The following is a 72,089-nucleotide window of genomic DNA, read 5'->3' as shown; positions in this document are numbered from 1 at the left end:
CAAAGTGTTGAATTTGTAGTCACTGTAGAGCATGAGTTGCAGTCGATGTGGAGCCTGGGTTGTTATTTGTGTTGGAAACATACCCAACTACAACCACATTGACATTGTGACATAGAGTCACTGTCACTGTTAATGAGTTGTTGCTGCTATCCATTGAGTGTTCACTAGTTTCCGAGTTGTTTACTAAGTTACCAAGTTGTTTAATGAGATTTGTTTTTTATGAGCCTTTGCTGCCACCGTGAACCAAAGGAACCAATGTAAGCATCTACAACTATTTTTAAGTGTCACTAACCAACATAGTACCGAGTTTTATGACCCAGTATTCGTTGGTAGACACAATGACTCTAGTGACGTGGAGAAAGTTCTTTTTGGAAGGTCAAAGTTTTGGAAGCAATCTCATTGGATAGTCAAACAATGTTAAAACAATTCACTTTGAGTTTGGATGAAGTGTACACTAAGTTTTTAACTCTCTTTCAAAAAGTATATTTATAATGCCCTTTTATGAATCAGGTAAAAGTCTTATATTAAGTAGGATATTTTAATTATATATTTGAAAAAAAAATATTTATCGATGAAAAACAAAATAATTTTTGGTTTTACTTTATAAAAAAAATTAAAAATAATTTTCTTTGATGGAAAGAAGAAAGAAGAGAGTTATTGCAAGCTTATTAAAAAGATAAGAAAAAAACTTGATATTACATGATATTTTTTATGGCTTCTACAAGTAGGCACAACTAGAAGGATCATTTCTTGTTGGAAAGAACCATAGTTCTAGTCCATAAGAATGAAGAGCTTGTTGCAATTACATGAATGTTAGGAAGTAGTTCAGAATGGCTTCATAGAGCTAGATCAAACAACTTTGTAGGGCATGTCCAATATCAGAAAACTAAAATTGAAGAAATGAGGAAAAAGGAGAATACGGCCAAGTTTTTGATCCTAAGTTCAGTGGATGACTCAATTCTTCCCAAGACAATGGAAAATTAAATGCAAAACAATTTTGGGATATCGTGGCATTCGTATATAAGGGTAATGTCAAAGTAAAGATTGCGAAGCTTCAAACCCTTATGAGTGAGTTTGAAAAATTGAAGATGAAGGAGACTAAGAACGTTGATCAGTTCATGACCAAAGTAATGTGAGTTGCGAAACAAATTTGAACTCATGCAAAGGCTATTAAAGATTAGAAAATTGTGGAGAAAGTTCTTAGGATATTTCCTAAGAAGTTCAAGATGGTTGTTATTGCCATAGAGGAGGCAAAAGATTTATCCAAATTGAAAGTGAAATAACTATTGGGATCTCTCTTGTCTCATGAAGCAAGAATTAACATGGAAGAGGAGTCCTTAGAACATGCGTTCAAGACTCAAGTGTCCATTTGTAGAGGTAGAGGCAAAAGAAGCAGAGGTAGAGGTCAAAGATGTCAAAGTAATCATCAATCAGAAGGAATATTTACACTAAAGAAGTCAAGACAATTAGATCAACAAATACACTCTCAAAATTAGAGTGCGAGAGACAAAAGATGGATAGATAAGTCCAAGGTACAACATTATTACTGCAAGAAATATGGTCACTATGAAAGTGAATGTAGAAAGAAGCAGTCGGATTTGAACAAGGGTGGAGCACATGTCTCTAACACTAAAGAAAAGAAAACTAAGTCAAAGTTCATATTGTGTAAAATTACTAAAGAGGAGAAAAACAAGAATCTATGGTTGTTGGATAGTGGTTGAAGCAATCCTATGATAGGTAATAAAAAGTTGTTTTCTAGTATTGTTAATTCTATTCAATATGAAATTACTTTAGAAGATGATCATTATGTGAAGGCCATAGGAAAAGGTGTATGGTATCAATTCTAACTAAACAAAATGAGAGGAAATATATTTGGGATGTTTTTTATGTACCAAATCTCAAACATAACTTGTTAAGTATTGGCTAGTTGAGTCAACATAGTTATGATGTCTTTTTTAAAACTCCATATGCGCTATCATAGATAAGCCACCTAGTATAAGACTTGTTGCAAAACTTTAGAAGACCAAGAATAGACTGTTTCCGTTGAAATTGAAAAGTGTAAACATGTCTCAGTCATACGCACACAATGCCTCAAGAATAGATGAGACTAGGTTGTGGCATCTTAGTTATGGTCACCTACCTTTCAGGAGTCTTGATCTTTTGCAAAAACAATCTATGGTTTAAATGATTTCTTATATTGTATGAGCAAAGAATCACTTGTGAAAGTTGTATTCTTGGGAAGCATCACAAAGAAAGCTTCCCAGAAGCCTCCTATAGAGCCAAGGAGCCCCTAGAACTTTTCCACATAAATCTATGTGGATCCATGCAAACTCAGTCTATTGGTGAAAGATTTTATTTTCTAACATTTATTGATTATTTTAGAAGAAAAGTTTGGGTGTGTTTTCTCAAGAACAATTCAGAGACATTCAGAATGTTTAAAAAGTTTAAAGTTATTGTAGAAAAGAAAAGTGGAAAATATGTCAAAGTACTCACATTAGATGGAGGAGGAGAGCACGACTCAAAGGAGTTTGAAAAATTTTGCAGACAATAGGGAATCAAAAGGAAGTTCACTACTAGATATAGTCCATGACAAATGGGAGTAGTTGAATGAAAGAATCCAACCATTATGAACATGGCAAGGAGTATACTCAAAGCTATAAATTTGCCTAATGACTTTTGGGATGAATTTGTTGCTTGTTCAGTTTACATATTGAACATATCTCCAACAAATAATTTGAAAGGTAAATTTCCTCAAGAAACATGGAGTGATACAAAGCCAAGTGTTTCTCATTTTAGAGTATTTGGCTGTATTGTTTATGCACGTGTTCCAGAAGAGATAAGGAGAAAACTTGATGATAGAAGTGAAAAATGTATTTTCGTTGGCTATACTGAATAATCCAATGCCTACAACTTATATAATCTAGTCACTAAGAAATTTGTGGTAGGCATAGGTGTAAAATTCTTGGAAGAAAAATATTGGAGTGATCAAGAGAATGAAGCAATGAAAAGAGGATACCCATTTTTTCCAGCGAATGAACACGTGGAAAGTTCAAAACGACAAGTCCCTCCAACAAGATTGCCAAGGTTACATGTGCAAACACAAACATAAAGTTCTTGTAACTATGAATCAAAAGATTCAGTGAGAAATCAAAGAACAAGAAGCTTAAGGGGAATATCTGAGCAGTGCGATAATATGGATCAACAAGAAAATTTGGCATTATTATCCTATCAACCTACCTATTTTAAAGAACCAATGAAAGAAGATAAATGGGTGCATGCCATGAATGAAGATATTGATGCTATTGAAAATATAAAACATGGGATCTTATTAATCTCCTAACTGGTAAAAAAAACATTGTTGTTAAGTGGGTCTACAACACAAAATGGGATGAAAAAGGTAATGCAGAGAAATAGAAGGCAAGGCTTGTCGCCAAAGGATTTGCTCATGAAGCAGGTATTGACAATGGTGAAACCTTTGCTCTAGTAGCAACGTTGGATACTATTCAAGAAGTGTTAGCCATTGCAAACCAAAATAAGTGGTTGGTTTATTAGATGGATGTGAAGTCAACTTTCTTGAATGAAAAATTAGAAGAAGAGGTGTATGTTGATTAAACACCAGGATTTGACGTAAAAGGCCCAGAGTACAAAGTGTAAAAGTTGAAGAAAGCCTTGTATGGCTTGAAGCAAGCTCTAAGAGCTTGGTAAATTCATATTGACTCATACTTACTCACCAATGGATTCAACATGAGTAGTAATGAGCCTACTCTCTACACCAAATCAGATCAAGGTAAAATTCTTATAGTTTGTATTTATGTTGATGACATGATATATACAGGGAATTTGATGTCAGATGGTTTCAAAGCTATGATGAAAAGAGAATTTGAGATGATAGACCTTGGTCTTATGAAGTAATTTTTGGGAATTGAAGTCAAACAATCTACTCAAAGGATTTTCATATATCAAGAAAATTAGGCTACAAATATTTTAAAGAAGTTTAGAATGGACAGATGCAAGCCAACAAGGACACCTATTGCAATAAGAACAAAATTAAGGAAGCAAGATGATGGGCCAACAATGGATTCAACATTGTATAAGAGGCTTGTATGCAACCTCATGTACCTTACTACAACTAGACTTGATGTTATGTATATAGTTAGTTACATTTCCATATTTATCTCATTGGAAAGCTGGAAAAATGATTTTGAGATATATTGCAGGTACAACTAATTATGCATTGTGGTACACAGGTTTTGAAGACAACAATCTTATATGATGCACAAATAATTATTTTGTTGTGAGTATTGATGATAGGAAAAACACTTTAGGATATGATTTTCACTTGGGCACAAGTTTGATCCATGGGTGTCTAAGAAACAACCAATTGCCTTAATATCTTTTGTTGAAAGATCTTACACATGTTGAGGAACCAATTACTATCTTTTGTGACAACAATTTAGCAATTGCATTGTCAAAGAACCATGTGTTACATTAATACTCGCTATCACTTCATCCACAAGCTTGTTAATAGCGTTGACATATCACTTCAATTTTGTGGATCTAGATATCAGCTAGCATATATATTCACCAAACCATTTGGAAGAAATGTTTTTGAGTTTCAAAGACAACACTTAGGCATTGAGATTAAAGGAGAGTGTTAAAGTATCATAATCTCCTTGTTAACTAGATTTGAACAGCTAGTTGCATGTGAACTAGAGTAAGACACTTAATTGTGAGTCCCAACTTAGATAAGTAATATTTTGAGAATCAATTAATTCTAGAATGTAAGAATAGTCGCTAATTCTATAAAATTCTAATATATTTAATGATGAGAAAAGCAAGCTATACCCAAAATGTTTTTGGATTACCTTCATTAATGTATGTGCACCTGTTCTTTCTATTAATTAGATGATCCAAAAACATAGTATTCTGTCTCCCGCACAGTAGTTTCCCATTAATCATCCAGTGGTATTTTCTGCAATACAAGATTTTGTTCGCAGATCCGCTCAGATCTGTACCTGCAGCAGCCAGGCTTCCGCTTCAAGTTTGTTTTATTGATTATTACCAGAGCTGTTATATTTATTTAGTATGCTTTAGCTGGTGACTCAATTTCAGCAATACTTCAGAGAGCTAAACCTCTTGAGGTCACAAAAGTCTGTTGAATGACAAGAAAATAAGCCATCCTACGTGACTGACCCATCAGATAAATTTACGCTTTAAATAAATGTGGATGGGTTTACTCAAGTGTTAGGCTCTGCATTCACTAATCCAGCAGCTGGTAGTAACGAGACGTCTAGTAAACTTCAGTAGCAAAGAGTATATTAATTCTGACAGCAAATAGTATGCATTAATTAACATCCATATATTCTTCTCGTTATTTTTATAAACATCCATACCTTTTCGCGAAGCTCCTCGCATAATTTGCGTGTGTATCACATAATAACAACGATGTCATATTACAAATCCATTCCAATAATAACAACGATGTAAGTTTAATTTACAGCTACAGGAGTGATAGGAGTTTAGTAATCATTTAATTGTTATTCAATTAGTCACTTAGCAAGGCAAAAGATGCTACGCGCTTATACGGTACGGAAGCAGACCATTATCCACGTTTCAATAGCTGAGGAGCAATAAGTCAAGGTTCATAAGTTTGCATTCTTACCCGTCCAGCAGAAAAATTATAACCTCGTTTTTTTAAAAAGCCTTTTCATGATATTGGATATTTATTTTTATTCTTAATTTGAATATTATATATGGCCGTAGTCTTTAACGCGACTTTTTGAAAGTCTTTCTGGCGATTTTTTCCGGTGAAAATCCGGCAGTGATTTATTGAAATCGAAGTTTGATAACTAGTTTCTGCACAATGAAAGCGTCCCAGGGATTTTTCAGGGTGCTGAATCCGAATATGCAGTTAAAAAACCATTTTAACTGCAACAAATCATGATTTCATCTCAATTTCTTCCGCCGGATTCCGTCACCGGAATTTCAAAAAGTCGCATTATAGACAACTCCTTATATATGTTTATCCTATATATATATTTTAATACAAGTTTTTGTATTTTCTTATATGAGAAATTTTTTATTTTAAATTTAACTATAAAATACAATTCATATAACTAATATTATATAGGGTACATGTTTGGTATTATTTTAAAAGATTAAACCTATTTAATTGTATTAGTTGAAAGATTTATGTAATTTTAAAGATTTTACAATTTATTGTGAATTATTATTGAAAGTTTTCAAGTGGCTTGGTCAAATCCATGAGTATCAGTATGTTACATAAATTTCAATCTTTAAACATCAAGTTTATGTGTTCAAACTTTAAGCTTTAGCTTATCCAATTTAGGATTGCATGATGTGGGTAGAGGGAGACAACGTTTTTCTAACAGGTCCAAAGATCCACTAAGGGTGAGTCTATGTTTATCTTAGAGTCTCATCTTGGGGTCTTAGAATTCACCCATCAAAAGTAAACATCATTAATAATATGCATATTTTAAATGCTCAATATTTAACACTTAAATGAGCAAAACATGGGTAAATACCTCTCAAATTTAACCCCTAGTCATAAACATATAATTAGCTTTATGGCTTCATTGTAATTTTTTTATTTAAAATGTGCTTTTGAGTGCATAAATTGATTCGGCCTATTGAAAAACCTTGGGAACACTTGGATTGTGCAAAATTCACAACTCAAACTTGTGATTCTAACAATTAAACACAATATTTCCATCAAATTTAACTAAAATATATAACTAAAAAAACTCTAAAACCTAGAAAAATTAGACTACAACCACATAATTTACCACACAAAGAGCACATTTCAATAAGCTAGTTGTACCACCGACTTGACACACCTAAAACTTGGAAATTAGATTGAAGGGTTGGATGCAACAATACAACTTTATCTGAGGTTATAAAGTCTCCAATACATAATCATATTGTGAGTATTGTGTCTGTATTAAATTATCAATCCATGGATTGCAAAACAAAGAAGAAACCGCAAATTATTACACCAATAATGAACCCATGTTATTAGTATTGATTTTGAAAAATGATAAAGATTCAGTAATACGTACCAGTCCATATGGCAATAACAAGGTATCCATTTTAGAGGGAAAATAGATATTAGGCTTGATTTTAAAGAACGATAAAGATCGAGTAATACATATCAATCCATATGACAATAACAAGGTAACCATTTTAGAGGGAAAACATATAAATTTTATTTCAGCCTTTTCTAACTCTTAAAATCACTAACCTATTGATATTGTCTCTATGTGTGTACAAGTCTAGGGTGAACTGATATGATTTTGTGATACTATTCGTAAATAAGAAACTAATCATATTTTTATACAAACTTTATTAATGGTCATCATTTCTATTAACAATGCTTTGTTTCTAGGTACACCCAAAAAAAAGCAGCACTCTGCAGCAAATATCAAACATGCCCAAGGACCTTCAAATTTCAAACTAATTAGTCTGTATCAAGCATGTCAGAATATATAAAAATGGGAAGGCAAATTAGAAATGAAACTTGCAGCTCACAGGTGAGACGAGCTACACCTGGAGATCGCCCAAGTAGTACTATTCTATTCCATTATCCATTGAATCTGAAATAGAATATTACAATTCAATTTAGGGAGATCAAAACTATCTCCTAGAAAATACGAACTAAATCTAAACTAAGACACACAAAACCGTGAAACAAACTTTCTCCATTAATTTCAAGTCTCTGCGTTAATGGAGAAAAGATTCACCTGCACACCTAACATCTCCATAAATAATTCAAATTTGATCTTCCCAAGAGGCTTGGTGAAGATATCAAGTGCATTTTCAGAGATGTTACAATATTCAAGAAAAATCTCTTTGGATTAAACCTTTTCTCTAATAAAATGAAATTGAGTATCTATATGTTTTGTGTTTTTATGAAAAACATGATTATTTGCAAGCTTGATTGAATTTTGGTTGTCACATTTAATCGCAGTATCATCCTTTTGTTCTTCTCCTACATCTTGAAGAAGTCTTCTCAACCAGATTGCTTCACAAGTGGCTGCACATACAACTTGATACTCTGCTCCTACTGATGATAAGGATACAATACTCTACTTTTTACTACTCCAGGAAATGACCCCGGACCTAATATTAAAAGCATACCCAATTATAAATCTTCTATCATCCAGATTTCCAGCCCAATCTGAATTGGAATAGCTTATCAATTTAACATCAAAAGAATCAATATATTTAATGCCAAAATTTATAGTTCCTTTAAGATACCTTAGAACAACTTTTGCTACCATCCAATGATTTTCAAGAGGTTTTGTCGTAAACTGGCTCAACACATAGACTGAATATGCTAAGTCAGGTCTAGTTTTACTCAAATAAATCAAACTTCCAACCAGTTGTATGTACAATGTAGTATCCACCTCTTTAGAACCATCATCGCTAAAAAATTTAACATTATGTTGTATAGGTACTAAAGCAGCTTTACAATGATCCACTTTAAATTTCTTCAACAATTCTCTGACATACTTTCCTTGAGTAACAAAAGGCTGGCCAACCTCCCTCCAAACTTCAAGACCTAAAAAATAATGCAGTTCTCCAAGGTCCTTCATTTTCAATACCTGTGACTTCTGCACTTTAATTTCTTCAACCAATTCATCAGAATTTCCAGTAACGATTAAATCATCAACATATAAGGAAATCAACACAATCTGCCCCTTTGAATCAAACGTGGTATACAAATTTGAATCATTTTTGCTTCTCTTATAACAATGCTGTAAGAAGAAAAAGTATATTTTCTCATACCAAGATATAGGAGCCTGTTTCAACCCATACAATGCATTTTTTAATTTACAGACCAAATGTTCTTGCCCCTTTTTAATGAACCCTTCAGGTTGTGTTAGATATAGTTCTTCCTTCAAATCTCCATTTAGAAAAGAAAATTTCACATCTAGCTAGTGTAAGATCCAATGGTACTTTGTAGCTAAAGCTATTAACATCCTAATAGTATTTAACTTAGCTACAGGAGCAAAAGTCTCCTCATAGCCAATTCCTTCTTTTTGTGAGTACCCTTTAGCGATCAATCTAGATTTATACTTTTCTATACTACCATCTGCTTTGAACTTAGGTTTATATAGCCATTTACAACCTATGGGATCTTTTCCTTTTGGCAGTTCAATTAATTCACGGGTTTTATTTTTAATTATAGATTCGTACTCTTCTTTCATAGCTGACCTCCATTCTTCAACTGATTTGCTTCATTATACTTCATGGGCTCAACAACATTTAAAATACTAGTCATAAGAGCATAATCTTGGTACCTTTCTGTTAAGTGAGTCTGTCGTCTTGATCTCCTCAGTAGCGGACTTGCCTCAATTTTGTTTTGTGTGATTTATTGCTCACCTCTGAGTGGACTTCAACTGTTGAATGTGTCTACATCACTAGATTCCTCTTTTTGTTGCTGCTGTAAATGATTGTATTTTGCTTCATCATTTTTGTCATCAATCACTAAAGGCATGTGCTACTCTTCATAACTTTTATCCTTATTCCCTTCATCAACTTGTTCATGGAAGATAACATCTCTACTCACAAATACCTTGTGAGTAGATAGATTAAACATCTTATATGCTTTGAAATCAGAACATTACCCTACAAATATGCATTTTATAGCTTTAACATCCAATTTCTTCCTATTTTCCTTAGGAATGTGTATAAAAGCTCTCGAACCAAATACTCTCGGCTGCAGGTTTAAAACCATAAAAAGCCTCAAATGGAGTCTTGAGATCAAGACACCTAGTTGGAATTCTATTCTTTAAGTAAACTGTAGTATTAATAACTTCTACCCAAAAATCATTGGAAAGGTTCTTACCTTTAATCATGTTACGTGCACATTCCACCAAAGTTTTGTTCTTTCTTTCTGCAACCCCATTATGTTGTGGAGTGTGGGGTAATGTAAATTGTTTTACTATTCCATGATCTCCGAAATATTTGATGAAGTTTTCAAGCCTGTATTCTCCCCCTTGATCTGAGCAAAGGATTTTAATGAACTTCCCTGTCTACTTTTCAACCATATTTCTAAATTCTTTAAAGTACTTGAAAGCATCACTTTTCCTTCTAAGAAAGTATACCCAGGTATACCTTGTGCAGTCATCAATAAATAGCAAAAAATAGTAAGCTCCACCTAAGGACCTTGTTTGCATAGGTCCACAAATATTAGTATGCACAAGTTCAAGTATATCTTTCTTTCTCCAATTTAAGTTAGAGGGAAATTCATCCCTATGCATTTTTCCAAGTGCACAACCTTCACAATCAATATGTTCATTTCTTAAAATAGGAAGTCCATCAACCATACCTTGTTTCTATAGCAACAATAAATCATGAAGGTTGATGTGACCAAACCTTTGATGCCAAATATTCTCTATTGTCATAGTCATTGAATTTAAAGCTTGATGTGGCATGCTTGTAACATTCAACTTATTTAAGACTCCAACTCTTACTTCTGATGCAACCAGTTTCTGATGATCCCACAAATCCTTTACAACACAGTAAGTTTTGAAAAATTCTACCTTTAGTTTATGATCTATAATCATGGATACAAAGATCAATTTATTTTTAATCCCAGTCATATACATGTTAGGGATAAGCCTGATACTACCATTAGGTAGTATTAGAGGAATATCTCTATACCCTTTAATCTGATATGATCTATCATCTCCCAGGTAGATGTTAGCACCATTGTTGGTCTCCTTAAAATTTTAATACCAATGTTTATTACGTGTCATATGAGTGAATGCTCTAGAATCCACAAACCAAGTTCTAGCCTCATCAGTCTCAGCAGAAAGAGCAGCATTAGACATAAATAATTTAAAATCATGATTTAGATCTTCACCAGCAAAATGCCCTGTATGCCTCTTTTGTCTATGTCTATTTTCATCATTCTTTTTCTTGTAGCACTCTCTAGAAATATGACCAGTTCTTCCTCAATAAAAACACTTAATTCCTAAATCATTTTTGGTGGATGACATAAGTTGAAATGACTTTTTCTGAGATGGACCACTTCTTTTATGTTGTCCTCCTAGTTTCCCTTTGAATAAATTTTTCTTCGCCACCAATGCTAGACTTGAATTTGAGGCTTTAAATTCTTACGTCTCTCTTCTTCTTGCATCAAAATCCCTATCAACTCTTCAAAGGAGCGACCTTTCTCCCTTGTTGCAAGCCCTGTAATGAAAATTTGATAATCCTTTGTCATGTCATTTAAGATAGTCCTAATGAGATCAATACTGGAAACTTTCTCCCCTATGTCATCTAACTTGTCTTTCAATTCTTTAATTCATGATATGAATGCAGTAACTGATTCATTCTTTTCCATCTTAATGGAGAGAATCTTGCTCTTCAGAAACAACACACGATTTGTATTTTTCGTTTTATACAAATCCTTGAGTGTCACCCAAATCTAATTATAATTTTTGTAGTCTTAGATATGAGGGATTATGCTGTCTTTTACCGACATCTTTAACAACACCTTTGATTTATTTTCCCTCTTTTCCCAATCTTGAACTGGTGCGACTGTGGTACCTCCGGCTGCAATCGGCTTTGCTTCATCTCTATTTGCAATTTTCCATGCACTAGAACCCTCAAGCATTGTCTGCAACTTGTGTTAAGCTCCATTGATTTTTTCACAATTGCTGCCTACAATTATGGAATTTAAATTGCAGTCTTTCCTTAACTTATGGAAACCAACTGCAGTAGTTTCCTTAAGTTAAGAAAATCAACTGCAATTACTAAATTTATAATTGGGAGCTACTAAAGTGGTCCATCACTTTGATTCAAGTTCTCTGCCTTGATTTGTGGGACATCTAACACATAGCTATTAGAAGCTTGATGGAAGCTTAGCTATATGTTCATCTGTTTGGTCCCCAAGCTCATATCTCAATCCCCTTCAGTTTTTCACACCATCTAGCTGAGATAGCAGAGCTTGGAAGTGCCTTCAGAATTTTTGTATTCTTTTCTTTTTGCCTGGATAGAAGTTGGAGTGCTGAAGAAGAAGCAAGTGGATTGTGGCCTGCATCAAAACATCACCAATGCCTGGAGGTAATTCTTATCCCTGGGCATTAAGTTTTTACAATGGTTCTTTCAGTTATTCCGCATGCAGAATCGCTGTTTTAATTTTCTTACATTTGGTATCAGAGCCAAGTTTTACCTCTGCCTTGGTGTGCAATTCGAATAGCATTAGAAATTTTATTTATGCTGAAGATTGCGCAACCATTAGAATCATGTAAAAGTACATGATCTACACATCCAGCGATGAGATATTCATTCTTATAGCTCATTTCAATTTTATTCTTAAATCCTAACGTGGTATTCAACTAGACGAAGTATTTATAGTATATACATATTTGCTTTCGAAATATGTTCACCTGTTGCTGCCCATCATGCTTGCTAAAGGGCACTTACCATGAAAGATGCAACATCTTGAGCCGTTTCGTGAGAACGGCTAGCTTGAAACGGCTAGGTTGGACATGATTCCATGTCATCCGAGCATTTAAACACTTATTTTCGAAGTGTTTGTAGGTGAGTATATCAAATAATTATAACAAGCGATTTAACTAATAGCTCAATTAATTAATGGACGAGGGCAGAAGTTCAAACTTTTCAATCATAATTTAAATATACTTTTTTGTACGTATTATTAGTTAGCTTTTGTTGCATATATTTGGACTATTTGCTCTCAGCCTCTCCCGTTAGAAAATTCTAACCCGCAGTCGTTAACAACAAAGTTAGAGGAGACAGGGAGGAGAAAAGCCTGCTGGAGTCTATTTTATATTGGAATAATTGCTTATAGATAACTAAAAGGCCAAGGAAAACCTGTGAAATATTTGTGTAGAATTTTGTAAATGCCTATGTTGTACCATATGGTATTGCGTCAGGGTAGTATCCATTCCATTCAGGAGAAACTCTTGTCGCTGAAGTTCGATATGTCACTTTTTTTTTTTTAATTTTATTTTATTGTGGATCTGGGAAATTGCAAGAATCCCCTTGTGGCTGAATTTTAATGTGAAAATTGCTTTTACATTGCGAATGGATTACAATATTTGTGTTTTTGAAATTTGGAAGGATAGATCAGAGACTTAAGTTGTTATGCGAGTACTTCATTAACGATTATGAAGTTTCTTTTGAACGATGGAATTAATCTATAATTATGAAGTTCATTAAATTGGAAATTTTTGAACTTTGAATTAAATTCTGATCTAGCTTATTCCCAAGCTGTTTTTTCGCATTCTTTGGGTTTGCAGTAGGAACTCAAATCTTTTACCTTAACCGATATCAATAAGTGCCTTTTATGAGTGATTACGGTTTTACTAGCAGATAAGAGCACCGATTTAGAGTTCCATTTTTATGTTGGGAATTTTGTCGAGGGGATATTGGTTAAATATTGGAAAATTGGAAATCTAACTTCTCAGAAAAATCATCAGAGCATTTTTATTATTTGATAATTATTTTTATGGAAGAGTAAGCTTGGCCCATATTTTCAAATGGATGTCTTTATGTAGCAAGGCTTCTGGCTGACACATCTAGTGGTGCAATTAGCAGCCTTAAAGACTTGCACAATTTGTGTGGTAGCGTGTGCCATGCTATTCAATATATGTTTATATGATGGTTCTTGAATTTGTTAGCTGTGTTTCCTGATCCCATCATTAGCGAATAATGGCACTCTGTAAATTTTATAATTGATTACATATTTATTGTAAAATTTACGCTGAACTTACATTTATAATAATGAACGTTTGTAATCAAAGAAGAAATAAGAAATGGTTTATTTCTCATTTGGGCATTTAGTTTTTTGATTCTATGTTTATTTTGCATGAAGTTCAGATTAGCGTTGTTGAAATTTAATTAAACAATCAAAGTAGTCATTTTCGGTAATGCTGACTGCTTTAACCTTAATTTTTTATTTTGCTGGAGAATTATTACAGTTATATGGAATTTATTAAAATGTCATTTTGACTTACTCCTTTCAGTAAACATTATTTTTCTCTCTGGTTAAGTTTTGTTTATGCAACAAAAATAATGTCTAGTGATCCATATAATTTTAATTAATTAGAGAATAGCCACAGCATCTTTAATTAAATAAAATTATATATTTTGATTGGTTATATCACATAAAGATTATTTAGACATTAAATTGTAATTAATTAGATTGAATATAATAAATTTTATCCCACAGGAATCTTTATTATATTTATCTAATTAATTAGGATAAAATTTCATAACCTACCCACAGGAGTTATGAATTAATAAGTTTTATCATAAAGTTTTATTGAATCTGTTTGAATTGAAAATTTAGCCCACAGGCAATTTTTATGTCATTTGATTCAATTCTTTTTAGCATGATTTACATTGGTAAAACATGAAAGTTTATTAAGCCTCAATTTTAACATAAGCATGTGATTTTTTAATGCAGTAGTACAACCTGCAAATCTCTCTGAAATTCGTTGTGACATTCCCGAACTTAAGGAAGTAATCTCGTTTGTTTGTTATGAATCTAATATGGTTAACGTTAATATTAACACATGGTGGATTGATTCTGGATCAACAATTCACATTTCAAATTCCTTGCAAGGTTTGCAAAACCTAAGGAAGCCAGTGGGAAGTGAGCAAAGCATCTTATCAGGAAACAAGATGGGCTCGCATGTGAAAGCTATAGGAACATGTTATTTAACTTTAAGTAGTGGCTTTGTTTTGGAATTAGAAAAGACCTTTTATGTTCCAAGTTTTTGTAGAAACTTGATTTCAGTTTCAAGGCTTGTACCTTAAACTTTTCAGAAAAAATCTTTCAGTCTATTCTATAAATCTGATTATGTTGGGAATGGTATTTTGTCTAATGGTCTTTACTGCATTAATTTACAAAACAATGTCATTTATGATTCAATTCATGTTCACACTGGCACTAAAAGATGTGTTATTAATGAAGATTCCTCTAAATTATGGCACTGGAGACTAGGTCATATCTCCATAAATAGAATTAAAAGATTGGTAAATGAAGGAATACTTGATACTCTAGATTTTACTGATTTTGAGACTTGTGTGGACTGCATAAAGGGAAAGCAGACCAACAAGTCAAAGAAATGTGCCAAAAGGAGTTCGGACATATTAGAGATCATACATACTGATATATGTAGTCCAGACATGGACTCACATGGTCAGAGATACTTCATCTCCTTTATAGATGATTACTCACGATATATGTATCTCTACATGCTTCATAAAAAGAGCGAAGCATTAGATGCCTTTAAGATCTTTAAGGCTGAAGTAGAGAAACAATGCAGCAAGCAAATTAAGATCGTGAGATCAGATAGAGGTGGAGAATATTATGGTAGATACACAGAAGATGGACAAGCACCTGGGCCATTTGCTAAATTTCTTCAAGAGCATGGGATTGTTGCCCAATACATCATGCCTGGTTCACCCGACTAGAATGGTGTAGCAGAAAGAAGAAATCAAACATTATTGGACATGGTGCGGAGTATGCTTAGCAGCTCCAATCTTCCTAAATCCTTGTGGATTGAAGCACTTAAGACGAAAGTGTATATATTAAACCGAGTTCCAACCAAGGCGGTTCCTAAAACGCCATTTGAATTATGGAAAGGTTGGAAACCGAGTTTGCGACATATGCGCGTTTGGGGATGCCCGTCTGAAGTGAGAATTTATAATCCACAAGAGAAGAAGCTGGACCCAAGGACCATTAGTGGGTATTTCATTGGATATGCTGAAAGGTCTAAAGGTTACAGATTTTATTGTCCATCTCACAGCACTAGGATTGTGGAATCAAGAAATGCAAAGTTTCTTGAAAATGACTTGATCAGTGGGAGCGATCAAACCAGAAACATAGTTTCTGAGAAGGATCATTCAGAATCTCAACCTTCCACTTCAAGTGATAGATTGGTTATTGTTCATAGCACCCCTTAAGTACAAACTGGTGTTGAACAACCAATTGTTGAAGTTCCACAAGCTGCTGACGATATTCCAGTAGATCAAGAAGTTCAAGAGTTGTAAAGAACTTTTGAACAACAAGTTGAACCACATACTTCTCAAGAAGATGATGGCACAACATTAAGAAGATCTGCTAGACCTAAGAGATCAGCAATTCCTAATGATTATATTGTGTATCTACAAGAATCTGACTACAACATTGGAGCCGAAAATGATCCCGAGTCCTTTTCACAAGCCATGAGTTGCAAAGAATAAGAACTATGGTACAATGCCATGAAGGAAGAGATGAATTCCATAAAGAGTAATGAAGTTTGGGATCTTGTTGAGTTTCCTAATGGTGCAAAAGCCATTGGATGTAAATGGGTCTTTAAGACAAAGAAAGACTCATTGGGAAACATTGAGAGATACAAGGCAAGACTTGTTGCTAAGGGATTCACTCAGAAAGAAGGAATCGACTACACAGAGACTTTTTCTCCTGTATCTAAGAAAGATTCCTTGCACGTTATTATGGCATTAGTAGCCCATTTTGACTTGGAGTTGCATCAAATGGATGTGAAAACGGATTTTCTTAATGGAGATCTAGAGGAGGAGGTTTACATGAAACAACCTGAAGGATTCCCCTCTAGTGATGGTGAGAAATTGGTTTGCAAGCTCAAGAAGTCATTATATGGTTTAAAACAAGCATCCCGCCAATGGTATTTGAAATTCCATAATGTAATTTCTTCTTTTGGTTTTGTAGAAAACATTATGGATCAATGTATATACCTGAAAGTTAGTGGGAGTAAAATTTATTTTCTTGTTTTATATGTGGATGACCTTTTGCTAGCAACCAATGATAAGGGTTTGCTACATGAGGTGAAACAATTCCTCTCTAAAATTTTTTATATGAAGGATATGGGTGAGGCATCTTATGTCATTGGCATTAAGATCCATAGAGACAGATTCGAGGCATCTTGGGTCTGTCACAGGAAACCTATATTAATAAAATTTTAGAGAGATTTCGGATGAAGGATTGTTCACCAAGTGTAGCTCCCATTGTGAAGGGTGATAGGTTCAATTTGAACCAATGCCCGAAGAACGACTTTGAAAGGGAACAAATGAAGAACATTCCATATGCTTCTGCTGTCGGAAGCCTAATGTATGCTCAAGTCTGCACAAGACCTGACTTTGCATTTGTTGTGGGAATGTTGGGACGATATCAGAGTGATCCAGGTTTAGACCACTGGAGAGCTGCAAAGAAAGTAATGAGGTACCTTCAAGGAACCAAAGACTACATGCTTATGTATAGACGGATGGACAACTTGGAAGTAATTGGCTACTCAGATTCTGACTTTGCTGGATGTGTTGATTCACGCAAATCAACATCAGGATACATTTTTATGATGGCCGATGGAGCTGTATCATGGAGGAGTGCCAAGCAGACCATGATTGCCACTTCCACTATGGAAGCCGAGTTCGTCTCCTGTTTTGAGGCTACTTTACATGGTGTATGGCTTAGGAGTTTCATTTCTGGGCTTAGAATTATGGATTCTATCTCTAAGCCATTGAGAATATATTGTGATAATTCAGCTGCTGTTTTTATGGCTAAAAACAATAAAAGTGGGAGTCGAAATAAACACATCGACATTAAGTATTTAGCTATAAGGGAACGTGTTAAAGAAAAGAAAGTGGTCATTGAGCACGTCAGCACTGAGTTGATGATCGCTGATCCTTTGACTAAGGGCATGCCACCGTTTAAATTCAAGGATCATGTATTGAATATGGGACTTGGTTCCCTTATGTAGTTTCTCATTGTATGGACAATGTTATTTTAATGAAATTCTTAAGTTTTGTGATGTTTTTTCTCATATTTATGTGCACTTTAAGTTGATTTGAGAAAATTCATTTAAGAAGGACCAAGAATAAACATAAGGTTTATTCATTAAGAAATTGTTGCCACATAAATTATAATAAGAATAAATACATAGTAATACATGGAAGATAATACTTGTCATTAGAGGACTTATCGCCATGATTCATGTATCTATTACTTAATACAGATTATCAATGGTTTTAAGTTGAGACATTAAGTTATGGAAGTATGGACCAAGTGGGAGAATGTTAAGCTCCATTGATTTTTTCACAATTGCTGCCTACAATTATGGAATTTAAATTGCAATCTTTCCTTAACTTATGGAAACCAACTGCAATAGTTTCCTTAAGTTAAGAAAATCAACTGCAATTACTAAATTTATAATTGGGAGCTACTAAAGTGGTCCATCACTTTGATTCGAGTTCTCTGCCTTGATTTGTGGGACATCTAACACATAGCTATTAGAAGCTTGATGGAAGTTTAGCTATATGTTCATCTGTTTGGTCCCCAAGCTCATATCTCAATCCCCTTCAGTTTTTCACACCATCTAGCTGAGATAGCAGAGCTTGGAAGTGCCTTCAGAATTTTTGTATTCTTTTCTTTTTGCCTGGATAGAAGCTGGAGTGCTGAAGAAGAAGCAAGTGGACTGTGGCCTGCATCAAAACATCACCAATGGCTGGAGGTAATTCTTATCCCTGGGCATTAAGTTTTTACAACGGTTCTTTCAGTTATTCCGCATGCAGAATCGCTGTTTTAATTTTCTTACAACTTGAACTCCCAGTTGGCATAATTTGACCCATCAAGCTTATTGTTCTCATTAGGGTATGTCTCTGCAATGTGATTATTCATCGTGACAAAATAATTTCAACAACGCCCTACTTTTTTTAACTCATGAGCACCACTAGTAAATCATCTAATCAATAGATCCACAACTCCAATAACAGATCCACTAATCCAATCAAAAGATCCAATGATCTAGCAAAAATTCTATAGATCCAACACCAGATCCTTCAACACCTGATCTATGGATCCAACACCAGATCCTCCAACAAATAATCTACAGATCCAACACTAGATCCACTGGTCCACTGATCCAACAACTGATCTATGGATCCAACACCAGATCCATTGATCCAACAACTGATCCAATCCAGGCAAGGGTTTCACTGAAAAAAACAACAAATTAAGATTAAGTTTAACCGTACAGGATCCTCATAAGAACATTTATTAGGCCTTCTTAGAGGAGGAGAAAAAGAATATATGTAGCATGAGGTAAGACTATCCAATCCACTATTTGCTGAAGAAGTATTTAGGAAAGCAAAAGTGAGAGAAGAGAAGTATTTATTTTCTATAAAAATATACTTATGTATCGAGAAGTTATATCAATAATATTAATATATATAATATAAAAAAAATATTTATACACATTTTTATATCTATATCTATATATATATATATATATATATTAAACATTATCAATTTTATTTTATTTTAAACTTGACTAAATTCAAATTTTAAATTTTATGATTTATATAATAGTTCATAACATAATAATCACCCATAACCTAAATCTTATTAGTCCCTTCCATAGGCATCAGGGACTATTGTAATCGGTTTGTATTGAAATCTAAGCCATATGTAGCCAGATAATTTTTTTAAGCTAAACTTTTATAGTGTGTTTTTTGGTGAGCCTATCAAACATTAAAACCTTTCCTGATTAACCAATCAAGGAAATGGAGGTCTTATTTGGCCTTTTTTTGAGGCCGAGATGTTTATAAGTTTGTTTAAAAGGCATATGAATATAAGATAATTCCTGGGTTCTTGATTAATGCTAGCATTGTTGTATCATTAGTTATGTAAAATTAAATGTTAACGGCGAGTGCTCCAATAAGTACACGCTGCGCAATCGAGATCGACAACACGATGAATGACTCTGATTACATGTGGCTGTGTGAATGCTAGGTGTTGTGTTGAACAAAAAACTGTGATTATAGGTGGTTGTATGAATGCTACATGTGGTTGTGTGAATGTTAGGTGTTGTGTTGAAAAGACAGTTGTGGTGGCTGTGTGAATGCTACGTGTTGTGTTGAACAAACAGTTGTGGCTAACTTCATTGCCTAATTATTTTCTCCATAGTGAATCCCAACTACTCTAGTGGAATTTATCTCTTAGGGTTTCTGGACTTGCATCCTTCGGCTTCTTCCGTTTGCAGGTAGATTTTGTATAGAAGCTCGATTACATACCAAGAAAGAAGAAGCCACTGTAAAACATTTCGACTAGAGACACACTTTCTTTGTTGTACTTTGGGTGGTATTTTTTCTCTCCAAGACACTACTTCATTATCCTTCACCTAATGCTGGATCTTTCGGGGGTGCCCTGCTAGTTTCAAGGAAAAAACCCCTCACCGATTTACTATTTCACTATTTTTCTTCATACCTAAACATATTTATCAAAGTATTATTTTGAATTGCATGGAAGCCACCACCTTCAGGCCCTTCCTACACTGAGGGTTCATGATGAAGGTATATTACACAAATTCAAACTTTTAGAATATACTTTTGAGGCCTATTTATGTTGAGAACACATCTTAAAATTAAAATTTTGACAGAAAAACAAACACAAGCTAGACAATGGAGAGACCAAAAAATAAGTATAGAACATAAAGAGGGTTGTGGAACTCACCTTTAAATTGTTTTTACTGTTGTTATGAATGGTTCTCACTGAGTCAATACTTCTCTTTTATCTGAACCAGGAATCGATCAACGTTATGTGCTTGTTCCTAGACCGGTCGTGAATGGCACCTACCTAGCCCCTCTATTCTAGGCTTTTTGTGAACGGTTCGTCTATCCACTATCTGTTGCATATGATCCTCAAATTGTGAATCAACGTAAGTTCCTTTTGGGAGCGAGGAGTAGAAGTTGAAGAAGTAGGAGTTCAAGCATAGAGGTGGATTCAAGCAATGAAAGTGCAAACCAACTCTTGGATCATCTAGTGGGATGCGGTGTTTACATTTTATTTCACTTCAAGCTCTAGGAATTGCTCAAGTACTGCAACTTGATTCTATAAAGGCCACAAACGATAGGCTATTCCAATTACAAAAGCTAGAGGAGGAAAAACTAATTGCTATACACCATCGGGAAGTTTCAAAACGCGTATCTAGGTAAGTTACCACTTTCTCAAACTATGTCTTTATAAATCCTATATTTTGAGGGAGAGCATCATCTAAGAACATTGAGGATGGGCTCAAATAGTTCTGATGCCGTTGAGCATGTGTAGTTCAATCTGTCTGGGTAATATCAAATATCACATAGCCAGACGTTGTACTCCTTGCAACTAGGATATAATCTTTTCCTTTTAGGTTGAGCACATTTATGCTGGTTGGCTTTACTAAAAACCCAATGAATGGCTTTACGAAAAACCCACTAAAAAAGAGATGACATGCCCCATGTTTCCCACATAAAACATAATATATATATATATATATATATATATATATATATATATATATATATATCACTTCAAGTACATTGGTAGGGACTTGCTGCTTCACAACTCATCTTGTTGAAACTTTAATTAAAAAATAGCATACTAAAAAAGTTAGTGTGATGTTTATATAAGAAAAACCTTTTAATATGTTTTTTTTAATTAAATTTTAATAAGGTTTTTTTCCAGAGGTTTTCTTTAACTTATTAAATAAGTTTTTTAATAGTTTTTTTATTATATAATTTTTTAGTGTGATGTTTATATATGAAAAAGTTTGTCGTCTCACACAACAAACCTTTTAATATGTTCTTTCCTAATTAAATTTTAATAAGGTTTATTTTTCATAGGTTTTCTTTAACTTATTAAATAAGTTTTTTAATAGTTTTTTTATTTAAAATTTTATTTTGATTTTATTTGAATTTTTTTATTAGAATTTTTAATATATATCTATAATTAATTTTAAAAATTATTATTTTTTATTTTATTTATTTTTTAATTATTTATTTTGTTGAATTTCTAAAACCAAATTTATAATTCTACAATTTTGTGTTTTAATCTTTTGTTTTTTAATTATTTATTTTGTTGAATTTCTAAAACCAAATTTATAATTCTACAATTTTGTGTTTTAATCTTTTGTTTTTTAATTATTTATTTTGTTGAATTTTTAGACCAAATTTATAATTCTTTTATAATTCAACAATTTTGTGTATTAATCTTTTGTTTTTTAATTATTTATTTTGTTGAATTTTTTAAACCAAATTTATAATTCTACAAATTTTAAAGGATTTTTTTTAAATAAATAAATTAAAATTAAAACTTTTCAATATTTAAAAAGTGATTTTTATTTATTTAATTATTTTAAATTATTATTTTTTTAAGAAATATTATATATTTACAATTTTTTTCAAATTTTTAATATATTATTTTTTTGGGTAGGTTATCTGATTTTTAAGATGACTAGCATGCCTAACCTCCGGCTTGAGTAGCTACAACCCAAGGGCATTTAAGTCATCAAAAGCACCTACTGGTTGCACCCAACCTAAGCCGAATTTGCCCTTAGCATGGATGAATTTTTGCCCATGGAATTTCGAACCGATAACCTCTACACCATAAAGTGTCTTAACGGAACACCTTGTCACTCTCTGCTCTACCCCCATGAAATTTAATGTAAATTATAAAACAAATAAATAATTAATAATTAAACAAAAATTACATAATGCGAATTTTAGAATCACAATATGGTACTCATGGTCAAGATTGTTTGACATTATTTGGTAACTGTCACCCAAAAATAAAATAAAGTAAATAAAAGTTATACAAATTTGAAAAATACTTAAACAAAACACATTTAAAATAAATAAAAATAGACATATTATTAGTAACTAATAAGTGAGAAACTATAGCATGTTAAGAAAATCATAACTTTAGGGAAAGAGCTACAAGAGAAAAATGATGAAATGGAAAAGTTGCATGATACAAATGGACTGTAGAGGACGTGTGAAGAATGTAAAAAAAAGATGTATTTCAATTAACAATAGTGCACAAGTTTAGGGGGAGAAGCATCTTACTCATGATATATAAAAAAAAAGAAAAAAAAAAAGAGTTGTTCCAATAAAGAAGGGAAGCTAAATACAGTGAAAATTACAGATGAAAAGAAGCATATGTTTAAGTGGAGTAGTTGAAGATAATAAGTGAAATTGCGGGAAAATGATGAGAGTTATAAATAATAAGAAGCATTAATTCAAGGGTGCATCCGTTTATAAGAAAAGAAGAAATATGGAATAAAGGGAGATGGCTAGTAGACAAAAGGAAGCATAAGCTCATGGTGAGCAGTCCCAAAAGGAAAATGAAAAAGGAAGATCAAACACATGGGGATAAATCTCAAGAATAGAGTTGTAAGTACTGAGTTTTAGAGTATTTCATAGTCATAATATTTGGTCTTTAATGTCATGGTTGAAAAATGTTTGAATTTTAGCCCTCGAAAAAGTGAGTGATGCTCCATCACCACTTTTTCATTTCAATGTCTTTGTTAACCTTGAATAAAAAAGAGATGATGGTGCAATACGACTTTTCATTTCAACATGATTTTTCATGCTTTTTATAATTATGATATATATTTTTTAATGTCATGGTTGAAAAATGTTGGAATTTCAACCCTAAAATGGAAAAACGGTGATGATGCATCATCACTTTTCAAAATCAACATAAAAATCATGCTTTAATGCAACCTCAAAAAAAAAAAAAAAACAACAACTCGATAAAATTATAACATTGTTTTTTTTGTAAGTTGAGGGATTTCTATTAAGAAAATGATTACATCGTTGATTGAACTTTTACAAAACTATACGAGTCTCACTCTAACAATATTTGTTGGGCGATATGTGATATATCAAAATTTTTAAATCCATCAAAGGCGACTGCACTATCCAAAACTTCACATCTCCAGACATCCAAAAAACAACATAAACAAGCCAAAATAGAGAGCCATTCTAGGAATCTGATGATGTCATAGGAGCTATATTTTCTATCTTGGTGCTTGGGGGTGTTAGGAGCTTAAATTCAAATTGAATATGTTTTCCCGTTTGGGATAGATGAGCTTCCTATCTATCAAGGCTATCCTTCATTCTTCATTGATTTCACTAGAGACCATTAATGAATGAAATTATTTCATTTTTTTCATCATACTTTTCCATAAGAACTTTCCCGATTAGAGTCTTCAAGTCCTAGTGAAGAGTAACAATGTGCATATACTGGTTTCTCCCTCCCTCGATGTGCTAAGGCCCGAAAGACTTTGAGAAACTTCACAAAGAAGATTAGAATTTGAAAATGCCTATCTATCATTGCTAACATTCTTTCCCAGTCATTGAATCTCAATCTGAGTGCTTAGTAAGGTCATTGCATGGTAAGCACTATGTTCCTCATGTGCCAGAGTCTCAGTGTAGGGCAGATTGGTTTGACCTCTTTCCCCAACACCATGTCAACTATGACCATGCTAACGGGGCATAATAGCGCAGTGAAACCACAAAAGCCTACAAACCCCAAAAAGATAAGAACCATAACTCCCCCAATGCCAATTCCAAACAATGTCCTTTAATGAGGACTGAATAATCAAACAACCGGAAAGATCTATACTCACCCCCTTTTCCCCAGACCAGAAGACTATAATAACCCACACTTCACTAGAAATTGAATATAAGGTAACTAGAGAGAAATATTAGTGCGAACATCAAGACCACAAGAGAACCACCAACGGACAGAGAAGCCGAATGGCATTCAACCCAGGAGGAGAAGGAAAATTCAAACAAAATAGAACCCTAAATAACAAACCATCCAAAGAAACCACTAACCTTACTAAGAGTTGAAGAAATTTACCAAAAACAAACCAAAAGCCAACTTCAACATGAAGGCAAAATAAAAGGCACCATTGTCCCGTGATTACCTAAATTTGTCTCTGGGAGAGATTTGCCACGCACTTCAAATTTGGATGCAACCTGTTGGAGGGAATATATCAAAAAATAACTTTCATCCAAAGATATCAAATCCAAGTACATGTGTACCAAAACTATTAATGTCAAACCTATGATTTAGACTCGACTATTATGTATATGGTTTGGTCTGTCTCAATATAAAACCAAGTTTAATGAAGTCTTCTATCTTTTTAGGCTATAAAAATATATCAATTTTTTTTATCTTCCTTCAAAAAATTTAAAAATATAAATTGCAGTGAAGAATATAAAATTCCATATATATATATATATATAAACAAAAAAAATAACAATTTTATATTAATAAACTAACAATTTTATATTAATAAAATTGTTTACATAATTCATGAGTCTATCCATCACTATAGTTGATATTGTCACATACTTAGTGTGAGAAAAATTTATTAAAAATAATTTAAACATTTTATTTATTTATTGTAATCCAATATGAATTTAGTTTTAATGATTTTAAACAACTTACATCTAAATAAATAAAATTAACTTTATTATTATTTTAATATTCTGATAATAATTTTTAAATCTCATTTATAAAAATAATTTGTTTGACGATTTTAGGAATGTTTATGAAAAGTTTGTTTGACTAATTTCATGCTATAATCTTTTATTTCACCATAACTTTCACTAAAAAAACCTAGTCAATATCAAAGAGCTCTGCATCACACGAGCAAGTCCTTCCAAGGCAAAATGTGTCACTTCCACTCTTCCACAAGTACAATATAGGGTTTAGTTACCTAACCTTACCTCAAATGTCCCCCAAGAAAAGAAAACGACCCCACACCCTTACTATTTAAATGCTACACAAACTCTCAAAACCGTAATGCCACAAAGATGAAGATTAACAACATAGAGAGATAAGTGTGCTCCGCTCCGCTCCTCTCCTCTCCTCTCCTCTCCTCTTACCTAAAATCTTATGAACAATGATCATATGACTCATTAAAACGTATGTCAAGAATCCAAACTAAAACGGAAGGTTCTTTCAAAATGCATTTGTCACCCATGGGTGGACACTCACGATATTAGAAACATATCACAAAATAAATAGGATTTTTTCTAGGAAGGTCTAGAAAGGATTTTCTAAGTTTATAGTAGAGTGCTTGCTTTGTCAATATAATAAACAATGATAATCAACACCTTGTGAGTTTTATAAATATCAATAAAACAATGGTAATCAAGACCATGTGAGTTTTATAACTATTAATCACACCACCAATTAGTATTAGGAAGAGTTTTTAGTGGACCTTACCCTATGCTATCACTATTTATCTAAAATCAGCAAGAATTTCATACTCATATCAGTATACAGACTCGCAAAACATTATTTGTTCATTATCTCACTTCCTTACTGTAAGTAAGGGTTTTACAAGTTTACGGAGACAATTGAAAAGCTATAAGGCAATTATATTATTATAGTAAGTGATAGAAATTTAATTTTCAGAATTAATTTTCACATTAATTTATTTTCTTGCCTAGGTATTTAATTAGGTTATTTTGGTTGCTTATTTTATTCATAAATAAATATTCAGGAAGGTTATTCAGGTTGCTTCACATCAAATAAACAATCATAGTGAATTGAGAAGTTAGCCTTAACAAAATAGTGGTATAATATGTCTTTACACTCTATAGGTATGAAACCCCATCAATCATAATAGTATTTTGAGGGTAATCCAAGGTTTAATCGATGGAGGAACACATATAGCACCAACCAGAGGTACTAGAATTTATGGAGGAAAACTTATTTTTAGCAAAAGATGAAGTCAACAACAAGAAAATCCATATCACAATAAAATACATTTCAAAGTAATGGAATATAAGTTCTTGCAACTTGAAAAGCAATTATCTCTCAAGTTAAAAAAGGACAATAAATTGGCGCCCACCTACTATATAGTCATTATGTAGTATCACAAAAAATAGGTACCATGACCTACCCTCAACATCACAAGTACATCTAGTCTTCGCTAGCGGTAGATAAATTATATTTGCATAATAAAATATGCGTATACTATCCCAATGATAAATGCAGAACAATCTCTATCCAACCAAATATTAAAACCAACATAGATCCATCTAAACTCCGGATCTATCAAGCACCGATAGAGATCAAATTTCTTGAGATGCAAACCTTTCCTCAAGTTTTGCACTAAAAAAGAGGTCTGTGTCTTGAGAAATTTGATCCCTCTAGGTTGTTGGTAGATCTGACATTAAGATGAATCTATGTTGGTTTATATATCAGAAATACTTATTGTTTTTTATTTTGAGAAAATTTAGCTTACACAAAACATTTTTAACTATGATATCAATTTACTTAATTTGTATATCTAAGATATTAATTATTTTTTACTTTGATAAAATTTAATGCACACCCATACCAACTTAATTTTTCCAATCAATATTTAGTTTGTAAGTATTCCAATTCCATGCAACATTTTACACGTAATAAGAGTTGACATATTATTAACCAATTTCAAAATTTAGGAAATAATCTTATATGATTTTTTACATTACAAGCAAAACCTAATCTAATATGGTATGTGGAATGTCGAGTTAAAAATCAAAGCAAAGCAAAATGGATAATCACATGTTGGTAAGATTTTTTGTCGAGTGAGTTTGCTATCCCAATGTGAAGGGAAGCAAAATTTAGACATATAATATTATTTCATTACTATAAGTTACATATTATATAGATTAAGAATTTTTGAAGAACAAACATACTTTAATTGAATATTTGATCCACATACTAAGTTAAATGAACCCTATGCTCTTTTTGTTTTATTCAATTTTGTTTAAGCTTAATTTTCTTTTGTGATTGATTTAAAATTTTTAATTGAATTGACATATTCAATATTATTTTTTTATTTTTCATTAATTAATTACAAATATTTAAAAGAAAAATTTAATATTATATGACAACATCTCTCCTATACTAATTTGTAGAGCTCCTATCTACACAAATAGTAACATAATTATAACCCTCCATCCCCAATTATTTAATGTAATTAGAAAAACATTAATAATCCAAAAAATCACATTCGATGTCTTTCATTTTGCTTGGAATTACATCGATTATACAAAAAATAACATCTAATATGGTGAATACAGATCAACGGTTACAAGGTTATAATATGACTTAATGTAATTTTAGTATTTCGAATTAATTTGATAATAAGTATATTTATAATAAATAATAATAATATAAGAGAAAATAATAATTATATTTATAATAAATTTATTTATTACAAATAAAATATATAAAATAGAATAGAATAGAATAGTTTACATATATATATATTAACAATTGAATGTTGAGGAGAAAATGAAGTCTGAGTAATTTTGATTTTGAAAGATTCAATGTTTATAATGGCAGAAGTGTCATCAGACACACAATTTTATTAATCAGAAAATAAATTATATAATAATTTTGCAAGAGTTTACACACACACCAACTAAATTGCAATCAAGAGAATGAAGCTATATATAAGCTTAATTTCCTAACCTATTCTAGTTATGGACCACTTATTAAATTAACAAGTGTCCATTTACAATAAATGCCATTCTAACCAATCTACTAACTCTACTTTTAAATTGGAGCCTAAGATATGACATTATTGTAGATGTCATATCTTTTACAACAATATTCTATTTCCAAGTGTCTCCAATATTTAATTAAATATTCTAAATAAATAAATATTCTATCTTAACTTTGTGAACTATGAATTTTGTATTTTGAATCATCTAACATCCCCCCCTATGATCCAAAGATACATTACAATAGATACCAAGTTCATCTCTGAACTTAGTAAATTTGATCCTGCCAAGTGGTTTTGTGAAAATATCAGAGACCTGATCTTCTGAAGGACAATAAACTGGCTTGATGACGTCCTTGGCAATGAGCGATCTAATGTGATGATACTTGGTGTCCACATGTTTTTTTTTGGAATGAAAAACTAGTTTCTTGACAAGCTTTATGATTGATTGGCTGTCGATGAATAATGATGTAGCGTTTGCTTATGGAATGCCCAAGTCCTACAAAACTCTGCGCAACCAAAAAATTTCACATGCTGCTTCCCATGCTGATATGTATTCTGCTTCGACTGAAGAAGTGGCCACTGTAGCTTGTTTCCTGCAACTCCAAGATATTGCAACTGACCCTGTGTTCATTAAATAACCGAAGGTTGATGCTCGATCATCAATACTGCTAGCAAAGTCGACATCTGAAAATCCACCAAGTACAAAGTTTTTAGTCTTGTTGCAAAGAAGACCGAAATCTTTTGTTCCTTGGACATAAAACCCTTTTGGCTGCATTCCAGTCGCTGTCTCGTGGTTCCTGCATAAAACGTGAAAGAATACTAACTGCATAAGATAGATCTGATCAAATTGTTGTCAGATAAAGCAGGCCGCCAATCAATTGCCTATAAGTAGTGTTGTCCACCTTTTCCCCCCTTCAAATTTTGAAAGTTTCAAGTTTTGTTCCATGGGAGTAAGAACGGGCTTGCAATCCTGCATTCCAAAGCACTGAAGAACTTCTGCTGCATACTCACTCTAAGAAATGAAAATATGATGTGGACGTTGGAATGCTTCAACTCCAAGATAGCAGTGAAGTAGGCCCAAGTTTGTCATCTTAAAACCTGCATGTAACTCCTTTTTCACCTATACAATATGATCATCATTGTTTCCAGTAATTATCAAACCATCTACATACATAACAAGAATAACCAGATTTTGACCCTGTTGACATACATACAAAGTATCATCAGATTCACTTCATTGAAAACCAACTTTCCGAAGGTATTTATCCATTTTGGCATACCAAGCTCGTCGAGCTTGTTTTAGCCCATATAAAGCCTTAATCAGTTTACAGACTTTATGTTCTTGCCCTTCAATTTCAAAACCTGGTGGTTGTGTCATATATACATCTTCATGTAAATCTCCTTTGAGGAAAGCACTCTTTACATCCATCTAATGAACTTTCCATCCTTTTTGTGCTGCTAATGCAAGTGTTAAGCAGATGGTGTTCCATTTTGTTGTAGGAGAAAAAGTCTCCTCATAATCAGTGCCTTCCTGCTACATAAAAACTTTAGCCACAAGTCTAGATTTGTACTTGCCAATTTCTCCATTTTGGTTGTACTTAATTCTATAAACCCATTTGCATCCGACGGGTTTAACATTTTGAGGACAATCAACAAATTTCCAAGTGTTGTTGTCTTGAACTGCCTTATATTCTTCAATCATAGCTTGTTTCCATTCTTTGTATTTTATTGCCTCTTTGTACATGGAGGGTTCAGTAAAATCATTCATGATTAAGGCAAAATTTCATTCATTCCTGGTTGACCCCCTTGTTCCTGTTTTATGTTTCTCATCAGGCCTTACATCTTTCAAAAAGTTGAACAACCCATTTTGGCAATTGATGTTCACTTGCTTGAGATTCTGAAAAGCCACCATCATTATAAAGAGGATTAATGTAAATCGAGGTACGTTGATCAATTGCAGATTCTGGGGGCGGAGAATCATTGTCATAAGAACTACTGCTATTAGGAGATTCTGATGAAATACCAGAAGACTCAGATTGAGTTGGTGAAGTAGATGGATTGGATGAATTATCTTCAAAGGAAGGAAAATCAAGTTCATACCAATGTTGTGAATTTGGTTGACTTGGATTGTTTCCTTTCCTTTTATCTCCTTTCGTTTCCAATTTTTGAAGAAGATTTTCTATTTTTTCAGCACTCTTACTCTCAGTTTCATCAAAAATTACATCTTTGCTGACAATAAATTTCCCATTTGATAGAATCATGTACCATTTCTTCTCATCCAAATATCCAATCATTGTGCATTTCAAACTTTGTGAGTCAAACTTAGTTCGTTTTTCTTTTGGAACTAAGGCATAACACACGAAACCAAAAACCATAAGGTGTTTAACTTTAGGTGTGAAACCAAACCATGCTTTATAAGGTGTGATTCCATCCAAAGAAGCAGTGGGAGACATGTTCCTTAAGTAAACAACTATATGGATTATTTCTACCCAATAAATAGGACTTAACTTTTTAAAAGTTAACATAGATCTCGCCATTCCTCACAAAGTGCGATTCGTTCTTTCTACTACTCCATTTTTGTGGAGTATAGACATTTGTAATATGTCGTTTGATCCCATTGTCTCTGCAATAATTTTGAAATGCATTTGAAGTGAATTCTCCTCTATTGTCAATTCTAAGAGTGCCAATCTTTTCCTGGACTTCATTTTCAACAAGTTGACGAAAATTTTTAAACTTTTCAAATGCCTCTGACTTATGCTTCAAGAATTAAACACATGTCATTCTAATGAAATCGGCGATAAAGAGTAAGAAATATTTGCAACCTCCTAGAGAAGCTTGTAAGGGTCCACAAATGTCATTGTGTACCAATTGCAAACACCTGTTTGCTCTCCATGAGCTTGTCGGAAAAGGTTCTCGACTTTGTTTTCCATATATGCAAGCTTCACATCGTGCATTTTCTTTATTGAAGGTAGGAAGTCCCTTAACCATTCCTTGTTTTTGCAGTTGAGAGAGACTGTCAAAGTTTAGATGTCCATATCTCACATGCCATAATCTGATAGGTGAAATGTTTGTGCTTGCTGCTCCTGCAAAGTCAGAATTCCTTGGAATAATTGTTCCTTTCATCCTTAATAGTTTTCCATCTTCGTATCCTGTCATCACTGTTTTCATGTTCTGTTTGATTGAATTAATTTTAATTAGGCCATCCTCCAAAACCACCTGATGTCCAGCTTGTCGGATCGATACTAAAGACACAAATTCTTTTTAAAGGTGGGTACATACCATACATTTGAAATCAATCTTTCTCCAATGTCAGGAAGATAAAATTTAACGACACCTTTTCCATAAGGAGTATGTTTTGTATTATCAACAAGAAAGATTGAACTAAGGTGGCATGGTTGGAAGTTCCAAAAGAAGTCTTGTCGAAAAGTCATGTGTTGAGTTGCTCCTGTATCTAAAATCCATGCATCTTCATAATCACTTTCGAAAAAGGTGGAAACTGATGTTGTTTATTTTGATCTTTGACTTGATGTGAATACATATTCTGAATCATCATTATCTTGATCAGTGGCAAATTGAGTTGTGTTTTGATGGAACTTTGGAATTTTATCAATGGAAGTTCTACAATCTTCTGCAAAATGGCCCACTTTGTTACATCTTTTGCAGACAATTTGATTCAAGTCTCTGCCTCTTCCTTGATACTGTCCTATGCCTCTACTTTGACCTCTGTTTTGAGTTGGCCCTCTGCCTTGACTTTGACCTCTTCCTTGAAAGTTTCCTCTGCCTTGAAAGTTGCCTCTATTTTGAAATTTTCCTCTGCTTTGAATGTTTCCTTCTCCTTGAAAGTTTCCTCTATTTTGGCTTCTTCCACGACCTTGTCCACTATATGCTGTTGGATGTGGATGGGAATGTCCTCTTCCTTTAGAATTCTCAGTTGAAGATTTACTTGTGCTGGCTTCTGTGAAGAAGACATCTTCCCCTTGTTTCTTCTTCCCAAAAGTTTTGTCGTGTTGAGCTAACATCTCACTTAGCTCATCAAACTTTAATTTATCTAACTTACTAGTCACTTGTAGAGTTTCCAAAAAATGAGTGTAAGAAGAAGGGAATCCAACAATTAGAATTGTGGTCATGAAACTGTCATCTACTGGTGGGAATCCTTCTTTTACTATTTCTTGCTTAATATTTTTAAGCCTGGAGATATACTCAAGGACATCTCCCCCTTCAATTAGTTTTTGTTAAAACAACTTAAGTTGTAGATCAACCTTTTTTGATTCAAGTTGTGTATCAAATAGATCTTTAAAAGTACGCAAAGCAGTCCATGCATAAGAGGCGTTTTCAATATGAATATACATCTCATCATTAACTGAGGATTTTATAAGAGCTAGTGCCTTGACATTTTAATCTTCCCATTTTGCAAGTGAAGCTACATCTATGGGTTTATTAGGCTTAATGTCTCCATCACATACGTTTTTCCACAATTCATTATATATGAGAGTGCTTTCAATGAGACGTTTCCATGTTTTCGATGATTTTACCCCTTCAATCTTATCATAATCAGAGAACAGATTAATTAACTTCGACATTGTAGTTTTGAAGTTTTGTACCAAAACGAATCAATCACAAGGAAAATATGAGAAACACGTCACACGAAACATGCCACGTAAAAAACGATCTATCGGGGTTTGGCCTTGACTTTTGTATAGTCGTTGGAGGAGAAAATTCACTAAGCTTTGCACTTGGCTTTAGTCAATTTCTCTTAAAATTTTACAATGAAATCTTTCAAAACTTGATTGATTTACAATCCTTGCAATGTTTGATGCAAAATGTACTCTAACCCCCTCAAAGTAAAAAATTACTTTGAGTTACAATGTCATACTTATCTCTCCAAATAAAAAATTACAAATAAAATCTCCTTATTACTCCAAAAATTCACTCACCCAAACATTTACCCATAATAATTCCCAAAATACAAAAAAATAATCACTCCAAGAAAAAATACCCCACCCACCTAGAACAAAATCAATGTCAATAATACTTATCTCTCCATTTAAAAAATGACCATTATTCCTTATCTCTCCAAAACAATCCTCACTCTATTAATAAATTCTAATTCTTTTAAACTCACGTTAAAAAGGTGAGTTAACCTCATAACCAATATGGAATTTCGCTCCCCTTGTGTCAATAGTTTTCTGGTGTGTCACAATGAGGGGCATCTTAAGGTTGATGTTCATATCCTCAGCAAAAAACAATCCACAGTGGATTCTTACGTGTCACCCCATATCTCAAACTGCCAGCTGGTGGATTTGCGACATTGTCCACTCGGGTGGTGACTGTGTAGATTTGTCATTTTTTAATGCAGTTAGATGCTGAAAAAAAAAAAAAACTCAAAATCGTAAACTTATATTCAAGAGCGCTGAGAAATATATCAAAGAGTACAGGGACCAAGGGTGGGATCTCATCAGACGGAAGCGAGAAGCCAAACTGAGTGGAGGTTTCTATGTTGATTCAGAAGCCAAGTTGGAGGTTTCTATGTTGATTCTTGCGTGGAGGCAGCCAAGTGGTTTTTCATTATTCGCCTCTGTGGTATTAATGATATGCATCCAAAGACATGGAAGATCTTACAGCTACTACATTTGAGGCAGATCTTCAATGGTGTCTTCCTTATCACCAGGTCCTGGGATCGAGTCCAAGGAACAAAAAAATGATGGGCCGTTATTCTGTTGAGTACACTGGCTTCACGCTGGCTGACTCCGATGCATGTAACTCCTCGCTGGTCAAGAGCTTTTCCGCACTATTACAACAACATTCTGTCATGGCGCAATGGGCATTCTTTTGGTTTATGATGTGACTGACGAATCATCTTTCAACAATGTGAATAAAAAATTAGTGTTGTCCATGGACGAGAGCAAGAGGGTTGTCCCAATTGCGCGACGAGAGCTTAAGTGTCGCGGGTTCTGCAATCTCTACATTCCAACATTTGGAACAGGCTCCAGAGGATCCGATTCCTGGGGCGACAGTTTCCTATAACAAAGATCCGAGCCCTGTGAAATTGAATTTGGGTGTTGGAGCATATCAAACTGAGGAAGGAAAACCTCTCGTTCTAAATGTTGTCATACAAGCAAAGGAGCTCTTAATTCAAGATAGATCTCCATATAAGGAGTATTTGCCCATAACTGGTCTTGTGGAGTACAACAAACTATGTGCAAAGCTAATTCTTTGTGATAGAGGATTGATTCTTTGATCACATTTTGGGATGGATGATGTGGCGCAATAACAGAAATTCAAGATACAGTGGCAAATTTCTGATAATAATAAAAAATGATTTTCAAATTTAAAAATCTAAAATCAATGATAAAATTTATTTTCCTTTTAAACGAGAAGACTAGACAATTTCCATACCAATCATTTGTTGATCAATTCAATGGAGTTTTTCAAGAACTTGTAGAATTGGAATCTCCTTTTCACAGCAGCTGCATTACTGGACCTATAATACCACAATAATGGCAGAAGTGTCATCAGACACACAATTTTATTAATCAGAAAATAAATTATGTAATAATATTGCAAGAGTTTACACACACACCAACTCAATTGCAATCAGGGGAATGAACTACATATAAGCTTAATTTCCTAACCTATTCTAATTATGGACTACTTATTAAATTAACAAGTGTCCATTTACAATAAATACCATTCTAACCAATCTACTAACTATATTCCTAAATTGGAACCTAAGATATGGCATTATTCTAGATATCATATCTTTTATAACAATATTCTATTTCTAAGTATTTCCAATATTTAATTAAATATTCTAAATAAATAAATATTCTATCCTAACTTTATGAACTATGAATTTTATATTTTGGATCATCTAACCGTGCAAAGGCTTAACAGTTCAAAGGCTCTCAAGTGTGTAGATTTTGGAAATTCATTCCCCACAATTTGATTCCAGCGTGCCACTAGCCGGCAAGAGAAAGAGTGTGATAGTCTTAGTCCTATTTTGTAAGTTGATTTCCTTCAATCGTTGAAGAATCGTTTTCTATATGTTATCTTGATTATGTAAAGAGAAATTAAATGATGTTATTACTAGCATTTGCACCAAATGTTGCAAAGGAAACGCCGTAAGGCATAAATTGAAGAATGCAAATATTTTATTTTTTAAATAAATGAGAATCTAAATATAAGCTAGATGTATTTTCCATTGGAATGGAAGAAAAGCATAGATAAATATATATATGATATGGTATTGTGATCTAAATATACCCCAGATGTATTTTCCATTGGGAATTTTTCATGTTGGTGTTGATAGTTTGGACATTAAAATGATCTTATATTTTCCACGGAATTTTTCATTTTAATGTTGATTTGAGTGTCAAACATAATTTAGGCATTAAAATGATCTTATCTTTATCTTATCTCATGACCTTTGTTTGAGTGATATTACCAATTTTCATAGACTCAATCTAATTAAACCTTAAGATGTCGTTTACAAGTATTTAAAGAAAACTTAGTTATTGACAAGTGTTTAAAGAAAACTTAGTTACTACCACCGAACCTTTGAATGTGTGATTAACCTTTGAATGTGTGGTTAATCAGGAACTCAACACTCACTTTGAATGTGTGGTTAATCAAATATGAATCGTTTGCATGAATTTGTGGTTAATCAGGAACTCAACACTCACTTTGAATGTGTGGTTAATCAGATAGTTATTGGCAAGTATTTAAAGGAAACTTAGTTATTACTACCGAACCACTCACTTTGAATGTGTGGTTAATCATTTGAATGTATGGTTAATCAGATAGTTAGTGGCAAGTATTTAAAAGAAACTTAGTGACGACAACCATAGCCCTTATCCCCAACACCATCCATTATACCAATATCCCTTGATCAACACCAGCCAGTATCCAATATTCTGGTCCATCCTTTCCATTCCAGCCTTTCTATATGCATGGAAAATTTTAGGGGCTAATGTTCGCCCAGTGGGCTAATTTTCCATGATTTTTCCACAAAAAAGATTCGCCAATTTCCAATTTTATAAAAGACGATTCGCCCAAATTTTAGAATATAAAATTATTTTACCTTAAAAATCGCCAACATTATAGAGAGAATATATATAAAATAATTATAAATTTGATTAATTTTACAAATATATCAATAAACATTTATAATTTGCATATTAGGGATTAGTGAGATTCGCCAATGTTTTAAACTTCAAGAAAATTTTCCATCCTTAAAATTTTCCTTGTCTATATGGTTCAAGAATCTATTATTCCGGGCCGACCTTTCTTGTCTTTCAATTGTGAATAGGAAGGGGGATTGCAGAATGTAAGGCTCTCGAGCGAGAGGGAAGGAGATGCTTGAACTGGTTGGATAAACAGTTTGTTAACTGAAGGATTGATTTCGACTGCGCAGTAGGCATGTAAGAACCTAATGTAACAGAGAAAAACTTCAAGGACCTAAGCAGAAGGAGGGAGGGGTGACTGCTTGAATCTGTATCCACGTCTGAGACCTTTCAATGGCTCATTCGTGCTTTTGTAAAAAACATGACCACAAATGTTCATTCTGTTTAAGAAAACAATAAACCAAAAAAGAGTGACAGAGAAGAGGTTGAGACTGGCTTAGCAAACACTTGTCAAATGTCGAAAATCGTTAGTCATTGAAACATTCTGGGATAAAACTTTAGATGACTCAGAATTGCTGGCAGAATTAACATATGTTGAAGCAAAATTAACATATGTTGAAGGAATCAGAGGCTTGTCCTCATGTACTTGAGGCAATGGTGATGAATTTTATGTGAAAGGATAAGAGGATCCATAGGATGTGCAAGTAGCAAATGCATGCCATATGGTTGCTACAAAGACGGTTACTCGAGATCTATCTGTAATCTTTGCAGCTCCCAACAGGCAAATCAATGAACCAGTGAGCTGGACTTCTAAGCAAACCTGTTGTGACAATAAGGTTTTCATTTGATAGTGGGGTTACATGCATTATATCCTAATATCAATGTGCCTCTTCTTTGTGTTGTCCATTTTGCAATATCCTAATTCCATGACTATAAACAAGACTCATTGGGTTGGTTCAGAATAATTCCTTTTCTTCAAGCCTGTTCTTGGGTTTTACTTTGGATCTCACTGGATTTGATTGTTTTGTGTGAATTTAGCATGTCCATGTTCATTTGGGCAATGTTTGCACCAAAGTTCATGTACTTTTAAAAATGCAGATAACTGTTCCACAGACCTAATTCCATCATAAATGTTTGTGTGATTATTTCCCTGTGCATAATTTGAAGGCACTTCCACACTTTGTTGCCATGAGTCTCGCATGTCTGACCTGTCTAAACGTACTAAGAATTGATTCTTTCCAGAGTTTGGACTCTGCCGAAGATTGTTCCCGGCGGTAAGAAAATGGAAGTTCATACATTTTTTCAAGAGACCGCCGACTATATTTTGAATCTTCAAATGCAAGTTCAAGGTTTGGAAGGTCTTGCAGATTTCTACACTACGAATTCTGCAGGTCGTGTGGTCGAGTCCACGCCGCTACAGGACCAATCAGCATCCTGCGCTGCACAGGTCTGATATGGTATATACGCGAGCTTGCTTGCTTGTGTGTATAATTTTAACTATGCAATGTATATATGAAGGCGACGACGATGTAGCTGGTTGTTACCTCAGAATGTTTCTCACTGTATGGTATGGCTATATAAGGCCGATAAATTTACTAGGTTATCAATTCATTTTAAATATAATATTTAGATGGCTTCCAAATTAATTTTTTGTTTAAAGGACATACTACTACTTTTTATTTATTCAATAGTGATTTTATTGTGCATAAAGTAGAGGTGTCGATTTTATTTACCAACAATGATATATCTTGCTTCATTTCCGGTAAATGTAATTTGGGACCCAGGAATAGTCGACAGTGCAAAGAAATGAGGTCACTAACTCTTGCCGTTGATTAGGTAATTGATTTTTCATTCACTTATTTCTTTGCCTACTAAAATGTCCAAATACCCATGTAGCTAAAGAACCAATCAAGACCATAGAAGTGTTTCAATGCACAACAGAACTCGGAGGTGAAAATAAGGCAACTCAACCGATATCGGGAAAAAGCAGTCAAAGTGGAGTGCATTGGTTGATTGTCCAAATTCAATGCTAGAGAACATTTGGCTTACAGTACAAGAAATACTCTTGATTGTCTGAATTCAATCTTTTCTTGCATAGATATTATTGTGTCCAATATTATTATTTAATTGCTTTGAAAAAAAAGAGGGAAGTTTAATTAGAATATATACCCCTACGTCTAAATATCTGGAATATCACCATTTCCTCCATATCATTGAATCTAAATATCTCTCATATTTCTCCCTTTCCTCCATATCACTGAATCTAAATATCTCTCATATTTCTCCCTTTCCTCCATATCACTGAATCTAAATATCTCTCATATTTCTTCCTTTCCTCCATATCACTGAATCTAAATATCTCTTATATTTCTCCCTTTCCTCATATCACTAAATCTAAATATGTCTCCCTTTCTTCATCCCATCTCTGGCATGTCTCCCTTTCTTTTATAAATGCCTATGTCTTCCTTCCTTCTACGAATGTCTCAAAAGTTTGAACTTATTGAATAAAAAAGAATTATTACATAACAAAATGCAATCTTTTACAGCTTCTAAAAGAATCCCCACACTATCAATGCTACAACATGCTTATGCTAATCTTAATTAAGTGACAACATGATAGGAAGTTCACATAATTTGTGCATTATATAGCAAACTAAACTCTGTAAAATCAATTAGTAAAATATGTCTTCGGTGAGAATATTTATGCTTGTCAGATGGAACCTGACACACCCTAGAAAAGCAAAAGGAATTTGGGCAAGCAGTAGTCATGCACTTTTGAATAGCATTTTTCGGAAAATACTGGATACAAGCCCAAGCAATCAAGTATAAGATAACCCTGGAAAACAGGGCATATAAAGATTTCAGCCAACATAACCATCTTATCAGAAACTCTAAAGTTATAGCGAGTTCGTATGTAAAGTTTTCAGCCAACAGAACCATCTTACCAAAAAACTCTCAATTTACAGCGAATTCGCATGTAAAAGTTTCAGCCAACAGAACCATCTTACCAAAAACTCTCAATTTATAGCGATGAAGCCTCTAACTCGCCTATGACAATTGTTTCAGGACTTCAGTGCATAGAACTTCAAATTTTACATCATTCTAAACAACATTATGAGGTAAGCCAGCCCTCAAAAACTTTACCTGACATTTACATGCACCAAATGTAGGCCCCACCTAACAAGGGCCTTTTAGTGGATACAACTCAACAAGCAGGATGTACAGAGAAAATTCCAAACAGTGTCTGATACTATACCGCATTTTGCTGCCAGGAAAAAAGGTATATTCTACCTTTACGTAGTGGTGTAAACAACGTTCAATTGCATATGACCATTCCAATCTGCTTTGAGCTGAGCAGCTCAAGAGTATCTGTGAATTGGAATTTGCAACATTATAATAATGGGATAGAAAACTAACTAATCCATGTGCTTCAAAGCTAGATCTTTGATACATAATACTAATTAATTAGATCGAGATTGACATAGAACCAGGTCCACTAGGCATTTCAAAGCTAGCTCTTTGATACATAATGCTAATTAATTAGATCGCAATCCTTTTGTAGTCTCCATCTGCCAAAGTAGTTGCTTATGCTATTGTCTTACTGGGATCTGGTAAGAGAATTTTTTGTTTCCCTCATTGAACACTTAGGTACCAGTTGAAGCAGGGCACTCAGAGCTAGTTTATTGAGTTACAAGGTCAAAGGTAGGAGCAGGGTAAGAGGTTCTTTCTTTCTTCCTTATTTTCCTCACACAAGGCGACATCTATTGTGTTACTGGGATCTGGTAAGTGTTTTCCACATCGAACATTCAGGTGGCAGTTGAAGCAGGGCACTCAGAGCTAGTTGATTTAGTTACAAAGTCAAAGCCAAGAGCAGGGTAGGAGGTTTTTTCTTTCTTCTTTCTTTCCCTCACACAAGGCCACATCCCCATTCTTCGTTCTTCTACTGTTACATTCATTTTCTTAACTGATATAAATTATAATTAAGAGACATCTATACACACATCGTATATATTATTTGTCGAATATTTCTCCCAAAGCTATCTAATTATAAAGACCAAAACAGATCCCTACACAATCAAACCTAAACAAATGAAATCCTAAAAGATTCTTTTCTGATAGGACCAAGATAGGTCCCTACAAAATCAAACCTAAACAAATGAAATCCTAGGAGATTCTTTTATATTTTATTGAAATTTGAAAACCTAACGTGAGAATATTAGGAAAACCTAATGTGAGAATATGAGGTGTAGAACACAATAATTCAATTCCAAAACCAGGCCATCTATCTTACTCATAAAATGAAGATAAAACTTGACCTTTTATTGCTAATACTGAATATCCAAGTAAGACAAGGAATTGCAGCTCTACTACTCACAGAACCAAGTAAACACCTAAGTCCTTCCAAATAGCGGAAATTATATTCCGAAACTGCTACTGGTAATCTGCCTCCGAATAGGGTTGATGGGACATGCTATCAATTTATTTTAAATACAATGTTTACATGGCTTCAAATTCAAATTTTGGTTTAAAGGAAGCACTACAAATTTTTATTTATTTGATACTGATTTTATTGTGCATAAGATAGAGGTTTTGATATTATATACCAACAATGATGTGTGGGAATATGCCTCTGAACACGGTTAATGGGACAAGTTATCAATTCATTTTAATTATAATATTTAGATGGCTTCCAAATTAATTTTTTGTTTAAATAAAGGACTACTATTTTTTATTTATTCAATAGTGATTTTATTGTGCATAAAGTAGAGGTGTCGATTTTATTTACCAACAATGATATATGTTGCTTAATTTCTGGTAAATGTAATTTGGGACCCAAGAATAGTCGACAGTGCAAAGAAATGAGGTCAGTAACTCTTTCCGTTGATTAGGTAATTGATTTTTCATTCACTTATTGCTTTGCCTACTAAAATGTCCAAATACCCATGTTGCTTTGCCTACTAAAATGTCCAAATACCCATGTAGCTAAAGAACCAATCAAGACCATAGAAATGTTTCAATGCACAACAGAACTCGGAGGTGAAAAAAGGCAACTCAACTGATATCGGGAAAAAGCAGTCAAAGTGCAGTGCATTGGTTGATTGTCCGAATTCGATGCTAGAGAACATTTGGCTTATAGTACAAGAAATACTCTTGATTTTTCGAATTCAATCTTTTCTTGCATAGATATTATTGTGTCCAATGTTATTATTTAATTGCTTTGAAAAAAAAGGGAAGTTTAATTAGAATATATACCCCTACGTCTAAATATCTGGAATAGCAACATTTCCTCCATATCACTGAATCTAAATATCTCTCATATTTCTCCCTTTCCTCCATATCACTGAATCTAAATATCTCTCATATATATATATATTTTTTTGCAAAGTCCAGTAAATGGCATCGCCTTTTGTTCTTCGTCCCAGAAGTCTGATTTACAAAATCTCTCATATTTGTCCCTTTCCTCCATATCACTAAATCTAAATATGTCTCCCTTTCTTCATCCCATCTCTGGAATGTCTCCCTTTCTTTTATAAATGCCTATGTCTTCCTTCCTTCTACGAATGTCTCAAAAATTTAAACTTATTGAATAAAAAAGAATTATTACATAACAAAATGCAATCTTTTACAGCTTCTAAAAGAATCTCCACACTGTCAATGCTACAACATGCTTATGCTAATCTTAATTAAGTGATAACACGATAGGAAGTTCACATAATTTGTGCATTATATAACAGACTAAACTCTGTAAAATCAAGTAGTAAAAGATGTCTTCAGTGAGAATATTTATGCTTGTCAGATGGAACCTGACACACCCTACAAAAGCAAAAGGAATTTGGACAAGACGTAGTCAGGCACTTTTGAATAGCATTTTTCAGAAAATACTGGATACAAGCCCAAGCAATCAAGTATAAGATAACCCTGGAAAACAGGGCATATAAAGATTTCAGCCAACATAACCATCTTATCAGAAACTCTAAATTTATATTGAGTTCCTATGTAAAGTTTTCAGCAAACAGAACCATCTTACCAAAAAACTCTCAATTTATAGCGAATTCGCATGTAAAAGTTTCAGCCAACAGAACCATCTTACCAAAAACTCTCAATTTATAGCGATGAAGCCTCTAACTCGCCTATGACAATTGTTTCAGGACTTCAGTGCATAGAACTTCAAATTTTACATCATTCTAAACAACATTATGAGGTAAGCCAACCCTCAAAAACTTTACCTGACATTTACATGCACCAAATGTAGGCCCCACCTAACAAGGGCCTTTTAGTGGATACAACTCAACAAGCAGGATGTACAGAGAAAATTCCAAACAGTGTCTGATACTATACCGCATTTTGCTGCCAGGAAAAAAGGTATATTCTACCTTTACCTAGTGGTGTAAACAACGATCAGTTGCATATGACCATTCCAATCTGCTTTGAGCTGAGCAGCTCAAGAGTATCTATGAATTGGAATTTGCAACATTATAATAATGGGATAGAAAACTAACTAATCCATGTGCTTCAAAGCTAGATCTTTGATACATAATACTAATTAATTAGATCGAGATTGACATAGACTAGGTCCACTAGGCATTTCAAAGCTAGCTCTTTGATACATAATACTAATTAATTAGATCGCAATCCTTTTGTAGTCTCCATCTGCCAAAGTAGTTGCTTATGCTATTGTCTTACTGGGATCTGGTAAGAGAATTTTTTGTTTCCCTCATTGAACACTCAGGTACCAGTTGAAGCAGGGCACTCAGAGCTAGTTTATTGAGTTACAAGGTCAAAGGCAGGAGTAGGGTAAGAGGTTCTTTCTTTCTTCCTTCTTTTTCTCACACAAGGCGACATCTATTGTCTTACTGGGATCTGGTAAGTGTTTTCCACCTCAAACACTGAGGTAGTAGTTGAAACAGGGCACTCAGAGCTAGTTGATTTAGTTACAAAGTCAAAGCCAAGAGCAGGGTAGGAGGTTTTTTCTTTCTTCCTTCTTTCCCTCACATAAGGCCACATCCCCATTCTTCGTTCTTCTACTGTTACATTCATTTTCTTAAATGACTGATATAAATTATAATTAAGAGACATCTATACACACATCGTATATATTATTTGTCCAATATTTCTACCAAAGCTATCTAATTATCAAGACCAAAACAGATCCCTACACAATCAAACCTAAACAAATGAAATCATAAAAGATTCTTTTTTGATAGGACCAAGACAGGTCCCTACAAAATCAAACCTAAACAAATGAAATCCTAGGCGATTCTTTTATATTTTATTGAAATTGGAAAACCTAACGTGAGAATATTAGGAAAACCTAATGTGAGAATATGAGGTGTAGAGCACAATAATTCAATTCCAAAACCAGGCCATCTATCTGACTCATAAAATGAAGATAAAACTTGACCTTTTATTGCTAATACTGAATATCCAAGTAAGACAAGGAATTGCAGATCTACTATTCACAAAACCAAGTAAACACCTAAGTCCTTCCAAATAGCGAAAATTATATTCTGAAATCGCTACTGGTATACTTGGGCAGCTAGTCCAAGCAGAAGGAGAGCCAACAGAGGTAATATCTCAGAAATAGTCTGCAAAGATACTACTCTCTTTTTACTGCTGGGAGAAGAAGTGGTAGCGTTAGGAGCTGAAGCAGATCCTGCATGCCCAAAACCACAAATCACATTATATAACAGATTCAGATCCAAGTGTCTGTGCACCTAACTCTCCATCTGACTCATTCAAGCCCCTAACAACAAAATCGGAAATAAAAAATATCTATGTTTATGCCAAGAGAACAAACAAAAACTTTATTAATGAAGAGGAGAAGAAAAAATCTAAACCTGAAGAGGTGTTGTTTTCACCAACTGTCAAAACAACAAAGAAAGAAAGCATAAGGTCTCACAAAAACTTAAAAAATGGTAATTTTTGAAGAGAAAATGGGGTTTGATGCAGAATCATACGTTTAGAGCAAGCGCTGGCAGAAGCATTGAGGCCGACCTCCTAGCCCGCATGTATGCATCCAACTTCTCCCAAATCTCTATTGCTGCAGCTTTATCTTGATGCCGCTTATGTTTGCTAATCTGCAGGCAAATTACACGAGCTAAACAATAAGCAGACAAAATTAATGGCAAAATAAATGAGCGTACATGATACAATAAGCTCTAATAGACTGAAATTTAACCCATCATCTGGAACAAGACAAATCCATAAGAAGCGTGTTATAGAAGCAGAGCTCGGAAATTTGACAATACTTGAAACATTAACAGAAAAGTCTAAATCTCATACCGAAACTATCTTCACATTCCACTGCCTCGCAGATTTAGTAGACTCCACACTGTCATCTTCAAAGCGAATGTAAAACCCCAGGACTATAAACATCAACACCATCTATTAGATATTGACATACCATCCGCATGACATTACAATTGAAAAGAAAATCTGATAAATCTTGATCACCTTACCTCCAGCAACAAAGCATTAAGTTTGAGAATTCAACCCGTGGTGTTTGTGGGGTCAGATGGACGCAGGAAAATTATATAGGAAAATGAAAACTTACTTTTATTGAATATCTCTGCATGTTTCTTGCTCTTCCTCTGGATAGTAATACACTCTGGCTTCTTGAGCATCTCCTTCACCTTGGCATCACGGGTATGGTAAAACACAGAAATTTTTTAGACCTTTAACCACAAAATAAACAAAGTGTGAAAGCTCAACAAGAGAAAAGAAGAAACCAAAGAAACTTTAGGGTAATTGGATTTTATACCTTCGGACAATAGAAAGTCGAGACAAGTATTCACGTTTGTGACTGCTAGCTGGGCGGAGGCAAGATCACTGTCAAGGTGGTAGAACAATTTACCCAGACCATTGGCAACCCCTGGCACATGAGCTGAATGGATGTCTTCCTATAATTTTCCTTGCATATTCCGGAACAGGGTGAGCCAGAGAGACGAAACATTGTGGAATGTTGAACCTATTATAGCCTTGGAAGAGTTAGCACACGAACATGACTCAGAACCTTAGTTGCAGTGGTATGAAATGAAATTAAAGAAAGAAAATACATAAAGTATCCCTTGGTTGTTAAATTGCAGAGAGCATTACTTACTGCAAGGAGGAAAAAACCCTAGCGGTGCAAGGGTTCAGTAGGCAGAGCATTTTCAATTGAAGGAAACGTAACAATGACCAGCCAAGCGTCACGGTTGGCATTGTTCAATTCACATCAACGGCTAATGATTACCTAATCGTCTAACAACAAAATCGAATGGCACATATTTTGACACGAAAGCAGTTTGGGGAGTTCATTTCAGAGGGAAACGCCTTACGACGTAATTACACCCAACATAACCATCTTATCAGAAACTCTAAATTTATAGTGAGTTCCTATGTAAAGTTTTCAGCCAACAAAACCATCTTACCAAAAAACTCTCAATTTACAGCGAATTCGCATGTAAAAGTTTCAGCCAACAGAACCATCTTACCAAAAATTTTCTCACAATTTATAGCGAGATAGAGACTTAACCATCTTACCAAAAACTCTTAATTTATAGTGATGAAGCCTATAACTCGCCCATGACAATTGTTTCAGGACTTCAGTGCATAGAAATTCAAATTTTACATCATTCTAAACAACATTATGAGGTAAGTAAGCACTCAAAAACCTTTACCTGACATTTACATGCACCAAATGTAGGCCCCACCTAACAAGGGCATTTTAGTGGATACAATTCAACAAGCAAGATGTACATAGAAAATTCCAAACAGTCTCTGATACTATACCGCATTTTGCTGCCAAGAAAAAAGGTATATTCTACCTTTACGTAGTGGTGTAAACAACCTTCAGTTGCATATGACCATTCCAATCTGCGTTGAGCTGAGCAGCTCAAGAGTATCTGTGAACTGGAATTTGCAACATTATAATAATGGGATAGAAAACTACCTAATCCATGTGCTTCAAAGCTAGCTCTTTGATACATAATACTAATTGATTAGATCGAGATTGACATAGAACCAGGTCTACTAGGCATTTCAAGGCTAGCTCTTTGATACATAATACTAATTAATTAGATCGCAATCCGTTTGTAGTCTCCATCTGCCAAAGTAGTTGCTTATGCTATTGTCTTACTGGGATCTGGTAAGAGAATTTTTTGTTTCCGTCATCGAACACTCAGGTACCAGTTGAAGCAGGGCACTCAGAGCTAGTTTATTGAGTTACAAGGTCAAAGGCAGGAGCAGGGTAAGAGGTTCTTTCTTTCTTCCTTCTTTTCCTCACACAATGTGACATCTATTGTCTTACTGGGATCTGGTAAGTGTTTTCCACATCGAACACTGAGGTAGCAGTTGAAGTAGGGCACTTAGAGCTAGTTGATTTAGTTACAAAGTCAAAGCCAAGAGCAGGGTAGGATGTTTTTTCTTTCTTCCTTCTTTCCCTCACACAAGGCCACATCCCCATTCTTCGTTCTTCTACTGTTACATTCGTTTTCTTAAATGACTGATATAAATTATAATTAAGAGACATCTATACACACATCGTATATATTATTTGTCCAATATTTCTACCAAAGCTATCTAATTATAAAGACCAAAACAGATCCCTACACAATCAAACCTAAACAAATGAAATCCTAAAAGATTATTTTCTGATAGGACCAAGACCCTACAAAATCAAACCTAAACAAATGAAATCCTAAAAGATTTTTTTCTGATAGGACCAAGACCCTACAAAATCAAACCTAAACAAATGAAATCCTAGGCTATTCTTTTATATTTTATTGAAATTGGAAAACTTAACGTGAGAATATTAGGAAAACCTAATGTGAGAATATGAGGTGTAGAGCACAATAATTCAATTCCAAAACCAGGCCATCTATCTGACTCATAAAATGAAGATAAAACTTGACCTTTTATTGCTAATACTGAATATCCAAGTAAGACAAGGAATTGGAGATCTATTACTCACAAGACCTAGTAAACACCTAAGTCCTTCCAAATAGCGGAAATTATATTCTGAAACTGCTACTGGTATACTTGGGTAGCCAGTCCAAGCATAAGGAGAGCCAGCAGAGGCAATATCTCAGAAATAGTCTGCAAAGATACTGCTCTCTTTTATTGCTGGGAGAAGAAGTGTTAGTGTTAGGAGCTGAAGTAGATCCTGCATGCCCACAACCACAAATCACATTATATAACAGATTCAGATCCAAGTGTCTTTGCACCTAACTCTCACATCTGATTCATTCAAGCCCCTAACAACAAAATCGGAAATAAAAAATATCTATGTTTATGCCAAGAGAACAAACAAAAACTTTATTAATGAAGAGGAGAAGAAAAAATCTAAACCTGAAGAGGTGTTGTTTTCACCAACTGTCAAAACAACAAAGAAAGGAAGCATAAGGTCTCACAAAAACTAAAAAAATGGTAATTTTTAAAGAGAAAATGGGGTTTGATGCAGAATCGTATGTTTAGAGCAACCGCTGGCAGAAGCATTGAGTCCGACCTCCTGGCCCGCATGTATGCATCCAACTTCTCCCAAATCTCTGTTGCTGCAGCTTTATCTTGATGCCGCTTATGTTTGCTAATCTGCAGGTAAATTACACGAGCTAAACAATAAGCAGACAAAATTAATGGCAAATTAAATGGGCGTACACGATACAATAAGCTCTAATAGACTAAAATTTAACCCGTCATCTGGAACAAGACAAATCCATAAGCAACGTGTTATAGAAGCAGAGCTCGGAAACTTGACAATACTCGAAACAGTAACAAAAAAGTCTAAATCTCATATCGAAACTATCTTCACATTCCACTGCCTCGCAGATTTAGCAGACTCCACACTGTCATCTTCAAAGCAAATGTAAAACCCCAGGACGGTAAACATCAACACCGTCTATTAGATATTGACATACCATCCGCATGACATTACAATTGAAAAGAAAACCCGATAAATCTTGATCACCTTACCTCCTGCAACAAAGCATTAAGTTTGAGAATTCAACCCATGGTGTTTGTGGGGTCAGATGGACGCAGGAAAATTATATAGGAAAATGAAAACTTACTTTTATTGAATATCTCTGCATGGTCCTTGATCTTCCTCTGGATAGTAATACACTCTGGCTTCTTGAGCATCTCCTTCACCTTGGCATTAGGGGTATGGTAAAACACAGAAATTTGGATCAGACCTTTAACTACAAAATAAACAAAGTGTGAAAGCCAACAAGAGAAAAGAAGAAACCAAAGAAACTTTAGGGTAATTGGATTTTATACCTGCGGACAATAGAAAGTCGAGACAAGTATTCACGTTTGTGACTGCTAGCTGGGCGGAGGCAAGATAGCTGTCAAGGTAGTAGAACAATTTACCCAGACCATTGGCAACCCCTGCCACATGAGGCAAGATAGCTGTCAAGGTAGTAGAACAATTTACCCAGACCATTGGTAACCCCTGCCACATGAGCTGAATGGATGTCTTCCTATAATTTTCCTTGCATATTCTGGTATAAAGTGAGCCAGAGAGACGAAACATTGTGGAATGTTGAACCTATTATAGCTTGGAAGAGTTAGCACACGAACACGACTCAAAACCTTAGTTGCAGTGGTATGAAACGAAAGTAAAGAAAGAACATACATAAAGTATCCCTTGGCTGCTAAATTATAGAGAGCATTACTTATTGCAAGGAGGAAAAAACCCTAGCGGTGCAAGGGTTCAGCAGAGCATTTTTAGTTGAAGGAAACGTAACAATGACCAGCCAAGTGTCATGGTTGGCATTGTTCAATTCACATCAACGGCTAATGATTACCTAATCGTCTAACAACAAAATCGAATGGCACATATTTTGACACGAAAGCAGTTTGGGGAGTTCATTTCAGAGGGAAACGCCTTACGGCGTAAAAATAATGTTAACGTTGATTTAATTTACGTTAATTTTTAAAATATTTAATTTAATGTTTAATTTACGTTGATTTTTAAAATGTTAGGTAGTGTATTGATTATACTCGGAAAAAAAATGAAATAAGGTTAACATTTATGAGTTGATTTTTAATATATTAAGTGGTATATTGATTTTTAAAGTTAATATTATTGAAGTTCTATTTATGTTGATTTTTAAATATATTAGATTGTATTACATTTTAAAAGAATTTTCAAAATATATTTTAATTGTAATCTGTAAAATATAAAATATAAAATAATTAAATTTTTAATTAACATATTTAAATTTTGGTTTTAAAACTAATTATTTAAAATAAATAAATAAATACATATTTTAATAATAAATATATAATAAAATATTTATTCATTATAAAAATGGTGATACTCAAATTAACACATGCTTATAGAGATAACTAAGCATAACTGTAAATCACATTATGCAAAATCATAATGTTTTCATTAGTTTCTTTTACATGATAATTAGTTTTATTAATTCTATAAACCATTCCATGATAATTAGCTTTATTAATTCTATAAACCATTCAATGATAATTCAGTGGTAGTAAAAGAAATGTTAATTAATTTAGTAGCACTAAAAAAATATTAATTAATTTAATGGTAGTAAAAAAATATTAATTAAATTACATATTATGAAATTATTTTGTTTTAAATTAATTAATAAAGTATTATTTAAAAATAATAATAATAATAATAATAATAATATATTTTAATATTTTATGTATTAAAATGACAATAAATTAAAGGTTATTAAGTGTAAGAAGAAATAAAAGGTAATTAAATTAATTTTGTCACCAATTTAGAAGATTTTTTTGTAAATATATGAAATTCATTTTGCGGTGACAAATGAAGTAAGAATATGTATTTAAAGAGTAACTTTTCATCATCAACTATGATCAATCATCATCAACCATGGTCTAACCATGCATTGTAACAAAGATTGTCTCAATATGAAAATCAACCATGGTCAACAATGGTCCAACATCTCATTGTGACAAAGATTGTTTTGATAGAAAGTCAATCATGGTCAACCAACCATGGTCAACAATTGTCCAACCATGCATTGTGACAAATATTGTCTCAATATGAAAATCAACCATGGTCAACAATGATCCAACATCGTATTGTGAAAAATATTGTTTTGATATGAAAGTAAATCATGGTCAACCATGGTCCAACATCGCATTATGACAAGGATTGTCTCAATATGAAAATCAAACATGGTCAACCATGTTTATTTAAGGGTTTAAAATATTTATCTTAGGTACCTTGGGTTTATATTATTCTCTTTGGGTTTATAATCCCTTGGGTTTATTATTACCTGGGTTTACAATACCAATCATGGTCAACCATGGTCTGATGTCGCATTGTGACAAAGATTGTCTCAATATGAAAATCAATGATGGTCCACCATGGTCCAATATTGCATTGTGACAAAGATTGTCTTGATATGAAAATCAATTATGGTAAATCATGGTCAACCATGGCCCAATGTCACATTGAGACAAGGATTGTCTAATTATGAAAATCAACCATGGTCAACCATGTTTATTTTATGGTTTATAACATTTATCTTAGGGTTTAAATACCTTGGGTTTATAATATTAATCCCCCGGGTTCAATATTATTCCCTTGGGTTCATAATCCCTTGGGGTTTTAGTATTAATCCCTTGGATTTATAATATTAATCCCTTGGGTATATTAATCTAAGGGTTCATATTCACAGGGTATAGTATTATTCATAGGGTTTATAATATTAATCATAGGGCTTAATATAAATCAATTGGGTTTATAATCATGGTCAACCATGGTCCAACATCGCATTGTGACAAAGATTGTCTTAATATGAAAATCAACCATGCTCAACCATTGCAACCATCGTCAACCAGTGTCAATCATGGTTAACCATGGTCCAATGTCACATTGTGACAGAGATTATCTCAATATGAAAATCAACCATGGTCAAACATTGTCCAGCGTCACATTGTGAAAAGTATTGTCTCAATATGAAAATGAATCATGGTCAACCATTGTCCAACATCGCATTGTGACAAAGATTGTCTCAATATGAAAATCAAGCATGGTCAACCATGGTCCAATGTCGCATTGTGAAAAATATTGTCTTGATATGAAAAATCAATCAACAATGGTCCAACGTCACATTATGAAAAGGATTGTATCAATATAAAATCAACCATGGTCAACCATGTTTATTTTAGAGTTTATAATATTTCTCTTAGGGTTTATAAACCTTGGATTTATAATATAAATCCCTTAGGTTTAATATTATTCCCTTTGGCTTTTAGTATTAATCCCTTGGGTTTATAATATCAATCCCTTAGTTTTATTAATCTAAGGGTTCAACCATGGTTGAGCATGGTGCAACATCGCATTGTGACAAAGATTGTCTCAATATGAAATTCAACCATGGTCAACCATGTTTATTTAAGGTTTTATAATATTTATCTTAGGGTTTATATACCTTGGGTTTATATTATTCCCTTTGGTTTATAATCCCTTGGGTTTTTAGCATTAAAACTTTGGGTTTATTATTCCATTGGGTTTATAATATCAATCATGGTCAACCATGGTCTAGTATCGCATTGTGACAAATATTGTCTCAATATGAAAATCAAACACGGTTAATCATGGTCCAACGTCGCCTTGTGACAAAGGTTGTCTCAATATGAAAATGAATCATGGTCAAGCATTGTCAACCATGGTCCAACATGGCATTGTGACAAAGATTGTCTCAATATGAAAAGCAAATATGGTCAACCATGGTCCAACGTCGCATTGTGACCAATATTGTCATGATATGAATATTAATCATGGTCTAGCATGGTCAACCACGGTCCAATGTCACATTGTGACAAGGATTGTCTCAATATAAAAATAAACCATGGTCAACCATGTTTATTTTAGAGTTTATAATATTTATCTTAGGGTTTATAAACCTTGGATTTATAATATTAATCCCTTAGTTTTAATATTATTCCCTTGTGTTCATAATCTCTTGGGGTTTTAGTAGTAATCCCTTAGGTTTATAATATCAATCCCTTGGATTTATTAATCTAAGGGTTCAATCATGGTCAAGTGTGGTTGAATGTCGCATTATGACAAAGATTGTATCAATATGAAAATCAACCATGGTCAACCATGTTTATTTAAGGGTTTATAATATTTATCTTAGGGTTTATATACCTTGGGTTTATATTATTCCCTTTGGTTTACAATCCCTTGGGTTTTTAGTATTAATCCCTTGGGTTTATAATATCAATCATGGTCAACCATGGTCAATCATGATCAACCATAATCAACAATAGTAAATCACGATCAACCATAACCAACAATGGTCAACAATGTTTTATAAAATCAATCATGGTCAACCATGGTCCAATGTTGCACTATGACAAATATTTTCTCAATATGAAAATCAACGATGGTCCAACATCACATTATGTCAAAGATTGTATCGATATGAAAATTAATCATGGTCAGCCATGGTCCAATGTCACGTTGTGACAAGGATTGTCTTAATATGAAAATCGATCATCATAAACTATGTTTATTTTAGGGTTTATAAAATTTATCTTAGGGTTTATATAGCTTGGGTTTAATATTATTCTCTTGGGTTCATAATCCCTCAGGGTTTTAATATTAACTCCTTCGGCTTATTATTCCCTTGGCTTTATAATATTAATCCCTTAGGCTCATTAATCTAAGGGTTCATACTCCTAGGGTTTAATATTATTCCCTTGGGTTTATAATATCAATCCATTGGGTTTATTAATCTAAAGGTTCATATTCCTAGGGTTTAATATTTTTCCCTTGAGTTTATAATCCCTTGGGCTTTTGGTATTAATCCCTTGAGTTTATTATGCCCTTGGGTTTATAATATCAATCATAGTCATCCATGGTCAATCATGGTTAACCATGTTTTATAAAATCAATCATGGTCATCCATAGTCAACCATGGTCTAATTTCACATTGTGACAAAGATTGTCTCAATATGAAAATCAATCATGGTCAATCATGGTCCAACGTCACATTGTGACAAATATTGTCTCAATATGAAAAACAATCATGGTCTAGCATGGTCCACCATGGTCCAAAGTCATATTGTGTCAAGGATTGTATCAATATGAAAATCAACCATGGTAAATCATGGTCAACCATGTTTATTTTATCGTTTATAATATTTTTCTTTAGGTTTATATACCTTGGATTTATAATATTAATCCCTTAGGTTTAATATTATTCCTTGGGTTTATAATATTGATCCCTGGGGTTTATTACTCTAAGAGTTCATATTCCTAGGTTTAATATTAAATGTAGAGTTTATACTTTAATTTTAATATAATCATTATTATAATATAGTTACTATTATAATAAAATATAAATAATATTATAATATAATATAAATTATAATATAATAATTATATTATATAATTTTATAATTATTATAATAAAATATAATTATTTTTCTATAATAATAATAATAATAATAATAATTTTTATATAATGTGTGTGTGGTTATTGTTATATATTTATCAATATGAATTTTAATATTAATAATAAATCTACACCATTATTGCATATCAGCATATTTCAACCACATTTACTAATGTAGTTGTGCATGTTATTGTTGATATACCCTTATTGGCGTATATCAACCACATTTATTAATATGGTTGTGCTAGTAATATTTTATGTATTAAAATGACAATAGAGATACAAGTCATTAAGTGTAAGAAAAAATAAAACGTAATTAAATCAATTTTGTCATGAATTAAGAAGATTTTTTTGTAAACATATTAAATTTGTCCCGTCGTGACCAATGAAGTGATAATATGCATTTGAAGGGTGACCTTTCAAATGTTGTATGAAACCCATTGTGAAATGGGGTATGAGGCTCAGGGTTGCTCTCCAAAGTTTTTAAAAGAGGATCATTCTTCAATTCGAGTCGTGTTATAAATAATCCTCTTTCTAACTAAATTAATGATATCATGAAGCATGGAAACTAAATGGTACAAATTTTGTTTAAAGAGTATTTATTGTTGCATTATATTGCAACATCTATCTTCTAAATGGGTATATGCACTTTATTAAAGTTATTATTAATTCATTTCAACCCTTGTACGACAATTATATTTTGATATCCTAAAAAAACAAACTGCCTATACTAAAATCATGCTACCCACTCAAGAGTTAAGAGCTATAACTTGTAGATTTCTTCTCTTATGTTTATGTATTCCATTAAAGGCTAAATAAATGTGACATGTATATTCTATAATAAGTTTTGTAAGGGAAATGGGGTTCACAACTATAGTAAGACCATTGTATGAGTTGTAACCATAATCATAATAGTCATTAACCATCTAGTTCTACAGAGTCTTCAAATCTCCAACTTGATTGGGAAGTGCATTAAAGCCCTTGGTCATATGAGGGAACACCTCATTTTAGAGAACCCCAATTTACTCTTCATAGAAGGATATGTCCAACCATGAAGATGTAGCCAAGGACCCTCCTTTCCAGCTTCGCAAGTTTAATAACCAACTAAACCGATGAGCTCACGCTCTAAATGTTCAATGTGACCAAGGAAAACTACTAACGTCTTCTTTAAACTACAAAACCACTTCTTCCATAGTAAACTAGCATACCCCCATAGTGGGGAAAAGGGAATGTCAAAATGAATTCAGATGATACATTATTTGAATACAAGGGTGATAGATGCGTGGGATTTTTTTGTCATTATTTGTGAATGCTTCGTTTTTGCATTTGTTTCCACAAACTGCACCTTCGCGCTACTCACAATGAAGGCTTCCTCTGCACCTCCGCACTCTGCACAACAAAATCCAAACCCTTAGATATGCACACTTTGCAATCATTATAGGGGTTGCCTCGATCCGCTGAAGACATAGAGAATTAATCAGCTAGCTTAAATGGAGGTGAGGTAAACACTCAATATTATTATACATGAAACAATTTCCAACTTAGAAATTTAAGCTGCGCAAAATTAATATATCAATTTTAATCCAAGGTGAGGAGGAAGCTTTCATTGTGCCGAGTGCGAAGGTGCGAAGGAAGCTTTCATTGTGTTGAGTGTGGAGGTGGAAAGGAAGCTTTCATTGTGTAGAGTGTGGATGTAGCACAATGAAAGCTTCATCTGCACCTCCACATTTCGCATAATGAAATCAACTCAATTAAAAACAAAATATTAAAACATATAACATATTTTTAACTTTACAATAAATAGAACTACAAAGCTTTAATATCAAAATAATTAAATTTGTCGTACATTATGTGTTTTCATTGGACTTTTTATTGACTAGTGTGAGGACCTGCAATGAAGGATACTGACTGCGATGTAGAGGACTCCACATCTAATATTCAAAAATTAATTATGGTACTATTAACATCTATTCAATGCTTAATAGCATTTATTCTAACACATTGTACAATGATTAGGGTTGTAAACATATCAAGAAGAGTGTATCCTTCCATATTATAAAATAGTATTTTTTTCACTTATTTGGTGAATTGACCTGTAATCAACACATTGCTTGAGTGCTTAATAGAATCTAATTCTTGTAAGCAAATAAAAAATATGCACAGAGCTTTGGATCCAATATTCGTCGTATCAAATGGAAACGATGTGTGTATTGAGGTGTGGAAGTGGGAGAATAGTGGTTCTATCGGGTGTGCTTCTCTTTCACATATCCTTTCAATGATGTTTGGCCCTGCACACTCAGATAGATTACAATCATTTTCAAACCCACCTGTGCAGAAGGTGATTGGCAGTCAGCTTCTCTCTATGTTATTTAAACTACTCATATACTGCGATCATAATATTCAGATATCTTTATGTAGATAATTAGCTTGCCAGAAAATTAGAAGGTTACTAGACAATCGAAATTGGCATTGCTAATGATAAATCTAAGTCTAATGATGTGTGTGAGGAAGAAATGTTGTGCGAGAGAATGAGTGTGCAGAGCAAGGAACAAAAACTTTCTTCGACAATGTTTCTTAGCTCCACATACATTCTCACACACTACATATTAATAAATTAATTAGTTGTTTTGGCTTATTAAAGTTTAGGGCATCAAAAGTTTGCGTTATGTATATATCAGGTATTGAAATAAGGGTGGGTGATTAACGTATAAGGGTGGGTGATTAACGTATAAGGGTGGGTTTCTTGATTTGTTTACAACCAATAATCATTACACAATGATTCACTAAGCATTGGAACGATCAACTAATTATGAGTCGATTTGCTCATAAATGTTGAAAAGACTCAAGACATATATGTCAAATGATGTGGAAATTGATGTATTTCAGTGTTCAAAGTAATGACATATCACTCAAAACAAGCAAACACGACGATATTCTTATGTGGCCAAAATAAGTGACAAATGGTAGTACAACACACTAGCCATGTGAGACTTAGTTATTCATTTTCAATGTGAATTCATAGTGTATCATTTAAATTTGTTGGAGAGTGCGACCTAACATAATCCATTAGACAATGATCTTGATGTCATTTAACTGAAGAATTAGTGTGGGTCTTTATCTTATTGACACGTGTCACTGTTATAGGGGTTAAATGCAAGCATGTTATCTATATCATTTGTACATGTCAATAACTAAAACAACTCACCATATACTATTAAAATCAAGGATTACCAAGAAAAGTAAATGTTTTTCTTTCCATAACAAGAGCGATTTACCATTGTAACATAACATTAGTGTTAATCCTTGTAACCAAAACATTAATTTATGTACTTTAACTAAATATTATACTACGAAATATTTGTAATGACAACAGTAGTGTACAAATTGTTGAAAGAATTGAGTACCAAAATGTACAAGGAAGGACAAGTGTGTAGGGAAACCATATGTGGCAAAACTATGTTGAGATGGAAATGTTTGCAGAGGTGTGAGAACCTGAAGTGACATATACTAACTACAGTGTAGACTATTCCACACTTAGTATTAAAAAAATAATTAAGGATTAGTCATACTTTCATTATAGAAATTATGAGGTATAAAATTGGCCTCCTAAGGAACATTATAAAATAATAGTAGAAATAATAAAATAAGATTAGATTGCCTCATCATGTTTTGGAAGGAAAAAAGAAAAAGCCATTTTTTAACCTCGTATTTTCAACTTATCTCCATATGATTTTACTCAAATTTCGAGCAAGAGCATTCATTGGATGTGGAATTTAATTTTTCATCCAAGGAGTACCCATGTTGCATACTTTCAATGGACTTTACTACACGAAAACTGTGAAATACATGAAAAGACGTGATTCCAATTACATTTTTTAAAGTATTTCACATTTTTCGTGTAGTAGGGTCAATCGAAAGTATGCAACATGGGTACTCCTTGGACGAAAAATTAAATTATGTGTCCAACGAGTGATCCCTATCGAAATTTGAGTAAAATCCCAGGGAGATAAGTGTAGGAATTGACGTGGTTAAAACCCTCAAAGAGGGAAACAGTCCACGGCCTGAGCCAACGCGGCCACTTCAGGCAATTTATTAATAAAAGAATGAAAATTTACATATGCTTCTCTCATAGACGGATTACCCTACAAATGACCCTCCATGCTCTTTAAATAGAGATCATGGACCAATCGGGTGTTAAACCACAGATCAAGTGTCAGTAATACCGAGGAGAGAATGAACCGTCAGATCACTACATATCGTGATCGTCAGATTGTAAGTTACAAAATGTACATAGTAAAGAAACATACTTTACCTAACTCTATACCTAACTCTATACTAGACCAAGTTGTACTTAACTATTTCCTATGTGTCGGAATATCCTAACATCCCCCCTTAAGAACAACTTGGGATAGGATTGAAGGATTTACAAATATGACACAATAGGAGAAGGAAGGAGGCACTAGAGCCTATCCCCCCTTAGTGACAACTTCCTGAACTCCAACCATAAATCAAAGTTTAGTGAACTTCGCCTCTGTGAGAGCCTTTGTAAAGATGTCTGCAACTTGATCATCTGTTGAACAATATTGCACTTCAAGAACATGGTCGTGAATGAGCTTTCTGATGAATTGCATGTGCAATTCAATGTGTTTTCTGCACTGATGTTGGACTGGATATTTGCATAGCTGAATGGCACTTTGATTATCACACCAAAGTGTAGTCGAATGCTGCTGCTGAAAGCCAAACTCTGACAAGATCTGACGAAGCCACAAGGCTTCCTTACTAGCTTCTACGGCACCACGATATTCTGCTTCTGCTGAAGAAAGAGAAATGGCACCTTGTTTCTTGCAAGCCCATGTAATAGGTCCTGAACCAAGAGTGAACACATAACCTGCAGTAGACTTCCGATCATCAGGGTCACCAGCCCAATCGGAATCAGTGAAACCAACCAATAGAGGAGATGCTTCGGCACTGTAATGAATCCCAAACTGAATTGTACCTCGAACATAACGAAGTATTCTTTTAGCTGCTTTCCAATGTCTTTCACATGGGTTTTGCATAAACCGAGCAACAAGGCCAACAACAAAGGAAAGTTTAGGACGAGTATGGGTTAGATACAAAAGTTTTCCTACAAGTTGACGGTATAAGGTAGCATCAACTTCAGGAGAAGTACAAGTGACTGAAAGTTTGACTCCAGACTGAAAGGGAGAAGGGGCTGGCTTACAGTCTTCCATGTGAAAGTGGCGTAGAATATCACATGCATACTTGAACTGAGAAAGGGAAATACCTTCCTTGGATTGCAAGACTTGAAGACCGAGAAAATAATGTAAGTGTCCTAAGTCTGTCATTTCAAACTTCCCTTTAAGGCTAGACTTCACATGGTTTATAAGGTTGGGATCACTACCAGTCAGGATAAGATCATCAAAATAAAGAACAAGAATGATAAGAGACTTGCCCACTTTCTTGGTGTAGACAGTATTGTCAGAATGACACCTAGAGAAGCCAGATTCTAAAAGAAAGTTATCCATTTTGGCATACCAAGCTCAAGGAGCTTGCTTGAGACCATAAATGGATTTCTTAAGCCGACATACAAGGCTGGAGTCTGTTTGTATAAAGCCAATAGGTTGTTCCATATAGATTTCTTCATGCAAGTCCCCATGCAAGAAGGCGGATTTAACATCCATCTGATGGACTTCCCATTTGAAAGAGGCAGCAACGGAAAGAACAAGGCGGATAGAGTTCATTTTTGCAACAGGGGAGAAGGTTTCAGTATAGTCAATGCCTTCAACTTGCGAAAAACCCTTAGCAACAAGACGAGCTTTATGTTTATCAACTTTCCCATCTGGTCCATACTTGGTTCTGTAAAACCATTTGCATCTAACAAGTTTTCGTCCCTTTGGTAGAGGAACAAGATCCCATGTATTATTGGCCAATAATGAATGATATTCTTCATTCATAGTTGCTTCCCAATCTGGATGGCCTGAAGCTTCTGCAAAGGTGTCAGGATCATAATTCCCTGAAGCTTGAGCCAGTAAAGAAGAGGCTCTCTCGAACTGAGAACGTGTACGTCACTGATCTGTAGGATCACCGGTAAGATAACCTGCTGCATCCCGAGTAGCACAGACCCATTTTGGAAGCTGAGCAGCTGAAGGAGGATCCTGAGAAGGTGGGGGAGGATTTTCATCCTCGCTTTCATCATCTGAAGAAGAAATATTTTCAAAAGTAGAAGAGATAGGGAGAGGTGGCACATCCGCCGAACTAGGATCACAGGGCGATATATTTTCATCAATCTTTACATCTCTTCTAATGATAACATTTTTGGACTTAAGTGGAATAAGTCTATATCCTTTGACATCTTCAGAATATCCAACAAAAATACATTTTTCACTCTTTGGTTCTAAAGCTTTATGCTTCTCATCTGGAATATGGGCCCATGCTTCACTTCCAAAAACATGAAAGTGACTTACATCTGGTTTGTTTGAGCTCCATGCTTCTTCTGGAGTGATATTCTTTAAAACCTTAGTAGGAGTGCAATTTATTATGTAATTTTCACAGTTAATTGCTTCTGCCCAATAATTAAGACTAATTCCTTTAGATTGAAGCATACAATTAGCCATTTCCTTTATGGTGCGATTCTTCCTTTCAGCTACACCATTTTGTTGTGGAGTATATGGAACAATATGTTGCATTTGAATTCCATTCTCAGTGCAAAAGTTGATGAATGTGTTTTTAACATATTCTCCGCCATTATCAGATCTTAGCTTAAGAATTTGATGTCCAGATTGTTTTTCAACAAAGGCCTTAAAGGCCAAGAACATGTTAAATACTTCACTCTTGAGTTTTAAGAAGTATACCCAAGTGCGTTTGGAGAAATCATCAATGTAAGTTAAGAAATACTTGTAGCCAGAGAATGAAGCAACTGGAAGTGGACCACATAAATCACTATGCACGAGCTGTAAAGGGGTTGAGGCATGCCAAGAGGCACGTTTTTCAAAATTGTCCCGATGATGTTTTCCGAGTACACATCCGGAACAAACACCATCTCTGCAAGATACCATTGGAAGACCTGTCACCATATTTTCTTTACATGGATTTTGAAGAGAGCGATAGTTTAAGTGACCAAATCGCTCATGCCAAAGTTTGCTCACTTCATCATTATGAGCAACAAATACTGAGGGAAGATTTGATGACCCAAAGTTGTGAAACTTATACAACCTTGTAGAATTATCAACAATGCCAGTAGCTAAAATCTGTCTAGGATCTCTTAGGTCCTTAATTACAACATCGTGAGGTGAAAATTCAACTATTTTACCTTCACTTGAATGGGTTATCTGATATACAGATAGAAGGTTGCAGGATAAGGTTGGACCACATAATACATCATTAAATTGACCATTGTCTAAATGAACAGTTCCAGTCCCTACAACACTAAGAGATCTATCATCACCAACATATATATTTTTGGTGTTACAATCATTTAAAGAAGAAAACATGGCTTTGTTTTTGGCCATGTGATAAGAAGCTCCAGAATCAATGAGCCACTCATGAGAATAAGAAGAAGAAGATACATTTAGTGCATAGCCAGACCGAGATGCTTGACAACCACATGCAAAAAGTGCCATTCCTAAAGATGAAGTTGAAGTTGAAGATTGCTCCAAATGGATGTTATGCTTCTTCATTGCTGCTTCCAAGGCTTCCATCTTCTTAAAGCATTTGGATTCTAAGTGGCCATCTCGATTACAAAAGTTGCAATGTCTATCAGTCTTCTTCCCTTTGTTTTTATTTGTCTTATCATTTTGTTGAAATGATTTTTCATTTTGAGGCTGAAATTGCTTAGGACCCTTGTTTGGTTTAGGACCATTCTTTTTAGGATACAACTTCTTAGGATTCTTTGGATTTGGTTGCTGCTGGGCAGCTAACGCTTTCTTAGAAGAGTTTCCAAGATGAAGAAGACCAAGGTGTAAGAGTTTTTCTTGTTCTCTTATTAAAGAATCACAAAAGGAATCAAAGGAAGGGGACTTGTAGGTTTGTCCTTGAGAAATGAAGGCTTCTCTTGTAGAATGGAAGGTGGAAACAAACACAGAATAGGCTGGTCCCAACTTAGTAAGAATGGAGTAGATAAGGCTACTATCTTCTTTCTTAACCTTAACACCTTCCAAGAGAAGTTTAAGGGTCTTGAATTTGGACAAAAAATCTTCAATGCAAGAAAAATTATTAGGGTCCAATGTAACCAATTCATTTTCAAGTTGATGGGCTTTAAGTTCATTTTTAATTCCAAAGACTTTAGTAATCTGTTGCAGTGCTTCATTAGGAGTATCAAGTTCCGCAATATGGAATCTAATATCTGGAGAAATAGACATCCCTATCAACCCACGTGCTTGGTCTTGCCTATTTTCCTATTTAGCTGCCTTGTCTTCATCTTTCGGTTTGGTCTCTTGGCCTGTGGCTATTCTGTAAAGACCTTTACTTCTAAGTAAATCCACAATGTAGGACCACCATTGGAAGTAGTTGGTGCTGTCAAGAATAAATTGGCATGGACTTTCCATTTTAAAAGAATCTGAAGCTGTAGATGCTGAAACTAAGTGTACTAGTGGAAAGATCTCGAAAAATTAGGCCGTTTAAAAAAAACGGTTCTGAAAACAGCTTCCGGATGAAGAAGTTATGGCTTTTTGAAAAAAATTTGATGAAGTTGCCGACAAAATGGAGACTTGAACCCAAGACCTCTACTCTCATAAATTAGCTTTGCACCAACTGAGCTATACAAAGAGAGAGAGAGAGAGAGAGAGAGAGAGAGAGAGAGATGCTTTGGGAAAGCCCTTTTTCCCTACAAAACGAAAAACACAAAACCCAACACGGACATACAAAAAAACCGAACCTTGCGGCTCGAAGTTAGCTTTAGCTGGAAACTAAATATTTTCCTCAATGTTTCTGATCTTCCGAGATCACACTAAGGCGCAGCGGAAAAAAGCATACACATGAGAAAAATCCTTCCTTTCTGTTTCTGATTTGCCCAGATCGCATAGAGTCGCAGGGCAAAGAGCATATGCAGAAATGAAAGGTATAGATCCGGTAACAAAAAAGGCTATATAAACCGAAACCGAAATAAACAGAGAGAAAATGACTGTAAACTGCAAATAAACACTGTATACCTCCAGATCTTAAAAATGACGCAGCTAGGGCTATCGGAAACCTTTTCGCGTGAAATGAAAGGGGTTCCTCACTGGAACAGATGCTCCCAACACAACAGAGCAGTCCTCTCGGCCCGAAAGCAGTCAGAAACAGTAGATCTAGGAAACGGCAGTCGGATGCAGTTCTACCGGCTTCAGATTTGGATCACCAACGGACGCAGCCCTCAAATAGCTCTGATACCATGTAGGAATTTACAGGGTAAGTTCCTCAGACAGAACACCAAAGGGCACTGCTCAAAAACAGATCATAGATCAATACACCAGTATTTTGACGTGGTTAAAACCCTCAAAGAGGGAAACAGTCCACGGCTTGAGCCAACGCGGCCACTTCAGGAAATTTATTAATAAAAGAATGAAAATTTACATATGCTTCTCTCATAGACGGATTACCCTACAAATGACCCTCCATGCTCTTTAAATAGAGATCATGGACCAATATGGTGTTAAGCCACGGATCAAGTGTCGGTAATACCGAGGAGAGAATGAACCGTCGGATCACTACATATCGTGATCGTCGGATTGTAAGTTACAAAATGTACATAGTAAAGAAACACACTTTACCTAACTCTATACTAGACCAAGTTGTACTTAACTATTTCCTATGTGTCGAAATATCCTAACAATAAGTTGAAAAAGTAATTTTTTTAAATTGTTTTACCTTATTACTCCAAAAATGGCGAATCATCCCCATGGTTGACATCATCATAATGAATCCTATTGGTTCTTATAAAGTTGATTTTTGTTGTACATTTTTGTTTTAAGGCCCATTTTTTACCTCAAAATTTCTCTAATGTAACATTTATTCAGTGAATGGAAGCACAATCAGGGCATCATTCAAGTGCTTAATAAAATTTATTATGATGCATTATGTAATGATTTCTAGTTGTAAACATATAAAGAAGATCATATCCATCAATATTATAAAACAATATTTTCACCATTTCTTTGGTGAATAGACTCGTAATCAGCACATCATTTTAGCGCTTAATAACATTTACTACTTGTAAACTAGTGAAGAATATGCATAGGTCTTTGTACCTAGTATCCATCTTAATAGATTGAAATGATGTGCGGACCCCCTCTGTACACTTTTCTGCACATTTCCCCATTTTACGACAACATTTTTGTGAAATGTTACATAGATTCAATCAACCTCCTGCAACACAGATTAACCGATATAAAAAAATTAATTAAGACTTCATTTTACAATTAACAGAAGCTTCATTATCGGTAAATGTAAGTTTGTTTGACCATTTATTCAGTGAGTCGCGAATAATCATACATTGTTCAAGTTCTTAATAACATATTAAGATAATAACGAAGGCTTAATCTTACGATTAACAAAAGCTTCCTTCCCGATAAAGGTAAGCCATTTCCGCATTTATTTGGTGAATCAATGTGTAATCAAATCAGAGTTTGAATTCTTAATAGAATTTACTCTAACACATTGTGTAATGATTACTTCTTGTAAACAAATCAAGAAGGTCATATCCATCGATATTATAAAATAGTCTTTTCGACATTTATTTAGCGAATCGATGCGTAATCAGCACATTGTTCGAGAAATTAATAATATTTACTGGTCATAAACAAATCAAGAAGGTGTGCATGGCTCTGCATCCAATATCCATCCTTGCAAATTAGAAGGATGTGCAGCAAAGGGATATGTGTGGGATAACCTTTGCTCCCTCATTTTCTACACCTCTTCATATGTTACCCCTCCACACACATCAACTTCCCACAACACGGATTAGCAGATATTAAAAACATAATTAAGGCTTAATCCTATGATTAACAAATATCTTTTTAGATCTTAATGGAAAATACTATCAAAATAATAATCATTCATATCATAGGAATGGTGAAATCATCATATATTTAGAGCTTAAGCCAATGAAAGCCTATTGAATTTTGTTAGTGGTTCTTGTTTCTTGGCTCTTGTTTGTTTGTGCTATAGAGTTGTTGAATTGTTATGTTGTTTACAGTAAGTAAATTGTAACATATTCCCCTCATTTAAAGGTTTTCCAAGTTATAATGAATGAAGGAACACAAGTCAAATAAATATGGACCCTTGTTTAGAATCCAGAAGTGAAATGGAAGACAAAGCTTAAGTATTATTGTTTTAGCATGGCAGAAAGAAGCATGGTATGATATATATTATTAGGTAAACCCATAATATTTACGAGATGAAAGGTTGATGTTCAATACACATAAAGGAATGAAGCAACAAGTTCAATTGACATCTCCGAAGATCTCGTAGCTTATCGATGTACTCTTTATGGCAAGAACATTTATGGTACTCTTTGTCTTATCTGCTTAATTATCATCTTATTGTGAACAAGTACAATGAAGAAGCTAAGAGACCTTTGTAACACAATACAAAAAGAGGTAACTAATTGTGATTGTAGTTTATTCAATACTAAAAGGTCACAACCATTAAAGATAACAAACTACAGAATGGGGTGACAATAACTCTAGGATTTCTTGGAAGAAATACATAAGTATGTGTAAAGTAAAGGAGTCAATCTGAGATTTGTGTTTAATTTGGTCATGTATATATGAACAAAGGTTTCTAAAACAATGTAATTATGATGATCTCTCTAGGAACATTTCCTTAGAAGTTGTGTGGGTATATTTATATTTTCCACAACAACTACTTAGATAGAATCAAATAAAGCACCAATTGTAATTTATCCAAATTTCATGAATCATGGCCTTTGATATGATTGCATGTAATCTAATTATTGTTTATTATTTTTGCTATTTAAATTTATGTCAATATTGAAATTTGCAATGATTAGAAAAGTATAATAATTATGAATTAATAGTACTTTTATCGTTGCATTTGTTTCAATAACTATTGAAAGAAATGCAACTAGAGGAACATGTAGATTTATCATGCATATTTGGTCTTAAAAATAGAATAATGATAAAACAAGTTCAGTTTTGTTATTGCAAATATTCTTTTAAGAGTTGACTTTGTTGCCTAGAAATAAGAAGAAGAAAAAATATCGATCCAATTATTACTATCAAACTATATGTCAATATTGAACAATTTTTATTTGTGTTTACCAATATTATTCATGGTGATAAATGAATGAATAATTCAATCGATAAATTTTTATTGCTGAAATAACAGGTAATGATCCATTATGTCTGAATCGACCCAACTTGCATTGAACATTAAATAAGAAGCAACATGATTAGGGAAACACATGATTGGCTCTACCTCTAGTTTTGCTAATAGATTTTCTCCCTAGCTAACATGTGGCATAGCAGTCGTTCATGTGTGTGGAAGAAAAATTGTGTTCTTTTGTACGTACATGCATTCCTTTGCATCGCCTTTTAGCTGCACGTATTTGTATCTCAAATCAAACATGCAACAAAATCAAATAACATAGTTTATCCATATAATTGCATATCATTCAAATCTGACTTAAATCCTAAGCTAATATGGACTTAGAAATAACAATTAAATGTTCTCGCACAACGAGGAAATGTTCATGTAAAACAACATGGAAATTAGCATTTATAAGTGTTGTGTAGGTTAGAGGTGTGCAAAACAAGTGTGTGGAGGGAGAGTATGTGAGGACATACAACTTTTACACATTATGCTCGTTTACTATTTATACAAGATTAGAACATAGTAGATATATCTAGAATGCATGCTTAGATATTTACGTTATGGTGTCGTATGTTATATTCTTTCCCATCGGTTCTCCCACACATACCCCTTTGTTTTGCACATCCTTTACTCCACATAGTTGAATATGTAAAAGTTTAAAATGAAAAAAATAAGTTAAATTTTTAGAGAAGTTTTTAATTTCCTAGTTATTTGTGTAGTTTTGTATTTTAAAAGTTTTTGCTTCCCTCCATACATCCGTTCTCCCGCATATACATCCTCTTTCGCACATCAAATTATCGATGTTTAATGGTAGAATATGCATAAGAGAGAAAATTTCCGGGAAGGTAGTGTAACCGCAATTGTGGCCCCTTGAAATGTATAAGATATGTGGATCTTTGCAAATCAAGATTTTTCCATTAGATTGAGCATATTTGCAAATCAATCATGACAATCATCATATTCACTGCCAAAGTCTCTAGAGATATTAATCACGTAGTTCCTTTTTTTCCTAATTTAATTTTTTTTGCAACATCTGAAAAATATGAAAAATAAATTAGGGAAATAATTTTTGGTTTACCGAAAGATGGGAAAAATAAGTTTTTTCATCTGAAGTATGACAATCGCTAAATTGGTGGCGATCTACATTGATGTGGGGTATAGACAAAAAACTAAAAAGAGTTATATAGAAACAAGTTATGCCTACGAATTAAATGTTATTTATTCGGTAAGTCTAATAAGATGTTATTATGTTGTTCATTAGAGGCATGCCGAGAACTGCACAACATCCCTCTTCTGGATTCCTAGTTTGATAACGAGGTAGGATGGAACACTTCTATGGTCCAGTTTCATTTGATCATTGTTTTGTATTTTATCATTTTAATTAAGTTTTTTACTCTTCTCTGTTATTACTGGGTGGTATAACAATTTGCATATTTCTATTCTTGTTTTGGTTTTACAGTTGTGGTCTGAGTAGGCAGCTCCAGGAGATTGGCTTTATGCTTTGTATCTCGATTCTGACTAGCGTCTTGGGGTTTCTGTATCTTTTCTCTTGCATTTTGTGACTATTCATTTAGATATTTTCTTTTGGGACTACGTTCTGGTTCATTTCACTGCAAGACTAGGTGGGTTATTGTTGTTATAGGTTGGGTTGGTGTTTTGTTTAACGTAAAAGGTTTTGTTAGTTTATCCCATCCATAGTGCCCATGTATTCGAGTACTTTTTATTTTCTGGTGAAATATAAGATGCCACATCAACGAAGGAGAGTAAGGTAAGGGGTTGGTCAATGAGGGGATTCAAGCCAACATCATCTATAATCCATTGGTCATGGTGAGGTTGTAGATCCCAGTCCTGTCAATAGAACTGATTTTAATGACCTTGCTTCTTATCAACAAAACTTTAGCAATCAACTTGGATATCCTAAGATGCTTCTAGAACAAATCGTAAGGGATATACATGATGATCATAATATGATCATCTCATTCATGAATGATCTCCAATGTAACCAGTAGTAGATGGAAGATATATTAGCGAGTTTACAAAGGGGTCAACAACGTCTATAGGAAAAGATAGAATGTTTTGAAGGCAGATTGGCTCACATGGAGAAACATGTACACTATGTGTTTCAATATGTATTTTCACCTAGTTTAGGACCAGAGAATCATGTTTGGTAAAATCCCCTGATATTTAATGGCTCCTAGTTGTTTATTGATCCTAAAAGTTTGTTGGTTTTATGTTCCCTTTCATTTTCGGATATTGAAGCAATTTTTCGCAATTTGTAATTTTTTTTTGCTAATTACCTACTGGACAATAAATATGGAAAGAGTGAGGCTGATAAGATTTTGTCAAATTGTTCTAAAAAATGTAATCCTTTTGCATAAATGAAAACCTAATATTCACAAAAACTAATAACACTCTATATGTTGGGAAACATTAACGCATATTACAAACTACATACATCCAACACAAACATAAAGCTGCAATTCACCATAATTATATAATTGGATGAACCTATTACTTGTGCAGCGGAAGAATCAAGGCATGTGACTATGTGTGGAGATCTGATAGCTAAATTTGTTGTACCAGTTATAGGATTTGAAAACCTAACCACAAAACTTGTTTTAAACTCCATGCAATTTAAAACATGTGAAAAGAAATATAGTGTATGGATGAAAAGGATGGAGTTCCAAACCTCATTTTTAAATTATAAAAAAACATTAAATGGAGATTAATATCATGCCACGAAATCATTTTATTGACAACAAATAACGTATAAATAGTTGGTAGCATTGAGTACTACAACATGCGAGAAAAGGAAAATGCCAGAAAGCAATTGTTTGGAGTAGAGCGCATGCGAAGAAGCAATGTGCAAAATATGAATGCATATAATAAGTGTACAGAGAGAGAAATACCTACGAATTTTCAGAAGTGGGAATGTGTATGAAAAAAAAATAAACATGTAAATATTGGACACAAATCTATTAAAAGTAAAACGTTAGCTAGTAGCGAAGCAATTTATCAGAGTAAATGTTCTTAAGCACTTGAATGATGTCCTGAATATGCCTCGATTCACAGAATAAATGCCAAAATGACTTACATTTACAGACATGGGAGTTTTGGTTAATGGTAACATTAAGCCTTAATTAATTTTTTAATATGCGCTAGTCCGCGATGAGAGAATTTCATTGAGTTTTTGTGACATTTCATCATAATGTTGCCGCAAAACGAGAAAATATGTGTATCAAATAATGTGAAAATTAATGTTTTGCAGTGTGAAAAAGAAGTGGGTGGAGGGGGAATATGTGTGAAGGTGAGAATGTAGGGGAATGTAATTTCTCACACACATAACCCTCTTCCACACATCGTTTCAATATGTTAAGAGTAAATGTTGTTAAGAACTTGAATGATGTCCAGATTATGCATCAATTTGTTGAACAAATGCCAAAAAGACTTATATTTACCTGTAGGAGATATTTTGTTAATCATACAATTAAGCCTTAATTAAGTTTTTATTATGTGATCTACACCGCAAGAGGTTGGTTGAGTTTATGTGACATTTCGCCCAAATGTTGCTGCAGAATGTTAAAATATGTGTGTCAAATAAAGTGAAAATTGTCCTTTTGAAATGTGCGACAGAAGTGTACAAAGGGGGAATGTGTGCATAGTTTCCGAAGAAAAGGGATAAAGGTTATCACACACATATGCCTTTTTTCAAATCCTTTATTCCGCACACTAAAAATTTAAAATCTTTCCATCATACAGAGTCAAGTTTTGAAATTAGTTTTAAAATGCCAATTAAAAATTAGTTTCAAAGCTATGAATTTATTTAGTCGTAGGATTAAGCCTTAATTATTTTTTAAATATATGCTACTCCACAATGGGAGAATTTGATTGAGATTATCTAACATTTCGCCAAAATGTTACCACGGAATGGGAAAATATGTGTGTCAAATACCGTGAAAGTTGACATTTTATAGTTTGCAGTAGAAGTGCATAGAGGGAGAACCTGTGTGGGTGTGTAGATGTGAATGTGGGGAATAAGGGTTCTCCCACACATATCCCTCTTCCACACATCGTTTCAATATGCTAGAACAAATACTAGCTATGAAGCCCTTTTCACCCTTTTTATCTGTTTAGAACTAGTGAACATTACACAATCCTTCAAAGTAAATGTTATTAAGCATTCAAACGATGCCCTGTTTACAATAGGATTAAGCCTTAATTAATCTTTAAATATATGGTGATCTACACCATAAGAGGTTGGTTGAGTTTCTGTGACATTTTGACAAAACATTGTTGTAGAATGTCAAAATATCTACATAAAAAAAACATGAAAATTGAGTTTTTGCAGAGTGCAGAGGGGGAATCTATGCACAAGTGAGGACATTAGGGAATAAAGGTTCTCACGCACATACATATCCTATGCTCATCCTTTACTCCAAACACTAAAAATTTAAAAGCTATATTAAAATTTAAAAAATTGATATTAGTTCTAAAATGCTAGTTTTTAGCCTAACGTGAACAAATAGAAAATTGAAGTACTCATGTAGCTCTTGTTTAAAACAATAATGTGTCAAAGGGGAATGCATGTGGAGATGCATAATGTGCTCTATTATTCCCCATACTAAAAATTCAAAATTTGACTACCATATGGAATGAAGTTACGAAATTGGGTCATGAAGACATTTAATCGCCTACCCTTATTTCACAATTGATATAGATGTAAACCAAAATTTTCATTCCCTAAACTTTAATAAGTCAAATCGCTAATCAATTTATTGATTTGTAGTAGTGTGAAAAAGTGAAGTATGCGGAAGAACTGTGTGGAGGGAGAATGTCTGTGGAAGTTGGGAACATTGCGAAATAAAGCTTGTGTTCCTTGACCGCACACCCATACTCCCACACAACAAAACCACTTCATTTAATATTGGATAATAAGTTTTCAATTAAAAGATGTGAGAACACTAATGCACTTAGTATTTGGGAAATGTGAATACTAATATTCATTGATTCTATTTTAATAAAAAATTTAAATGAATATGAACAATGATGTAAAAAAACATCAAAATAAGCATGTAAATAATGAACACAAATCTAGTCAAAGTAAAAAATTGGCTAGTACCGAAAGAAGCTAATAGAGTAAATGTTATTAAGCACTTAAACAATGTCCTAATTACGAATCTATTCACCGAAAAAATGACGAAAAGACTTGCATTTATTAGCAACAGAGCTGCAGTTAATCGTAGGATGTTTCATGCTTTGTATAAATTGCCTGAGATCTATGTCATAGATCGAACATTAGGTTTGAACTAAAACAAAAAATAACACTTCCCTGAACAAGAAATAACCCAATCCAATAAAATTAATGTTTAGATATCATTGTATTGTTACATAAATCTAAATAAAATCAAATTTAGGATATTAATAAAACAATATGTTGATATCGATTTCCAAAGCATGCCAAACGCAACAATCATGAAGCACAATCCTATGAATTGGACTATCTCTAGTGGGAATTTAAGAAAATGGGATAAGGTTTTTAGTCATCAATATTAGAACAATAATTTTTTATTGCAGATTCGAAAAATCAATACTTACTAGATTGATGATGATCAATCATAAATGAATGCCATTAAAATCGATAGTAGTCAAATTTCCTTTCAAAACTTTAATGTCAATTCGTGATTTAGATGACTTATGGCCTCTGATACACTATATGTAGGTATGATGGCTATGAACTCATTCTAAAATCTTAAGGAAAATAATTTTCTTCGTTTGTTCTAAAAATAGTGAGCATTATCGAGGTTTGGTTTATCATGTCTATTGTTTTTGAATTTCCTGAGTCTTGTTGTAGGCATGTTAGCACTGAACTCATTTCTAAAATCTCTATTCAATTGACTTGCTTCATTTTTTCC

Source organism: Pinus tabuliformis, chromosome 6 (genome assembly GCF_031772625.1).
Source record: "Pinus tabuliformis cultivar Carrire ecotype Pingquan chromosome 6, CPIR1, whole genome shotgun sequence".
In the NCBI taxonomy this organism is placed as follows: Eukaryota; Viridiplantae; Streptophyta; class Pinopsida; order Pinales; family Pinaceae; genus Pinus; species Pinus tabuliformis.
Note: the sequence above shows the minus strand (reverse complement) of the source record.